Source organism: Coenobita brevimanus, chromosome 20 (genome assembly GCF_032717465.1).
Source record: "Coenobita brevimanus isolate Jiangsu-jjx chromosome 20, ASM3271746v2, whole genome shotgun sequence".
Lineage (NCBI taxonomy): Eukaryota > Metazoa > Arthropoda > Malacostraca > Decapoda > Coenobitidae > Coenobita > Coenobita brevimanus.
The window spans coordinates 21,278,470-21,350,558 of record NC_136973.1 but is presented as its reverse complement, the minus strand read 5'-3'; positions in this window follow the sequence as shown (position 1 = coordinate 21,350,558).

The following is a 72,089-nucleotide window of genomic DNA, read 5'->3' as shown; positions in this document are numbered from 1 at the left end:
GGCTCATGATTCCAGTTTGGGAGGACACCTTGGAGTGAGGAAGACTGTGGCACGCATTTTGAAACACTTCTACTGGCCAGGTATCTTCAGGGATGTTTCCTGGTATTGTAAGTCTTGTCACACCTGTCAAGTTGTGGGGAAGTGTAATCAGACCGAAAAGGTTGCACCTCTAGTTCCCATTCCTCCTTTTGAGGCGCCTTTCACCCGTGTGTTGGTGGATATTGTGGGCCCTCTTCCTAAGACTTCTTCAGGATTTTCTAATGTGTTGACCCTGATTGATATGGCTACTCGTTATCCTGAAGCCATTCCACTTAGATATATCTCAGCAGAGAACGTGGTTAAGGAAATGCTAGGGTTCTTCACAAAGTTTGGTCTGCCCAAATAGGTACAGTCAGACTGGGGAAGTAATTTCATGTCAAATGTTTTCAAGCAGTCTCTGAAAGAGTTGGGCATCACCCAGATCACGTCTTCAGCTTACCATCCCCAGACCCAAGGAGCGTTGGAGAGATATCATCAAACACTCAAATCGATGCTCAAGAAATACTGTTTGGAACATCAGAAAGACTGGGATAAAGGTCTTACATTCGTTGTGTTTGCCGCAAGAGAATCTCCAAATGAATCACTGGGCTTCTCACCTTTTGAACTACTGTTTGTCCATGAAGTAAGAGGACCCCTTAAGTTACTCAAGGAATGCTGGCTGTCGAAGGAAGATGACGTCAACCTGCTGGAGTATGTGATGAAATTCAAAGAACGGCTGTCCACTGCTTTACAGCTGGCGAGAGAGAATTTAGGAGCTGCTCAGAAGATGAAGACTTGGTATGATAAGAAGTCCAGGTTACGCCACTTTCAGCCAGGAGATCAGGTTTTGATTCTGCTACCAGTGCATGGGCAACCTCTTCAAGCCAAGTTTAGTGGTCCTTATTTCGTGGAGAAGAAACTCAGTGATGTCAACTATGTCATCGCCACACCAGATCGTAGAAAGAACAAGCAACTATGTCACATCAACATGCTAAAGTTATATCACAGGCGGGACGAAAATAATCCAGTCTGCACTGTAGCTGTTCCACCCGAGTCTGCAAGTGAAGCTCTCCCATGCAGTATGAGCCTGAGTGATAGTTTGGGGAAGAATCCTGATATCATGAATGATCTCCAGACTAAGCTTTCTCATCTAGCTCCCGAGGAAAGGCAGGAGTTTTTGGCATTACTGCAGGAGTACCCGCAAGTGTTCCGTGCCACTCCAGGAAGAACCACTGTGTTGATGCATGATGTCGATGTTGGAGACGCAAAGCCAATTAAACTGCCTCCTTACTGTGTGAACCCAGTGAAAGTTCCTCTCATCCAGAAGGAGCTTGGCTACCTGTTGGACCACAAGATGATTGAGCCCTGTCAGAGCGAGTGGAGTTCTCCTGTCACTCTAGTCCCTAAGCCAGGTGGGTCACAGCGGCTTTGCATTGACTACAGACGTGTTAATCAGATAACTAAAACAGACACTTACCCTCTCCCTCGCGTGGAAGATTGCATAGACAAGATCGGAAAGGCTAGGTACATAAGTAAGTTTGATTTGTTAAAGGGATACTGGCAAGTACCTATGACTGAACGTGCTAGGGAGATCTCATGTTTTGTAACACTAGGAAAGACTTTTGGATGTTCCGTAATGCCGTATGGTATGAAGAATGCACCAGCCACATTTCAGAAGCTCATGAATGTTGTAACAGAGGGTTTGGCAGGGTGTGTTGTTTATATTGATGATGTATTAATCATCAGTGACAACTGGAAAGATCACCTGTGCCATGTCAGTAAATTTCTTGACCGTTTAGTTCAGGCTAATCTTGTAGCTAATTTATCAAAGTGTGAGTTTGGTCAAGCTAAAGTTCAGTACCTCGGGTACGTAATTGGTGATGGACATGTTGCACCACCAGCAGCTAAGGTTCAGGTTATAAGTGATCTTCCCAGACCTAAAAGTAGGAAAGAGCTACAAAGATTTTTGGGAATGGTAGGTTATTACCGGAGATTTGTTCTTAACTTTTCAATTCTTGTGTCACCACTTACAGACCTACTGAAAAAGGGAGTTAAATTTGTCTGGACCGATAACTGTGAATCCTCTTTCAGCAAACTTAAAGCTATCCTATTAAGTCAGCCAGTGCTCGCTACTCCAAATTTTGCTAAGCCTTTTAAGATGGCTGTTGATGCAAGTGATACAGGAGCTGGGGCTGTTTTGCTGCAAGAGGATGATCAGGGTATTGAACACCCTGTATCTTATTACAGTAAGAAGTTCACTCCACCTCAAAAGAACTACTCAACTATTGAGAAAGAGCTTTTGGCCTTGATTTTGGGTTTACAGCATTTTTCATTTTATTTGTGTTCTGGTTTTGACCCCATAGTCATTTATACCGATCATAACCCACTGAAATTCCTTAGTAAGTTTAAAGATAAAAATCAGAGATTGACAAGATGGAGTCTACTTCTTCAGGAGTATTCATTAGACATACAACATGTCAAGGGGAAAGAAAATGTCATTGCAGATTGCTTATCTAGACTTTAGACAGATTGTTTTAGAGTAATAAGAAATTTCCTTTGTAAATTTCTTTTTCTTTGTGGGGAGGTGTTACATAGCCTATGATTTCATCATTCTTTGTGTAATTTCAACGCACAGTATGCTGCATGTTTGATCACGAGCGTGTTCTGCCTCAGTCCCCCCCTTCTACCGTTATAGTAGAGTAAGTCGTCCTTTCTGTTATTCAGTGCGGGATTGTCAACTCTTTGTCCTCATGGCTTCATTTGCGCGTCCTTCTTACAAGTTGTATCAAGCTCTGCTGGCCCCTATATAATGAGCTCAGTCTCTGCATCATTGCCACTTAGATCTACTCCTCATTTTGTACACATCTCTGTCCTCCCCTGTACAGTTATTATTATTATTGTGAGTTCTCAGGAAGTCTCCAACCTTCTAGCAGCTGTGTGGTTTGAGTATAACTGTTGTTGCATTTTTTCCTTGTACTGTATAGCATAAGGTGTTGATTCTTAGGCTTAGTAACTTTTTTTGTAATTAATGTAAAGTTTCATGTCAGCCAATTTTTAATAATAGTTTGTATCTATAATAATTTATCTTGCATTAACTGAGTATTGCCCGGTGTATTTTCATTTTATCAGGGCTGACTTAGATAAACTTTTCTTGCTAATTTCGTGTTAATAGAGGCTATTGCAGTTAACCATATATTTAACCTGTGTTTTTTGCCATTACATTATCCTTATGAGTCCTGAATGTTTTGTTGTTAGTTTGAGCATTAAACTTTAACTTGTAATTTTACCTAACTCTTTTGTTTTGGACCTGGAACTTTATGGGACAGTAGTGATTTTTAGTATTCTCATTTAAAGTGTACATTATCTTTCTCTGTTCCGTAACAATATATATCTATGACTTGTGGATGAGCGGTTTTTTATATCTTGGAGTAGCTTCCCATTTGTCATGTAGTGACAGGAGAGGTAAAGAATAGTATGGGACTATTTTTATTTGTCTTGGAAATATTAACAAGTCTCTCACACAGAGCGGAATATAGAGTCCAGTCCCGCTAGCTATATCTCTGTCTCTCTCTCTCTCTCTGTCCCTCTCTCTCAGTTGCCAAGCCCTTCCCCTGCGACCAGCCTCTTGTATCGCTTGTCCCCTTCTGAGCTCTCTTTCCTAAATTCTGGTGAAGCAGGAGACGTATCACGTGTGTTCCTCGTGGATGGAAAGTTTAAGAAGCTTGTGTGTGAGTATGTGTGTATATGTGTGTGTATGGTTACTAGGTCTTTGTTCACGAGAGGACTGCTGACAGCTAACTGCATCATCTCCTTACTGGCCGCTGTCATCAGCTTTCCTCAGTGTAACTTGCAACCTCATTTCCTTTTCCCAGGCTCGCAGAGGGCTGTCTATCTATCTATTTATCTATCCATCTATTATGATTTGCAATTATAACATGTAGTCTTGACATCTGGTCGGCCGCGCGAAAATGGCGTACCATCGACAGTTAATAGTCCTAATATATTAATACATACTATATACACATTATAATGAACTTATAAGCTAATTAAGTGAAATACATAATATTGTAAAAGTAACATAATTGTATGAATATTGTATACATATATTATTCATAGTAAATAGTGATTATTCAGTAATATTACATTTTAAACAAGTTGTATACATATTTGAATAAATGCATTAAAGTAAATTATATAACTGTAATACAGTATGTACTTGGGTTATTATAGTGAAATGCATACATGCAAGAATAAAAAATAGTTTAAAATTAAGATTATGGTAAGAGTTATTAATATTTCATTTAAAGATAATGGTACTGGTCTGCCATATATGGGTCATTCTTCTTTGTATTTTTTTATATATATATATATAATTAATACTATATACAAAATATATACATTTCATTCAGGGTGGTTAACTGTGATATTAACTCTCCCCCAACTAAATAATGACTCCAAATTAGCAATTCTTGCATGCATTCTGTGCATTGCGAACAGCAGTACTGCAACTACAATGCAGACGATTATAAAGACAGTAGGTGCTGGGCTATACACATAATATGGGTTGAACATACTCCAACTCAAATCTTCCCAGGGCTTCATTGTTTCATTGATCAGCTGCATAGTTTCAAACTTAGGTGAAGTCAGCTTAATACTTGTGCTCATGTTTAAGTTCATATCAGGCAGTGGGTGGAAATGTTTGTGTGTATGATTGAGAATGGCGTAGTGATTGATGGTGGATAAAGTAGACATGGCTGGTGTAAATACCGCACAGTAGTCTGGTGCTATGTATAATCCTGATGCTGATGTATGAGATGGTGGTATATCTGGACAGACTATGTAAACTGATGTGTTATGAGGGAAATAAAAAATCTGTGAGTGTCCAATGCGTTGATGGTGTACAAGTTTATCTGGAGCAAAAGTGAAGTTGCAATGATGATGAATATTGTCATTTCTGATGATAGCCATTTCACAAGGGACTGTATCAGTAGGCTGAAACGTGAAAATATACGCAGGACAAAGATGAACAGCATGTAAGGATGTGCGGCACTTTCGTTCAATAGTTGACTCACTTGCGAAAGTGACAGTGTCCCGTCTCTTGGAGACCATGATGAGTTCGGTGTCTGTGTTGATGTTGATGATGACCAAAGTGTTGTTATTTTTATAGGGGAAGGGGTGTATTTGGTATACTGTGAACAGGTCTTCAGTGATGAATGGTACATGAACTACCACTGATGTTGGTGTGAGTGTTGCTTCTAAATACGGGTAATATTGCATAAATTCCCTACTGCGGAACAACGGCTTCAATTTATGTTTATGTATGCCTTGACTAACTATCTGACGTAGCTCATGAACTGGGAGTAAGTCAATTGTGATCTTGCCATCACCAGCATTCGAAATTCCTTGCATAAGTGCCCTGAAACGATCTCTAGTGTTCTCTAATCGTAGTAGAATCGTGTCAATATGTTCTGTGATGATGGAGAAGTGCTGGAAAAGAGTAACGTTTCCCTCTAATTCATTTATTTTATCTACACTCTCGAGAGCTACGTTTTCTGCTTGTTTCAGATTTTTCACAATTGTCTTCATTGCTGAGTTCTGTCCTGTGATGAATTTATCTTGGTATGTTAGTACCTGAGCTATCTTATTAAATTTGTTGTTTATTTCTTTAAGGTCATCCTCTGTAGCCAATCCAAAGATGTTCCCAAGAACTGCACCACCCAGGTCGAACAAACCACGCTTTTGGCGAGTACGTGTGATGTTGTTCCTGTCGCTCAGTACCTTCGTTCCATAAGATGGGAGATCTTGGATCATGACGAGCATAGCTGACTTCGCCTGTTCTAGTTTCCATTTCGCTAACTTCACCATTTCATTCACTTCCTTGGTGTTATGTGCTTGTGAAACATAATTTCCTATCATGAAGTCCAGAGTTCGCATCGGCGTCGCAAGTCTTTCTAGATAAGTAGGTAAGTCATACAAGTAATCTAGACTTATTTCAGTACTCATGACGTCCTTAACGATTGTAGTCGTGGCCGTTGGAGCTATGAGGCATCCTTGTCGTACTATATGCTTGGGGTCTAGGTGCGCATATCCTCTTACTATGTAGAGGAGAATCCATAGCATAAGTCCCTTCATCGTAACCTACCGAAAAAAAAAAAAAACTATTAATTTCCTATAATGCTGTGGTCGATGATAGTGATGATGTGCGTTACGGTTGATTGTTATTTCATTTATAGAAGGAGTTTAAATCGATATTTAATTCTCGTAAATGATGTACTGTAGATTTTATTGGAATAGTTGCACCTATGTTCGATTGTTTGGTATATGACCTTAATTTCTTTTTGTAATCATTGTTGTGTTCTTGCTTGGTTTCTTGAGGTACGTTCACCTGTTCGGTTGTATCCGAGGCTGAATAATTATGTGATAATTCCCTTGAAACTCGTTTTAAATGGTCAATATGAACTTGTTTCTCCTCGCCACTTGAAAGTGACTTAATTAAAACTTTGTTTGCTTTTATGTTAATTACTCTGTATGGGCCCTCAAATTTTGGGGATAATTTATTGTCTCTCGTATGAATGACTCCGTAAACAATGTCTCCTAAACTGATAGGTGAATCTTTTGCATTCTTGTTAAATGCCTCCGTCATTTCTTCCTTGGACATCGTTAATTGTTTTTTGACTCTTTTGTGAATGTCCTGGAATTCACGTAAACGGAGTTTAGAGTAATCATCGTAATTGTATATAGGCATGCTGTCACCTTCTAGGAGCTCATATGGTAATTTTTTTATCTGTGCCATATATAATGAAATGTGGTGTGTCACCGATGGATTTATTTATAGACCCATTGATTGAGGCCTCTACTCTGGGAATCCAATCATCCCAGCTTGCATAATTTTCACTGAGAATGTGTCATAGCACATTTAATACCTTTTTATTTTGTCTCTCTGCCAACCCATTCAATGCTGGGTGATAGGCCAAAATGTTAACCTTTTTGATGTTGTATTGTTTACATATTGTAAGATCTCAGAATTAAATTCTCCTCTATTATCACTTATTAATACCTTTGGGGTAGTAAAGCGACATATTACATTATCTGTTATTGCCTTTGCTACTGTCTCTGCTGTCTTATCTTTAATTGGAGCTAAAATGACATAACGGGAAAAATGATCCGTTGCTACGAATAAGTATAGGTTATTATTGTATGATAATGGCATCTTGAGTAAATCAACAGCGACAACGTCCCATGGTTGATGTGGTACAGGGTAATTACCCATCGGTGCAGGTGTGATTGGGTATCCTTTGTGTTTCGCACATGATTCGCATCTGTCTATATGATTGTTTATATCTTTTCGTAATGAAGGCCAGTAATATAATAGCTGGGCTTGGTTGAATGTCTTATCCTTTCCAGGATGTCCTGCATGTGGGCTGTCGTGTATCAATCGTAATACTTGGGGTATCATGTCATTAGGTACTACCAACTGGTTAGTATTTCTTTGGTGTTTTGGATGTTTAGAGTTAATTTTGTATAATGTATTATTGACCATTGTGAATTGTTCAAGTGGGACGTGAAGTTTGGGTAATTGTATGTCATCTCCACTTTCTAACTTGTATATTACTTTAGACCATATTGGGTCAAGTCTTTGTGCCTTTGTGATATCCTCGTGGTTTGGGATATTTCCTTTGAGATCTAACGCCGCGACCTGAATTGTGTTCGGGTTCCTAGATAATGCGTCAGCTACTATGTTCATTTTACCTTGTATATAATGAATTTGTACATTGTAGTTTTCAACTGTACATTTCCATCTTGCTCTCCTCCCAGAAAGGAGTCTCTTCAGAGGCGTGGGTTCGTATCCCATTGCTGCCACCAAATGTCATAAATGACTTTGTGTCATAAAAGACTGTGTGGTTCCTTTATGGTTGAGTTATATATATATATATATCTATGACTTGTGGATGAGCGGTTTTTTATATCTTGGAGTAGCTTCCGGGGCGAGCTCCTGTTGCAACGGTTCTAAGAGCCATTCCTCGGTACCGTAGTATGGTTTTACCTTTTCAGCAGCCCTTTGTATTCTTTTTCCACTAAATACATTTTCAATGATATAAACACTTCCATCTAGCAGCCCTTCGATCACTTTATACGGGCCATCCCATTTGGCATTCAGTTTCCTACAGGTACCCGGCTGTATGGTCTCTTTTTTCGCCCACACCAAGCTATTGATTCCAACCTTCTGTGCTCTCCTCTGCCTGTTGGCTACCTCCCGGTATCGCCTGGTCATTTTCTGGTGGGTACCTTTGATGAGCGTGTGTGCTATTGCCAGATCGTCCTCCTCCGCATCCACGGAAGGCAATAAGGTACCAATGAGGCGAGGGGGATAGCATGAGAATGAGAAGAAGGCATAATAGGGCTGTTGTCCCGTGCTCGAGTGCACCGCTTGATTTATGATGGTTTGGCACTGTCATAAATGACTTTGTGTCATAAAAGACTGTGTGGTTCCTTTATGGTTGAGTTATATATATATATCTATGACTTGTGGATGAGCGGTTTTTTATATCTTGGAGTAGCTTCCCATTTGTCATGTAGTGACAGGAGAGGTAAAGAATAGTATGGGACTATTTTTATTTGTCTTGGAAATATTAACAAGTCTCTCACACAGAGCGGAATATAGAGTCCAGTCCCGCTAGCTATATCTCTGTCTCTCTCTCTCTCTTTGTCCCTCTCTCTCAGTTGCCAAGCCCTTCCCCTGCGACCAGCCTCTTGTATCGCTTGTCCCCTTCTGAGCTCTCTTTCCTAAATTCTGGTGAAACAGGAGACGTATCACGTGTGTTCCTCGTGGATGGAAAGTTTAAGAAGCCTGTGTGTGAGTATGTGTGTATATGTGTGTGTATGGTTACTAGGTCTTTGTTCACGAGAGGACTGCTGACAGCTAACTGCATCATCTCCTTACTGGCCGCTGTCGTCAGCTTTACTCAGTGTAACTTGCAACCTCATTTCCTTTTCCCAGGCTCGCAGAGGGCTGTCTATCTATCTATTTATCTATCCATCTATTATGATTTGTAATTATAACATGTAGTCTTGACAGCACGACTGGAGCAGCTGAGGCCAACGCAAGGGGTGTCCATTGCAGAGAGATGCTAGGATACTTTTCATAGTCCTATGCATCCTTTCAGTGGTGGAATTTCCCTGGGGATGATAAGGGGTGACGTGGAACAAGTCCACCTGGTTCCTCCGGCAGAATTTCTTGAACTCTCCACTCGTGAACACTCCTCCATTGTCCAGCACGATTCCTCGTGGCGTCCCAAAGTCGGTGAAGTATTGCCCAAGACAGTGTATGATGTGTATGTTTGTTTCTGAGTGGATAATATTTCACAAACCTACTGTAGTGATCTATCACAGTAAGGACATATCAGTAGCCCTGAGCTCCAGCAACCATATCAGTCAAGTCGATCCCGATACGTTCCAATGGTTTACTTACAGGCGGGAAACCTTTCCAAGGTTGCTGCAGCCCAGTTTCACCTTTGAATCTTTGACAAGTGGGACACTGTTTCACATACTCGCATACATCTACTTTTAGATTTGGCCAATAGAATAGTTCTTCAGCTTTCTTAATGGATTTTTTCTGACCTAGATGCCCTGAGATTTCATGAGCGTGTCTTATAGCTTCTTTGGTTATTGATTTAGGAATCACCAAACAATATTGGATGCTACCATCATTTGTTTCACGAGCAAAATATAATAGTTCGTCAATCAATGCGAACTGGCTGAACATAGCTTTCGGTAGTCTTTTAGCAGGGAGCTTCTCACTATGCAAGTACTTAGCTAACTCATCCCACATGGGTTCTTCTCGCTGCTTATCTCTCATTTCGTCTCGACTAAATCCAAGCCAGTTGGTTTCTAACTGGTGGAATATCACTCTGACAGGTCTAGAAAGTTGATCGGCGACTACATTATATTTACCCTTGACATATTGCACGTTGTAGTCGTACTCACGCATCTCGAGAATCCATCGGTTCATTCGTGGGGATTTGGTTTTTCGCTTAAAAATGCTGGCAAGCGGTTGATGGTCTGTCAAGATAGCAAAGTGGGAACCCCACAAGTCATGGTGGAAGTTGCGGCATGTGAGAACGACTGCCAATGCTTCTTTGTCAGTTGTGGAATATTTTCTCTCGCAAGGATTGAGCTTTTTGGAAACGTAACCAATAGGCAAGTTGTAGTTGTCTGGGTGTATCTGGCTCAATACGCCACCAATATGGGTGTTGCTCGCGTCGGTGGTTACAATGAATGGTCGAATCACGTTGGCTCTTACCAATACTGGCACCTTCACTAAGCTCGACTTCAATTGATCAAACGCGGATTGACACTCATCTGACCATTCGAATGCTACTCCGGATCTTGTTAAGTTGGTAAGGGGAGTTGCTATTTTGCGAACGAAGGTACATGTTTTCGGTAGAACCCGCACATCCCAAGGAATCTCCGGATTTCTTTTACTTTTGTGGGTCTTTTAATTTTGTTGATAGCCTCTATGTTTTTTGGGTCCGGTGTACTCCCGGCCGCTGAGATTTTATGGCCAAGAAAGGTTACTTCTTTTAACCCAAAAGTACATTTGCTTAAATTTAACTTGGCCCCATTCTGTGTGAGTAGAGTGAATAATTGCTGTAAGCGACTCAACATGGGGAAATCATCAGCCCAAATTATCAAATCGTCCAAATAATTCTTTACCCAGCCTTACTTCAACAATGGAGTAAGAATGTCCTGCATTCGTCGGGAAAATATGGCTGGCGAACATTTTAGTCCGAATGGTAAGCGCCTAAATCTGTAAAGTGTGACTCCATCACTGAATGTGGTTAAATCACGACTTTCCTCGTCCAGCATGATTTGAAAATATGCCTCACGCATATCAAGAATCACATAGTAATTATGACCTGCGGCCTGCTCGACTAATTCTTCCAGTCTGGGCAGTGGATAGATATCCGTGGCTAGATGTTGATTCACGTGGCGATAATCTAAACACATGCGCTTGCTGCCATCCGGCTTGTTAACTAATACGATAGGAGATAACCAGGCAGCTGTTGATCTTTCAATAATTTCTCTCTCTTCCATGTCTTGCAACATTTCAGCGATCACCTGTTTAGCTTGTTCAGGGTATCGATAGATCAGTCCACGGCTGGGCTGTGGATCTGCTACTTTAATGTAAACGGGGGGACCGCTGATGGTTCCTAGTTCTCCTTTTTCCAAAATGAAGAGGGGATCGTGTTGCAGAATTACGTTAGCTAATTCTTCTTGTTGAGCTGAAGCTAAGTGAGGCCATGTCTGTTCATCAATTAGCTTTCGGAGTCGTTGAACACGAGTTCCGCTTTCATCAGTTCGATCACTGGTAGGGATCAGGTCATTATGAATTTTGGTAACTGAGTTGACTGTACTTACAGGAGGGTCATCAATAATTTCATAGGAGCCTAGAATGGTACCTATCCGAAACAGTTTATCTTGTTTGGCTCTATTATTGAGGGGTAAATAGACTAGGCCCTCTGAATTCACTTGTAATATGTAAGGGTGACTATTATGACTGAAACGCGCTTGTGGGTAGAACAGTAAAGTGGTTTTAGGCTCCTCACTCACTGGCACGGCAATGAATTTGGTTTGATATGGGGTGAGTCTCTCTACTGTTACGAGATTAATTTGCTTCAACTGTTGAGGGTTCCTGACGGCTCTGATAGGCGTGGCCTGGACTCGCTCAACTTTTCCTTTCCGCCACGGAACATAGTTTACGACGTACGGGGCTCCTCCCCACATCAGCACTCGTTGCGCACCATTCCAGATCAACGGAGATTGTCCGAGGACATCACATTCCAACAACATTTCAGTAGTCAAGTAGGCGTTCGGGACGACTGGACACCACTGTTGATGAACTTTCTCATCTCCCACTCTGATATCTACTTTGACCATACCCAGGATACGGAGAGGCGCTCCTGTGACTCCCTGTAATCTCGGTGGATTTCTCCTCGTGTTTATTTCTGTTCCTAACCGCTTTGCGGTGGCCTCTTTAAGTAAGGTATATCCACTCCCTGTATCAACTACAGTTTCCACTATCTTGTTATTCACGCTGACACTTATTGTGGGCGATGTTATACCTGCAGTTAGTCAAATAGACTGATGGGGGAACTTTGTTTGAGTGGTGGTCTGCCTCGCATTTGGACTGGGTAGGTGAAATCTGTTATTGCTCCATGTCACTGCGCTGTGGTTTATGCGACCTGGGCAATCATTACTGCCTCTACGACATCCAACCTACGGCAATCAAAACAGTGGCCTGGTGGTGGTTTGGCCCAACATTCTTGCAACGTGTGTGAACTCTTCAGACAATGACTACAGTATTTTTGCCTCGGTGTTACAGGAGTAGATTGTTTTTGATTGAGTTGTTCTAAATTTGTTTTCAAATCCCTTAATTGAGCTCTCAATTCAGTCACTTCCTTGTCTGACTCGGGTTGACGGTTATCATGGGATGGTCTTGGTGGAGTATCAACTACATTTGTATTTGAGGGATCTTCACTTTTATTGTCCCTATCAGGCATTGCATTAACTCTGGTGGTGTACCTCTCTTCGAGAAGCTGCCTTTCATTTTCGATCCTGTCAATGAATTTACGGAGTGGATATCCGTCATCAAGGTAACCTTCCAATTTTTCCCTAGACTCGAGCGGAAGACCATACCACAGTTTCTTAATCCGTTTATCTCGCAAGGGAAACTTTTCTTTTGGAAACTTTGTTTCGAGAGCCGCATGCTTACACATGAACCTATGTACAAACGCCTGGGGTGATTCTTCCCAGTCATAGGTCATGTTCTCTAGCTCTTGCCAAGCTCGATCTACACTCAGCTCGATGGTAAACTCCGCACTCAAGAATTTTTTTTAGCTCGGGCCATGACCGTGCAAAATGCTTCTTTTGATAATTATGAATGAACGTGGCCAATTCGGAACCCATTCGACTTTTGGCAACCTGGATTCTGGTTGCGTTACTGTTATGAGTTTGTTCCACCGCCTCACAAAACATTTCGAGGCGAGATGTAGCTTCTATCCCTTGAAGCTGATTTAATTCCAAAATTGGGATATCGCGTGGTTTTGTGAGAAAGTGATGTGAATTCATAATGTGTGAAGAAGGGGTCGAGTGTGAAAGCAACGTTCTGTTAGTAGTACCGAATTGTTCTTCCGCCTCATCCAATTGAATGGTTACATGATCTCTCCCCACTTGCGACGGACGATCAGCTTCCGGCTGTGACTGAGCAAACAACTGTCCATACAGAGACATGGTAACCCTAATTTTCTATTTTTACTCACAAAAAAAAAGGAAATTAACTTTTGAAATGTTGACTCTCTTTATAACATTCTCACTCTCTTGGCTATTCATTTCCCTTCACTTTCTCACCAACGCCACTAATTGGGGAACGATGAATATCCCACTGCTATTGCCACCAGCGTAACGGTAAGAATTTTTTCTTCCACCGTTATTGTTCAATCCCACCGGTATGACACCAGTGTAACGACGGGTTTTGAGATCTTTCGCCGTTTGTTATTGTTCCATCAGTGTAATGTTAGGATTTATAATCTCACCGGTTGTTGGTACTGGTCAACTTACCCATTGATAATACAAATGGTACTCGACTTAGTCTCCCCTCCTTGGTTAATAGAAAATTCACTTCAATAAAACAAAAGGGGGAGGGGGTGGTGTTTTGTCTTGGTATGGTAGATGATAATTGTTTAAGATAGTTTTGGTAGCATTTGTAGTTTTTGGCCGAGTCGAGATTAAGTCAGTACCACGTGTGGTCGTCGTTCCCTAAGCGAAGGAATCTTGAATTGGAAGGGGAGTGAGTTAGGCATGAGAGGACATAATTCCTTTGATTGGGTATAAAAAAAAATGGCATATACTTTACTTTAATAATTCTATACTGGTTTTCAAAATACATTTTTAATTACATGACCTTTAGTCATATGGAAGAGGGTTGTACATTAAAACCATGGTTTGGGTGATCATTCCTACAACATTGTCACCAGGCGAAACAATTTGGTACATACAAGCGATTTCTGAGGTCATTGTACCTTACTTTTTTTTTGTCAGTTATTCTTGGGCTCGACAATGGCCTCAAGACAGGTACAATTTTACGAGCTTGAGTTGTCTTTTCGGGCTGGCATAGCCTCGAACCAATAAAAATAATTACTCGTGTTCTATTTCGTCCGTATAGTATACTCTCATCATGCAATTCTCTATAATTCACAAACACTATCAATTCATAATTATTAATAGTTCATAATCATCATTACTACATAATCACCCAAAATGCATAATCACTCGGGCTTGTGTAGCCTCGAGGAACAACTCAAAATCGCATAATCACTAAGAATACATAATCACTCGGGCTTGTTTAGCCTCGAGGAACAACTCAAAAATCACATTATTGCTCACAACCATTAAGTTCCCTTCCACGCTCCTAATTTTCTAACATAAAAAATCCTGTGTTGTTCCGGAGATGGAGTCACGGGGGGAGAGAGAGGAGTTATATAAAGGGACCATTGAGCCTGCTATATCCGTGTGTGGACGGCAGCCAACAGAGGGGAGTACAGGGTGGTGAGTAGTCAGTCAGACAATGAGTGTTAATCAGTGAAAGACAGAGTAGTCAGTCAGTTAATGGACAATGAGTATTAGGGAGTGATGGCGAAGGTAGTGTGAGAGAAAAAAGCCACCGTGTTTTGCAAGTGTACCTCAGCTGTGACTGGAAGGAATGAAACCCCGAAATGTTCAGTGGCCTTTGATTAATGTCCTGGCTTGTGTACCCATTGTTCTTGACATACCAACAAACTCTGCAGTGCACAAATTGGTGTCAGGAGTGGCATACGTTTTGAGAGACAAGAGACGAACCGACAGGTTGCCAAAACAGTGGACGTATCTTTGGCAGATATACTTGCAGTGTTATGAGCACAGCAAGAAGAACAAAAGAAAGATATACTTGCAGTGTTATGAGCACAGCAAGAAGAACAAAAGAAAGATATACTTGCAGTGTTATGAGCACAGCAAGAAGAACAAAAGAAAGATATACTTGCAGTGTTATGAGCACAGCAAGAAGAACAAAAGAAAGATATACTTGCAGTGTTAGGAGCACAGCAAGAAGAACAAAAGAAAGATATACTTGCAGTGTTAGGAGTGCAACAAAAAGAACAAAAGAAAGATATACTTGCAGTGTTAGGAGCACAGCAAGAAGAACAAAAGAAAGATATACTTGCAGTGTTAGGAGCACAGCAAGAACAAGAGAAAGATATACTTGCAGTGCTAGGTGCACAGCAAGAACAAACACCTTTGACTCTGTTACACACTTGCTGACTTCATCCTCCATTATACAGGACACCTCTTGCCTCATCTCTCTTAGCTGGTCACTTATTCTCTCTACCTTACTGTATGCCAACTCTTGTTGCTTCAGTTTCCTCATCTCCTCACACAGCTGATGAAGGTGCTGTCTGCCCACTCATCTCCTCACACAGCTGGTGAAGGTGCTGTCTGCCCACTTATCTCACACAGCTGGTGAAGGTGCTGTCTGCCCACTCATCTCCTCACACAGCTGGTGAAGGTGCTCTCTGCCCACTCATCTCCTCACACAGCTGGTGAAGGTGCTGTCTGCCCACTCATCTCCTCACACAGCTGGTGAAGGTGCTGTCTGCCCACTCATCTCCTCACACAGCTGGTGAAGGTCCTGTCTGCCCACTCATCTCCTCACACAGCTGGTGAAGGTGCTGTCTGCCCACTCATCTCCTCACACAGCTGGTGAAGGTCCTATCTGCCCACTCATCTCCTCACACAGCTGGTGAAGGTGCTGTCTGCCCACTCATCTCCTCACACAGCTGGTGAAGGTGCTGTCTGCCCACTCATCTCCTCACACAGCTGGTGAAGGTCCTGTCTGCCCACTCATCTCCTCACACAGCTGGTGAAGGTGCTGTCTGCCCACTCACCGGTTCCTCTAGTTTTGCGTAGTGTTGTGCTGGAGCTTCTTTTTGTTCTGATATTTCTTTTGTTCTTCATAATTTTCTTTGTTTTAGATATTGACAGTGTTCTTGCTGTGCTTTTATGTATTTATTTTGTTCATATATATCTATCTATCTATCTATCTATATCTATCTATCTATCTATCTATCTATCTATCTATATATATATATATATATATATATATATATATATATATATATATATATATATATATATATATATTTGCTGTGCTTCTTAATATTTTTTTCATTCTTCATATTTCTTGGTGGTATGTGGTGGTGACCATCATCCACTCACTTGATGTAGTGCTACCTACTTCTTCCATCACCTTTGTCATTTTTTTCTATGTCTGTCCTCCTTTCTTCCTATTTCTCCCATCTTTCCTGTCCATCCATCCATCCACCCATCATTCAATCCTATATTCCCCATGAGCATCGTAGGAGCCCGGGGCTAAGAAAGATGGTCCTGACATTTAACATGAGAGTGAGTAGGCTCTCTCATCCGTGAGTGCTATTACATGAGCAATAAACCCCAACCACCCCTTGGACATAAACCTACATAGGCTCAGTCTGACTGGAGGACCTTAATCACCCACTTAACCATCAGGCGCCATCTTTCCTGTCACATTTTACTATTTTTTCCTTTTCAGCTGGCTTTACATTGAGCTACAACCCTACTGGTTTCCTGTAAGCCAGGAAACCCTTTACAACACTGAGTGGTAGCTGTATGACCAACCCGTATGTGTTCCCTATGTGTCAGCAAGGGGGTTGGTGGAGGTTTAGTACCCCTTCCCTTAAAACAACTAAAAAACAAACGGCCATTCCTTGCAGGACCATTGCATCAGGCTATAGATTATTTGTTTCATTTATAAGGGCTCCAACATGCTTGCACGCATCAGCCTTGGTCATCTGATGGCGGCTGTCCATGCTTCTCAACAGGAAGAAGGGAGGGAGAAACCTGTACTGTACACAGGAAAAATCATCTGGTAAATTACCAATATGCTGGGAATCGAACCAGGGACTCTCAGATTAGAGCCAGGCAGCATACCACTACACCACGACCGGATAAAAGTTAACTTACGTTGTCACAATCTTGTAACCAACGTCCCTCCGCCCCCACTGTGGGTTACAAGATTGTGACAACGTGAGTTAACTTTTACCTGGTCGTGGTGTAGTGGTATGCTGCCTGGCTCTTATCTGAGAGTCCCTGGTTCGATTCCCAGCATATTGGTAATTTACCAGATGACTTCTCAACAGGGTTGACAAAAAAACAATTTTATTTAATGTTCTATCTATCTATTCCCAGACACGTTAATCCCATACGGGGTGTCCACAAACAAATCGCGTCCACGACGCCTTATCCCCCGCCGTTTCACTGCCCTGCTCCCAATTCACACACCCCTCTCTCATATACCTCTCCACTCCATCCCTCCATCTCATCCTTGGCCTTCCCCTCCCTGTCTCCCCCTCCATCTCACTCACATACACTCCTCGTCAGTCTCTCACTCTCCATCCTCTCCACATGACCAAACTATCTCAGTGTGTTTCTCCTAACGCATCCTATCATATCCACATCCACACCACAACGCTCCTTCACATCCTTATTTGACAGTCTGTCTCTCCATGTGACTCCACATGCTCCAAACTCATTTCCACTGCTCTCACTCTTGACTTCTGTTCCTACAACAAGGTCCAAGCTTCACTTTCATACGTTAGAATTTGTATCACAATACTGTCACATAGTAACTTTTTCACTTCCATGTTCAATTCCCTGTTTCTTATCACTGCCTTCAAAGAACCAGCAACCTTTCTTCCTTGTTGCACTCTTTCAAGCACTTCACCCTCCAAACTTCCATCCTTACTCATGACACTACCCACATTTTCTACTTCCTCCTCATCCAGCCACATTGTACATTCACTGACTTCAGTTCTATCGGAGACCGACATTCACCTTTACAGTAGATTCCGTTTCTTACACACTCTCCCAAACTCATCCACCAAGCCTTGCAGCTCCCCTTCGTCTTCACATAACAACACAGTATCATATGCAAACAACAGTACAGAGAGTTTTCAAACACTGCCCTCTCTCATTAGGGCCACTCAAACATTCACTACCCTACCTTGTATCTCTTTTATTACTCCATCCATATACAGATTGAACAAGGATGGAGACTTGACACATCCTTGTTTCAGTCGAACCTTCAAATAGTAAAATTCACTCAGTTTACTGTTCATACGCACTGCAGCCTTAGCACCCTCATACATACTTTTCACGGCATTCATCAACTTCCCATCTACTCCATATATTCTTAATACTTTCCACAATCCTTGTCTATCCACCCTGTCATACTTTATGCTTTCTCCACATCCATGAAGGCCGCATACAACTTCTTTCTCTTCTCTAGAAACATTTCCACTAAAGATCTAAGAATGAATATTTGATCTACACAACCTTTTCCCTTCCTAAATCCTCCCTGTTCTTCTCCAACTAATTCCTCTGTTATTTCCTTAACTCTGTCAATAAGTATCCTACCATATACTTTCCCTGTTACACTAAGAAGAGAAATGACCCAAAGCATACCACGCACTTCTTTTTCCCCTTTTCCTTTGTACAGGGGAATAATTATACCTGACTTCCATTCCTCCGGAACTCTACCTTCCTCCCAGGCCAATCTGCACATCTTCCACATCCATTCTACTACTATCTCTCCCCCATGCTTCAGCATTTCACCCCACACTCCATCAATTCTTGAGGCTTTCCCAATTTTGACTTTCTTCATTGCTTCCACAACTTCCACCCTACTAATTTGTTCCTGTCTTCTCACATCCCTCCGTCTCCCAGCCATTCCCCAGCCTTATACTCGCATTACTTGCATTATCTATGTTCAACAATTCCTTAAAGTGTTCTCTCCATCTGCTCACTTTTTCTCCTTTCTCCACCAGTAATCTACCATTTTTATTTTTCACTCCTCGACTAACTTCTTTGCCACCCTGTCTAATTTTCTTTACTTCCTTCCAGAACATTTTCTTACATTCCCTCCACTTTACCTTATTGTTATTATTTTTGAGCGAGGTAAACAAAGTCGATGGTCATTATTTTTATACGAAATGTATCTGTGTCTGTCTGTGTCAAAAACTCAAATATCAGAAAGTATTGATTGTAGAAGGAAAAGTTATTAGAAAAAGTTGTTTAGAGTCACAACGTGAGTTCACGTGTCACTCGACCAGCACTGGGATTCATTCAGGATGGATACATAATAGTCAAGTTTACATCTAACAGTATTATTACAGTCTACCTGGCTCACAGATGACGGGTGGTCTTGTTATCATTTTGGAAACTGAAGATCCTTAACCTTTAATGCATACTTTGTGGCCTAATGTTGGCAGATCAGTGGGTGGATTTGACTTGTAACCAAGGAGACTCATTTGTAGCTCATAAGTAAGTTCCCTCAAGTGAAAGCAGATTGATTATATGGCTTTGTTAATAGCAATAAAACTTTTTTCTTCAACGTTTCTACTCTAACCTACTAATGTTTAGCCTGCTTCATTCCTCCCATACAGATACCAGTTACAGATCTCCCCTCTCCCCGCCATTTGGTTCTGTATCTTGCAAAACGAAGGCCTTTTCCAACGTTCTCCACCCGAAACTATTGGTTGTAAGTTTTTACCATCCCTACCCAGCATTTATACAGAGTTCCTCCTCTGATTTGGTTATCTGCCTCTTCCTGTTTACCTATTGTCCTATTCCTATCCACCTTCTCCTTTCACTTCATCCCAGTCCACCTCTTCTTTCTTTCCGTCTCAATCGATCTCCTTCTGTCACTTCATCGCTTCCTGTTTCCTCTCACTTCATCTTTGCCTACTTTGTACTATAACACCATCTGTTTCTCTGTCTCTTCATTCCTTACTTTTCCCTGACACCATCTGTTTCTCTGTCTTTTCCTTCCTTACTTTTCCCTGACACCATCTGTTTCTCTGTCTCTTCCTGCCTTACTTTTCCCTGACACCATCTGTTTCTCTGTCTCTTCCTGCCTTACTTTTCCCTCACTCCATCTCAGTTCACACCTTCTATCTCTTCCTCCTTCCATACATCACTGCTGGCTCTCTGTCTCTTCCTACCTTCTTTATTCAATCGTTCTATCTCTACCGGTCACAAAAAGGACTTTGTAGTTACTTGTAGAGAAGTTTGTTGTTTAGTTCTCACTCTCGATTTCTTGTAGTAGGAATTAAAGATGAATACAAGGAGTTGATCTTCATTTATTATCTTCAGAGAAATCTAAGTTGAGCAGGGTATGTCTTACAGAGACAATATAATAAGTAAGTCTAGTTGAGCCCCTCTTCTCTTGTTCACTCTCTCCACTACCTGTCGGTTCAATCGCTAGCCTCCTTCTGAGCTCTCTTTCCTAAATTCTGGTGAAACAGGGGTCGTGTCACGTGTGTTACACTGTGGTTGGAAAGTTCCAGAAACCTGTGTGTGAGTATGTGTGTATGTCACTAGGCTTTGTTCCCCTGCTATCTCGCTGACACACTACCTACATCATATCCTGACATTGCTACTTCCTAATCTGTCGTCAGCATTTCCTCAGTTAACTTGCAAGATCATTTCCCTTTCCCAGGCTCGCATGGAGCTGTCTATCTATCTATTTATCTATCTATCTATTATGATTTGTAATTATAATATGGACTCATAACATTGCTCGGCCACGCCGCTCAAGGTCCTCCGACAGCAATTATCATTGACATATGCTAATCTATTAGTACATAATATTGATTATAATATTGTATACATATAATATTCATAGTAAATTGCAATGATCAAGTAATATTACATTTTAAACAAGTTGTATACATAATTGAACAAATGCCATGGTTGTTGTATGACATTTTGTAAGATGTGTATGTATAACAGACATACGCATATAATTGTGCAATGGTAATAATGCTAGGTTATTACATTACATATTGAGTTATCCCTTTAGTAATGTCTAATATTTCACCTAACTTGTAAGATGATTCTGGTAATACAGAATTGTGGTAATACATAATTGTAACATTGTGAATTGTTACATAATTGTATTGTAATTGTTACATTGTAGTAACATTGTAGTAATACATAATTGTAACATTTTATGAATTGTTACATAATATTGTGGTAATGCATAATTGTGTTGGCCTTATAATTGTAGTTACACTTTGTTAATGCAACTGTTACATAATAGTGTGGGCCTTACAATTGTAGTTAAAGTTACATAAAAGTTACATCTTGTTAATGCAACTGTTACATAATTGTTACATATTGTTTGTAGTTACATAATTGTAGTTAAAGTTACATAAAAGTTACATCTTGTTAATGCAACTGTTACATAATTGTTACATATTGTTTGGAGTTACATAATTGTAATAATTGAAGTCCTGACATTGAATCCGGTCATGCTGCGGTCGATGATATGATGTGCCATGCCACTAGCTTGTGGAGACAACCGTTTGCTTTTTGCTTCACTTATAGAAGGAGTTTATGCGGTATTTTGGCATTTGTAGTAATACACTTATTTTCATTTGTTTGTTATGTGATCTTACTCTATTTTTTTTTTTTTTTTTTTTTTAGTATGTATTGATTTTCTATAGTTTGTTTTTCTTCGTTTATCTACCTTTTTTTTTTTTTTTTCGGTGTTGTTCATGGTTGCATAATTGCTGGTTAATTCCCTTGGGACCCTTTTTTCAGGTTTAGTTTATATTGCGCAGATATTACTGAAAATGATATTATATAGCCCCATATTTTATTTTATATAAAAAATATATATACTATATACAGTATTAACTATATACACTGACTTGTTCACTTGTACCTATCGTGGGCAATATATGTGTCAGCACTGTGTGGAAATCTTTGTCTTCACGATTGTGTTGAAGATGTTCATTCTTGCTAACGTCATTTGTGTTGGCCATTTTTTTTTTCCTGGTTTTCCTTGTAATTTAATTTATCTGTTTCCACTAGGTAGCTTTAATTAATAAATGTTTAATACAGTTCTCTTAAACGCTCACTGAGTAACTGTGATGGTATATTTTCTTTATTACTTTGTAGATATAATAATGTATAGCTGTATGTATGCAACACGTATTTTATGTAGGTATAAATGGTAACACTCGTTGGTAGTAAATAAATGCTATAATAAATGAATGAATATATACAGTGTAGAATATTTATTGTTGGTGATTATTTAGTGTTTGAGTTATGCAGATAATTGAAGTAAGTATGTGTATGTAAGTTGTAATTATACAGCAAGTTTTATATGTTTGTGCAGCATTTTTATGTCTATCACTGTGTATTGTATAAATGAAGTAACTATGTAACTCACTAATTTTTACCGTGGTGGAAATGGTGTGAGTGGTGTTGCACGTGGTGATAGCGTTGTTCTTCACATGTTGATTGACGTGTTGTGGGGTGTCAGACACACGGCTTGGCGTCATTTCAGCACACGTATGGTGACGTCGACTTCCCACACTGGTAGCTGTGGTGAGTAAATGAGTAGCGATGAGTAACTTCAGTGAAGATAAGTAAGATGGGTTGTGAATATGGACTTGGTATTTGCTTCATTGTCTTGACCTCTTCACTCCTGCGTCAGCGGTGGAGGTTGGGTGGATGTAGCAGAGAGAGGAGGGTGAGGTCTGGTGGTTGTGAGATGTGAGTCGTGTCTCATTCTTCGTTTGTCTGTTTTGTTTTTCTTTCTCGATGTTTTCTAGGTCCTTTTCTTTTGTGATTTACTCGTTGTGGGATGAAGACTGCCGCTACTTGTAGGAGCGTGTAGATTATACAGGCGACTCGTAGAGTTGTTACTTGTAGTTGATTGTAGATGGTTGTAGTTCGTTGGGTCGTCGTAGAAATTGCAAGATTGTTTGTATCAATATATTGTTAAACTACTTGCAAGGCGTCCTGTGACCTCTTCACCTCTAAATCGGCGTGATGATCGGGGAGAAGGAGGGGGCTGGTTGGAGAGAATACTGTCAGGAGCTGGTTGTGAGTTGTTGGTAGTGAGAGTTTTTTCTTTTTTTTTCACTCTTCATAATGAAGAATCAATTGTACACTCATGGGCTTGTATTTTGTAGGAATTCATTGTAGAACTGAAGCTAATCTTGTAGAGTGTCGCCTGCTTTTGTAGGAATTCACTGTTGATTCGAAGACGAGGTCCGAACTTTCGCTGCTACCAAATGTCACAAAAGGACTTTGTAGTTACTTGTAGAGAAGTTTGTTGTTTAGTTCTCACTCTCGATTTCTTGTAGTAGGAATTAAAGATGAATACAAGGAGTTGATCTTCATTATCTTCAGAGAAATCTAAGTTGAGCAGGGTATGTCATACAGAGACAATATAATAAGTAAGTCTAGTAGAGCCTCTCTTCTCTTGTTCACTCTCTCCACTACCTGTTGGTTCAATCGCTAGCCTCCTTCTGAGCTCTCTTTCCTAAATTCTGGTGAAACAGGGGTCGTGTCACGTGTGTTACACTGTGGTTGGAAAGTTCCAGAAACCTGTGTGTGAGTATGTGTGTATGTCACTAGGCTTTGTTCCCCTGCTATCTCGCTGACACACTACCTACATCATATCCTGACATTGCTACTTCCTAATCTGTCGTCAGCATTTCCTCAGTTAACTTGCAAGATCATTTCCCTTTCCCAGGCTCTCATGGAGCTGTCTATCTATCTATTTATCTATCTATCTGTTATGATTTGTAATTATAATATGGACTCATAACATACCCACTTCTTCCTACAATCTGTCTCCGCCTTCTTCATACTCTGACTCTTTCAATGTTCCATTTCCCGTCACTGTATCGCTGTCCACCTTTTCCTGCCTTTTATTTTTTCCTCCTTTCTCTGTCTCTTATTTTTCTCATCACTCCATCTCTATCCACCTCTTCCTACCTTCAGTCCCTGCCTCCTTCTTTCTCACACTCCTGTTTCTCTGCCTCTTCCTATCCTACTCTCCTCACCACCCCATCTCTATTCACTTCTTTCTAACTTCTTTCACTTCCTCCTTCTTTCAATCTCTTTATATGTTTCTCTGTCTCATCTTATCTTCCATTCCCCATCACTCCATCTCTGTAAACTTCCTCCTAACATCCAGCTCTTCCCCCTTCTTTCTGTCACTCTTGGTTCTGTCTCTTCCTATCCTCCTTTCTTCACCACCCTATCTCTATCCCTCTCTTCCTACTTTCTATTTCTTCTGTCTTCTATTGCTCTTGGTTCTGTCTCTCCTATCGCTACTTTTTTTTTCTATCTCTCCATCTCTACCCACCTCTTCCCACCTTCCATCTTTCCATGCCTCTTCTAGCCTTCCAACTCTGTCTAAACTCTATCACTCCTTCTCTGAGCTGCCACTCTGATATCTTCCCTGGCCATCTGATATCTCGCCTATTAGTCATGTGAGCTGTCCAAGTTCCCTTCGTCTTTTTAACGCCTTCAAGGTGCTGGGGAGGGACGCCTTCATGTGGTGGCACCGATATAACCGAGCTGCCCCACTGCCCTGTTATACAAACGCCCCTCAACCCCCTCCCAATCACCGGAAAGCAGAATGCTGAACTACATGAGCAGGAACATTTTTCATCCTGCAGTCCATTAGGTTCACATTCAGATGGATTTATTCAGCCGAGGAAAAGTCTCCCCAAAATGAATAAATCTTTTGGCAGTAGCGAGGATGTGGAAGAAATCTTAAAAGGTGAATAAAACTGCCTGATGTCAGCAAGATTCACCTACATTTTGACGTCACTGGAAAAAGTTCCATTTAGATTGAAGAGAACCACTCAGTGTTGGAAAAATAAACTTAGACTGAAGGAAAAAAGTAAAGGAAAAAAGAAAAAATGAAAGATAAACTCAGGCTAAAGGAAGTATATTAAAAGAAAAAAAAAGAACAAAAGATGGAAGATAATTTGACATCTTTAAAAATCCATAAAATTCATCTGGCAGTAGCAAAAATAAACTCAAAATTAGGAAATTATTAAGAAACTACAATATAATCCAACTCCTTCTCTTTCACAAGCCCAACTCAGGAAGTTTGTGGTAAGCTTATGAGTTAATATCAAGGCCTCTGAGGAGATGGGTTTCATTGCTGGATCTAAAAACATCTTCCGCTTTCCCTTGTCACACACCTGTTCCTCAAGGTCAAACAGTATCTCGAGAAAATATCAGTCTAATGCAGTTCTAAGTCAATCACGATCACAAGAACTACTGGTATAATGCAGTTCTACGTCAACCACAGTCAGGAGAAACTGCCAGTTCAATGCAGTGGAAGGATTTAAGAATGAATTGTGACATACCTTCGTAGATAAAGAGTGACGAGAAACAGACGATACAACATAAGAAAATTATTATTATTTTTTTTTTCATAGGTAAGGAATAAAAAGGAAAATACCAAATGCAGTGGAAGGGTTTAAGAAAGAGTGGGGACTTTTTTTTTTTTTCATAGGGAAACAGTGACAAGAAGCTACTGGTACAATAGCATGAAAAATGCATGAATGAATGGAGGGGAGGGAATGACAACAGAGTGGAAGAATATAAGGATGAATGGAGATTTGACTGAAGAGGGGGAGAATGACAAGAAACTACTGATACAATAGAATGAAAAATACAAGAATGGTTGGAGGAGAAAGGATGACAATACAGTGGAAGTATGTAAGAATGAATGAGGCTTTGGTTTAAAAGGGAGAGAATGACAGAAGACTCTCAGTACAACACAATGGAAGAATGAAAGCATGAATGAGGAGTTGGTTTTACAGGAAGAGAGTAACAGGAAACTACCAATACTATTCAGTGAAAGAATGTAAGAATGAATGGAGATTTTTAGAGGAAAGAAGGAAAAGAAATTATCAATACAGCACGTTGGAGGAAAAAAAAAAAAGAAGAATTTCAATGTAGATAGGATTTCACCTGAAGTTTTTATTTCATAGTGACTGACTAAACTATCAATAGAACAAGAAAAGGCAAATTTAACCATTGCACTAAAAGGAAAATGTGGAGACTTTATTAAGAGTCTCGAGTGAACAAAATCGTCTGGATCAAATTTAGGCTAACTCATCGGCCCGTATTCATCGGTTAAGGAAACTCCCCAACACCTCTATCTTGCCGATTTATTTTTGGACATGGCTGGCTAATAATGTTTTGTACGTTATTTATGCAGAGTATGGTGATATTAGAAAGATTTAAGTACCACTGAAGATGACGACGGCAAAGTGTAACAAGCAAAATACATTGCTGAGGAAGAAGTGTTAGGGAGCTTCCTTAAACGACGAGAGTACCGGCTTCAAACCAGTTGGAATAAAATCATCTGGCACTAATTATACTTGATGTTTTTACGGCATGATCATCTGAACGTGAAGCTGCTGGACTCCGCTAAATCGGCCACTTTAACTGGGTTCTCCTTGAGATCATCAATCCAGGTTATATTGAAGGACAGTGTTGTGAAATTGAGGTACATGAGGTGTGTGTGTGTTGTGGTGTCTGAGCTGCATTAGACTGAGGATATATTGGATTATTTGTGAGTTGTATTTTGTTTTGATAACGAAGCTGGGAGGGGTGATGGCCACACTGTGTCTCGATGGGAAGATGAATGTCTGGTGACGGTTCATGAAGGATGCTACTTGTCTGGACGTTTTGAATGGCAATGGTGGCAATGTGTTAGTGTTTTTCAAGAGTAGCCAGCAGACCCGTCGATCACAGGTAAGCAGCTGCTTCTGTGAGGCCGTTCCACAGGAAGAGCCTACAGTACAGTGCATACACCGTATTGGGACCCAGATCCCCATTGTGGGCGCCTCACCACTGTCCAGCCAAGGTTCTTCCCACGACGAGATGCAGGAAAATATAAGGTTTGGCTCCTGGGTAGACGCCGCAGCTGCTCTCCCTAAGGTGCACAGTGCCACTACGTGTAGGCTCCTCGTTAGCTCCTATTGTCACGGTAAAAAGAAATAAACCGTCACGAGATTTTAAGTTACCCATCTCACTGAAAGGCATACCCGAACCGCCATCTTCTTGAGTTATACAGGTCAGTGCATTTACCCTCCCATCTCTCTTAGCTGACGTCCAACCCCTTAGCGCTATTCTTAGGTCACTGGCTCTACTTAAGTAAACTCGACCGTCTTCAGTGATAGCGAACAAGAAAACATTACTCCATTGAAGGTTAGGGAAGGATTTGTTGTTCATGCACAGGAAGTGATGAGGAAGTTTCGATGAATGTAGAGTGGGAGGTGGAAAGTGGAGAGTAGGAATCTATCTATCTATAGCCAGAGGCCAATATCATGTAAAGGGTGGTCGTTTGTCTTTGATTTAGTGACTTCTACAGGGAGGGGCGCCAACCTTCAGCTAACCCACTTGTCGGCTTAGCACACCTAGTCTCTTGGAAGCACTTTGTAAAAGAGACGTATATGGTCTTTCCAAGATAAATCCCAGGAGAATGAAACCCCAAGTACGCTCAAGGATAATGAAGGATTGAGCTGGATATTAAACATTAGTGGGTACACCTGTGTAAGATTTTGTTGGGTTGATAGGTGTGAGAACTGAGTCTTTGATGCATTAACAACAACAAGATTACTTTTACCCCAGTCAGAGATACGAGCCAAGTCAGACATTAGGTATGCCATAGCTTCATGCCTTGTTTGTTGAAGTAACTTCTGAGATGGACGTTGCGGGAACCGAATGGAAAGGTGAAGGGTGAAATCATCAGTGTATGAATAATAATTGCACAGTACCCTGCAGACACCCTTCACCATACTCACAGTAATGACTATATGAGTAGGCAGTCTTCCACCTCACCGCCGCCCCGTTCATCAAGTGGTGTATTCCGGGTGGATGATGAGGCAAAGTAAATAACGGTCGTGGTGTAGATAGTATAGGAATTGTAGCATCTCTCCTTTAGCGATTTATTTTGCAAATTAAGTTCTGCCTGGCATAGGAGCCTTTTCTCATCGATTTATTTTACATATTCAGTTGTAGCTGACATAGGAGACGAAATTGGTGAAGTTCCTACTCTGTATGGTACAGTAGCTTCGTAGCACCTTTTTCATAGCGATTTATTTTGCATGTTTCGTCCTAGCTGGTACAGGAGGCTTTGTAGCATCTTTTCCATAGCGATTTATGTTGCAGATTAAGTTGTACCTGGTATAGGAAGCTTAGTAGCATCTTTTCCATGGCGATTTATTTTGCATGTTAGTTCCTAATAGGCATAGTAGGCATAAATAATTGAGGTTGGTACTCTGGGTGGCATAAGAGCACCGTAGCAACCTTTCCCTTTGCGACTTGTTTTCGATGTCACACGCTGACATTCTCTTATGTCATTTACGTGGTTTGATGTCCGTATAGTTGACATCAGCAGCATACAAGAGGACACTGAGGCCCAATAGGCAAAATAAATCGCTAAGGAAGAGCTGTTACGAAATCTAAGACATTTGAAATTCCTTTGCTGTGAGATAGGAATGAGTCTCCTTGGTTACTAGTCAATCGATCCTCTAATTAGACTACACCTGGCCATTAACTGAACTGAAAGACGTAAGGAATTTTCATCAGGTTAGAACACACACACACACACACACACACACACACACACACACACACACACACACACACACACACACACACACACACACACACACACACACACACACACACACATGCACACACACACACACACACACACACACACACACACACACACACACACACACACACACACACACACACACACACACACACACACACACACACACACACACACACACACACACACACACACACACACACACACACACACACACACACACACACACACACACACACACACACACACACACACACACACACACACACACACACACACACACACTCCTAAATTTACCCAATAGACAAATTGAAAAAAAAATGCTATGAAAATAATATTATGGACAAACAAACAAAAAAACGCTAAACTCAAATTTAAACGCAAAAAAAAAAAAAGAAAAAACATTTTTAAAAAGGTGTATATACATGAAAATGTATAAACTACCAAGACTGTGAAATCTTGGGGCGTATGTTTAGCCCCACGATCAGACGGATGAACCACGCACTGGCATGAATCACGAAATTATTACCCAGCTTTCTTATTGCCCCCGCAAAGAGAGAGAGAGAGAGAGAGAGAGAGAGAGAGAGAGAGAGAGAGACACTTACTCTAGAAATTACTGCACCTGAACACAAAAAGAAAGGTGAGTGCGAGGTGAAGGGGTCGGGGAAAAGTCTTATTGGCGACGGGAAGATTTTGAGGAGGGAATGGAAAGCGAGAGTTGATTCGATAAGGAAGAGGTGAAAAGTGATAAGGGAGAAGGATTGAGAGCTGGAAAGGTAGTAATGGTTGTTATCTTCATCAACTTCATCATCTTTATCATCTTCATCTTCATCATCGTCATCGTTATCGTTAATCGTCCATCATCCATCTCAATTATCTTTAGCTTCATTTTCACTGGCATCGTTGTCGTCCATCGTCAGTCATTCATCATCCATTATCATCTTCATCATCATCATCATCATCATCATCATCATCGCTATGACAACTTTAGGAAGGTGACTAGTGGAAGGGTGAACCGAAAAGGAAAGGATGAAAACGTAAACAGCTCAGAAAAAAAAAAAAAAATAGAAAGGTAATGCACATCATCGTCATCATCATCATCAAAAAGTCATATAGAGGCGAGGTATCGAAGAGTAAACTGAAAATAGGAGGATGTAAGAGCAAACAACAGCTGAAGACTGGAACCCAGGAAGGTTGTAGTACTAGTAGTAGTAGTGCTGTAGTAGTAGTAGTAGTACTGTAGTAGTACTGTAGTAGTAGTAGTAGTAGTACTGTAGTAGTAGTAGTAGTACTGTAGTAGTAGTAGTAGTAGTAGTAGTAGTACTGTAGTAGTAATAGCAGTAGTTCTGTAGTACTAGTAGTAATAGTAGTAGCAGCAACCCCAGCTCATGTGAACGTGAACCCGGTGGACTATAGGCAAAAGTTACCTATCCCCTGCAGTCCACCATTCACCATTAGTGGAATAGGAAGGGAAGTGAGGGGCGTTTACACACCCAGGCAGTGGATCCGCTATGTTTTATTGGCGCCACCAAGTGAAGGCGTCCCTCTCCAGTTCCTCCTTATCATCCTTGTGCCATATGTAATGATATGCAGGTAAGGGAGAGATTCTAGGCAGACTCAGAAACCCACAAGCTTATCTCTTATCAGCCACTCTGTTAACCGGTAAATACCGTATATATATTTTTAAAATCCGTTTCTGGCCGGAGGCTGTATACTCTCGATACGTGCTGAAGAGGGACGCCTTCATGTGGTGGCACTGATATAACAAGGGGTTCTCAACTGCCTGGCTATAAAAGCGTCCCTCAGATACTTCCCTACTTTCTGAAACCACATAAGGCGTCCATCAAGAACCTATACTCCGTTCATTTCAACTAGGCGTAAAACTGCCATCTCTCCATCTTGAACGCTAAGCTATAGCAAGAGGTTAAACTAGAGTGTGATGCTTGTCAAGAAGAAGTGCAGTGGTGGAGATATAAAGTCTTAATACTGTCTTTTTTTGCCACTGTGCAGCGGGAAATAAGGTGCAAAAGGTCAAGAATCAACACCTATACTCCTTCAACTCTAACTTGGCCCAGATTTTCAACCTATTGCTGTTTATTTCACGTAGTTCAGTGGGCAGAAAAAGACAATGCTGGGGCTCTACCTCCTTTCCGTAGCTCTTCTTCGTGACTAGCATTATATTCTAGTCTTAGTCTATCGCTACAACTCAGTACTCAGGAGGCAGAGATGGCATTTTTAGGCCCAATTAAAAAGGGTACAGTAAAAATGAATGAACTCTACATCTGTCTATCTTTCTATCTATATATCTATCTGTCAGTCAGTCAGTCAGTCTATCTATCTATCTACCTGTCTGTGTAAGTACCTAGCAAGCTTCCAGTTTATCTATCGAGCTATCAATCAGCCAATCAGCCAATCTGTCTATCTATCAATCTATCACTCTAAGTACCTATCAGTCTTCCAATTAATCTATCGATCTCTCTCTCTATCTGTCTGTCTGTCTGTCTGTCTGTCTGTCTGTCTCTCTCTCTCTCTCTCTCTCTCTCTCTCTCTCTCTCTCTCTCACTCTATCTGTCTATTTGTCTAGGTAAGTACATATCAATCTTCCAGTTCATTTGTCGATTTATCTGAGTCAATTAATTAATCTGTTTATCTATCAATCAATCACTCTAAGTACCTATAAGTCTTCCAGTTAATCTATCGATCTCTCTATGTAAGTGTCTATCAGTCTTCCTTGTTATTTATCCATCTCTCTATCTATCTATCTATCTACACCTACACTGAATCCTGCAGGTGTTTTAGCGAGTGTAGAGGTGTATTTGGGGTGTTTGTAATGAGCAGCATCTTCACCTGGATGTTGCAAGGAAGGTGTCTGCACGAGTGGGAATTATGCAAGATCTGTGCAACGCATATCAGTGCCAAGAGGTGTGATCTGAAGTGATAGTTTTGTAACGTTGTTATCTTAGGAATGGTCTATCTATCTGTCTGTCTATCGGTCTAGATATCTTTCTGTCTGTTTGTCTGTATGTCTGTCTGTCATTTTGTCTGTCTGCCTGCTTGCCTGCCTGTCTGTTTGCCTTATTCTGTCTGTTTGCCTGCCTCCCTGCCTCCCTGTCTGTCTGTCTGTCTGTGTATCTATCTATCACTCTACCTATCTACAATCAGACGCCTAACTCCTGGAAGGAATAGTCATAATGGATATAACGGATAGTCTCTGTGTACCCCTGGCCCCGTACATCAGGCTGCACCTTCTCCAACTCACTCATCTCCCATACGCCTCTCCACCAAATTTCTCCAGCTCATCCTCGGTCTTCCCCTCCCCCTTCCTCAACTCTACCCCACAAAAATAACCCTCTAAGCTAATTGGGAAATTTCTTCTTCTTTTTTCTGGCTCATCCATAGGGCAGGTGATTAGTATCTCGCCTTTACCATGAATTCGTTGACTATTTTTCGATTTTATTTTATATTTTATTCCAACACAACTACGTTATAGTCGGTTTGTTTTCATCTGATGGAACTGACTCACTCTAGTGAAGTGATTTAGACAAATTAACTCGTACACTTCAGCTCCTGTGGTTTATTCACTTTATCTTGGTCCAAATTTTCATCCTTTTGCAGCTCATTTCACGAGTCTCAGTGTCAGGAAAAGCCAATACTGTGACTACATCCTTTCTGTAGCACTTGTTCATGACTAGGATCGTACTGAAGTGTATATTATCCGTCCCCGCCCCAGAGGGGCTAGAGGACGGGTATTGTTCTCACTGATTGTCTGTTTGTTTGTTTGTCTGTTTGTCTGTCAACTGCTTTACGTGAAAACTACTAGTGGGATTTTGACTAATATTACAGGGACGATGGGCTATGACCTTCTGATCACCAAATTAAATTTTAGGCCACACTGGAGCAACACCCAGGCTGTGGGTCCAAAATGTATTAAAAAAAAAAAAAGTTTTTATTTTTCGCCATAACTCCTTTCAATTTCGTCATATCGACACGAAACCAAAATCTAAAGGTGCATCTATCAAATCTGCATCCTGTAACATGCCTCATTACATCAGGGAGATCATGCCCCACCTAGCAGTAGGGGGATCAGTGTCAGGTGGGTTGGGCCTACAATTTCAAATGAACATAAAATCGTCAATTTTCACCCGATTTACTTCAAATTTGATATGTGACATCTTTGACTAGATATCCTGTACTGTTTATACGTCAACACCAAAATTAGTGCCGGGGACGGGTTTCCTGTGCCTTGGTACCGCTTCTTGTTTATTGTTAAAACAACATTCAAGATGAAGGGATGGCAATTTTATACCAAGGTAAAGCGACCACAGTATAACACACACACACACACACACACACACACACACACACACACACACACACACACACACACACACACAAAGGAAAAGAAAAAAAGTATACCTTTTCAGATTAGCCCTTCTTTCTCCCAGATTTTTTGTTTCCATTCTTATTAGATCTCACACGCACTGAAGAATCAAGGGCGGCTATGTATGACTCTTCTAGCTCAAAATCTCTCTCTTAACTTGCATAAAACCGCGTGAGAGTGGAATATAATAAAGCCACAGTACTGATGAAGTAAAAAATGACCCCATCAACCTAAGTTACTCAGGGCCAATTAACGAGTCAGACACAGCTTAATCAGTCTCCACCAGTTATAAAGCTGTCTCTTGATTCCTATAAAACCATGAGTAGAATAAACGAAAAAAGTCCAGGTTCTCGGACACAAGGAGCAAAAATGGCATAATCTATAAATTATTCAGGGCCATAGAACGCATGAGTGAAGCTGCTGGAATATGGGAAAGGCTTCTGTGAACGTGAAGAACGGGTGAGAAAAGATGTTTGTGTGACAAGTTTGGATAATTTTGGCCCGATTTGATCCTGTCTCGGCATGTGCTTTGTTAAGAGTCTGAAAAGGTGTTCGTGTGCCAAGTTTGGATAAATATTGCACGTCTGATCCCACCTCTTGCTGTGTTACAGTCTATAAAGGTGTTTGTGTTGCAAGTTTGGATTAATTTAATCCTTCTCTGATCCTACCTCCGCGTGTGCAATGTTGTTAATATTCTGGGCGGGATTCTAGTTTCACTTTACCACAAGCAGCCTTGACCCCCAGCACCCCTGCCTCTGTGAGGACGGCGCCAGTTGGTATATAAGGCTTCCAAAGGCACAGGCAGGCAGGCCACCTCCAGACCCATAAAATACAGGTACGGAGCTTGCCTGAGTCTTGAACAACGCCACTGGTTTTCTATTTTCTTTCCGTCCCCCTCAGTCCATCTCCCCCTCTTTCCTCTTCCCATCACTTCTATAGTTGTCGCTCCCTCCCTCTTTCTATCACTCTAGCCAATCTCTCCTTCCCACTCCCCATCTCCCCTCCAGCCAGTCTCTCCCTCTTCCCATCATTCCTCTACCCAGTCTCCTCTTCCCTCTCTCCAACACTCTTCAAACCAGTCTCTCTCCAGCTCTCTGCATCACTCCGTTAGTCAGTGTCTGACTCTCTCTATCATTTGAGCCCATCTCTCCCTCCCTCTCTTCATCACTCATCTAGCCAGTCTCTCCCTCTCTCCATCATTCCTCTACCAGGTCTTTCCCTCCCTCCCTCTCTCCACCATTCCTCCACTCACTCTCTCCCTCCTTTCTCCATCACTTCTCAGTCCACTCTTTCAGTTTTTCCATCTCTTCTCCAGTCATTCGCTCCTTCCCTCTCTCCATCACTTCTCTAGCCATTCTCCCCTCTCTCCATCACGTTTCTAGCCATCCTCTTCCTCCCTCTCACCATCACTCCTCCACTCACTCTCCCTCCCTTCCTCTCCCCTTCTCCTCTTCCTCCCTCCAGATCTTCACTACTTCCTAATTCTCTTCTTGCCCTCGGACCCAGTTCGGTCGTACCAAGGGCGACTTGAGGGTCGATATGTAGGTATTATAGGCACTAGTATATATCTCATATCACAATGTGCAGGATGCAATGTCTGCTGGAGACGAACACAGCTTCTCACTAGGAATGTCAATCCACATGATGTATATCCACAAAACTGTTGCCCCAGACCATCAAGAAGGTCTTAACACATGATGTATCTCAATCTCTTTGTAGTCCACACGACCAAGAATTTCATGACGTATTCAAACACGTGGGGTAACCAGCTGTAGTCGGTTAGTCCACGTGAATGGAAATCTACCAGACACTACCTCACACACACACACACACACACACACACACACACACACACACACACACACACACACATCCCGTCCGAGCCGTATATAATGTCGGAGAGATACCGTTCAGGTCAGAAGGGGTAGAAGAGAGCTAGAGAATACGATCGAGGACAGAAGGCAGGAGATAGGGTCAGCTGGGAGGTTTGGCGTCACGCTACGTTACGCTGTCAATCACAACTTCGACATACCTGCGCAAAATAAACTCTGCAACCCAAGAGTGCTCTGTAACACACCTTGCTTACGATACACAAAAGGGGAAGGTGAGAAAGAGAGAGACCTACCTATTCATTCTACTAGACGACACAGCATTTTACTATGCAGCAGCGGCCAACATTACACTTCACTGGTGATAGAGGGGAAGCCATTGATCTACTATACACCTACAGTCTCCCCATCTAATCAACCCACTCGGCTACATTCATCGATATATCTATCTATCTGCCTATAGCCAGACGGCTTAAATCCGTAAGGGGTGGCCACAGAAAATTGCTTCCATGTAGCCCTGTTCCTCACCAATTTGCTGTCCTTCCCCGATCTCACACCTCCCTCTCTCATATACCTTTCCACTCCATCCCTCCATCTCATCTTCGGTATCCCCCTCCCATTTCCCCCATCCACTTTACTCACATACAGTCTCCTCGTTAGTCTCTCGCTCTCCATTCTCTCCACATGGCCAAACTACATCACTGTTCTCCTAGGACTTTATATCACATCAACATCTACTCCACAACTCCCCTTCACTTCCTCATATGACAGTCTGTCTCTCCATGTAACCCCACATTCTCCTCTCAAATAACACATTTCCATTACTGTCACTCTTGACTCGTGTCCTTCCAACAAGGTCTAAGCTTCGCTTCCATCCGTTTGAGCTGGCATCACAATACTGTCATGCAGCAATATTTTTTTACTTCCATGCTCGCCTCCAAGTTCTTATCTCTGATTTCAAAGAACCAGCAACTTTTCTTCTCTGTTGTACCCTTTCAAACACTTCATCATCTGAACTTCCATTTTTACTCATAGGATTACCCAAGTACTTAAATGCACTCACATTTTAAATTTCCTTATCATCCAACCTCACTGTGCATTCAGTGACCATTTTCTCTCGAAGATCACAACTTTACTCTTCCCTGCATTCACCCCTAGATTCCGTTTCTTACACATTCTCCCAACTCATTCACCAAGCCTTTCAGTTGCCTTTCATCTTCTGCAAACAGAAGAGGAAGGTACCAAACGCTGCTCTCTCTCAATAGTGTCGTGCCAACATCCACTGCCCTACCTTGTATCACTTTTATAACCTCATCCATTTACAGACTGAATAATCATGGAAACATGACACGTCCCTGTTTCAATCACACATTCAAAAAGAAAAATTCACACAATTCACCATCCACATGCACTGCAGCATTAGCACCCTCAAACATAGTCTTCGTTGGACTCAGCGTCCCATTTACTCCTGATATTCTTAATTTTTTCCACATTCCGTGTCTATCCACTCTGTCATAAGTTTTCTCCAAATCCATGAAGGCTGCATACATTTTCTTTCTCATCTCCAGAAACTTTACCACTAAAGACCTAAGGATGAACATCTGACGGACACAACAGTTCCTTAAAGTGTTCTCTTCATCTGCTCACGTTTTCTCCCTTCTCCACAGGCAGCCTACCATTTTTATCTTTTACTTTCCAACTAACTGTATACTTCTTTATCATCCAGTCTAACTCTCTTTACCTCATTCCAAAACATTTTCTTACATTCCCTCGACTTTACACTGAAATACATTCCAAATTCCTCATCCACTATCTTCTTACTGTCTCTTACTAATCTTTTCACCTCTCTTCCTCTCTACATATAACTCTCTATTTCGTCTCTCAACTTCCTCCATGTCTCTGCTAGCTATCCATTCTCTATATGTTTTCTTAATTTGCGCCACAGCTTCTCTAACCTCTTCATTCCACCATGCTGTTACTTGCACCTCCTTTTCCCCCTCTCTTCACCCGACACACCACCTCAGATGCTGCACAGATTTCTTCTGTGAATATATTGCACACAGCTTCCTCCTCCCACATCTGCTCCACGTCTTATTTACCCAATCGTTCCCTCACTTTTTTCTTATATTTTTCCTTTGTTTCCTCCCCTTGCAACCTTTCTACCCTCCTTGTATGGACCACCTCCTCCTGTCCTTCCCTCCATCTATTCCACTATTGCACTTGAACCTTGACTTTCACCACCACCAAATGGTGGTCAGAGAGTCCACTCCCCCACACTCTGCATTCTCATACATCCATTAAATACCTTTTCATTCTACCATGCACACACACATAATCATTGGTCTCCGTTCATTCAATTCACCACCCTCCCTTCTCATCACTCGACACGTATACCTGTGGATCATTTTGTGCCTAAAGAGGGTATTGCCTGTCACCAACCCCGTCCCGGCACAAATGTCCACTACAACACTGCCATTCTCATCCATTTCTGCAGGCACAACCCACTCACCAACTACTCCATCCACCTTCACATTTTTTTTTTTACTTTTCTATTGATATCTCCAATCAAAACATTCTCTCACTCCCCTTAAACTTTTCCATGCAAACTTCCACATATGTCCAGAACTCTTCTTTCACTCTGCTTGCACGATCTTGCATTCGAACACACACACACACACACACACACACACACACACACACACACACACACACACACACACACACACACACACACACACACACACACACACATTCGCTCATGTTTTATTTCCACTTTCAATCTTTCCCACACAATCCTTGAATAAACTAATTCAAACTCTTTTGTAATCTGTTCCCATCTCTTCCACACAACAGTACATAGACCCTCTTTTGCCATCTCATTCTCACCTACTTCAGCGCATATACCCCATCCATACTCCCACTTTCACACTCTTACCTCACCAGTTAGTCACAATTAATCCACATATGTTCCCTTTTGCGCCATCATGCACCTGGACATTCTCTCTTTCACCTTATTCGCACCCTTTACATTACATGTCACAATTCGTACCATGTCGTCACTTGTTCTGTCTTGATCCGAGGCTTCTTGTTTGCATTATTAGTTAGTTGTTTTCGGGGGAGGGGCACTAACCCTCCAACAGCCCACTTGTTGACACGTAGTGAACACGTGTTGGTTGGTTATAAGGTTACCACCCAGCGTATGAAATGATTTCCTGGTTTACACGAAATGATTTGGCTTGTCACTCAGTGCAGAATTACGCGGAACTAAGTACCACTACACTGAGTGATTGGGGTAATGGGCGCCCTATCATATATGTATATATATATATATATATATATATATATATATATATATTTATATATATATATATATATATATCTCTCTCTCTCTCTCTCTATCTATCTATATATATATATATATATATATATATATATATATATATATATATATATATATCTATATATCTATCTATGTATCTATCTATCTATCTATATATATATATATATATATATATATATATATATATATATATATATATATATATATTTATTCTTATTATGGGATAGGTTTGGTGATTTCAAGGAAATTATTCTTTAGAGTGTTTGAGAGTAAAAGCTGTCTTTCTGGTGGCTTGAAATGTTCTGGGTTAGCCTGACTGGCATCATCTGACGGGATGTGTAAACAATCATAGCAAGTCAGGGATTACACAAAGGTTTCCTTTATATGACAATAAACGATGTGGAAATGGGACGCTAAAACCAATATATCATACGTGACTGTTTCCCAGGAATCCATTTACTATGTAATGTGGCAACCATTCAACAATTTTGCACCTGGTGGTCCACTTGGCTAAGGCGCTCCAACCCGATGGTGACTGTGTTTCCGTTTGAGGAAAGTGAGCGTTTATTACTCAAATAATGTCACTCAGTGGCGTGTGAGGTTGATCACAATTATCGTAAATATCTGAACTGAGCAGCCTAGCCCAGGTCCCTACCGTCCTGATGGGGCAAGACGGGCTTCGATAATGATGATGATAGTTATTATTGTCCCATCATATAACAATAAGCATGTCATCCCCTACTTATTTCAATAAAATTTTTTGTTTCCAATACTGGTATAAATATGTTAACCAATGTAATTACACACCAATGCTGCAGTAACCCGACAAGGGTACGAATACTGTTTAAAAATTATTTTCATTCCCACAGCTCTGTTCCTCCACACAGCTAAACATCCAGTTCATCAGCGCCACCCCGACCTTCGTGAGGAGTCCATATTATAATACTACTACTTATAGCTTGATAGACAGATAGATAGACCGTGTAATAGATATGAACATCAGCCAAGGTGTGGCAATAGGAAATATGTCAGCGAGAGTCAACCAAAGGAAATGTGTTTACAATTTCATTGAGAAAGGAAATGTATCTGCATATCTGTAAGGAATGCCAGGCATGCACTATGTCACCGGAAACGTTGTCTATCTATCTGTCTATCATGCTATGGGTTGTATTACTATACTATGGAGTCCTGACACCTTAACACATGTACACACAGACCTGCGTGTGTGTGTGTGTGTGTGTGTGTGTGTGTGTGTGTGTGTGTGTGTGTGCGTATGAACGTAAAGTTCATTTACATGTTTAATTCGTGGTAGGCGGTGGAGACCATCATCCACTCACTAAATGTAGTGCTGCCAACTTCTTCCTTCACCTTTATTATTTTTTCTGTGTCTGCCCTCCTCTCCTCGTTTATCCCTTACACTTCCTGTCACTTTTTATTATTATTCTTTCCTCTTCAGGCTATTCTACACTTATTGACAAGCCTAGTGATTTCCTGAAACAAAGGAAACCAGTCACAACGCTGGGTGGTAACCATATAAATAAATAATGGGTTGATGTGAAGCCTACTATGGTCCCCTCTGCTAACTTGGTGGGGAGTTGCATATGTGCGCTCATCAGGGAAGTAAACATCCCAACTCTTTCCCGCATCTCACTGTGTCGAGGCGCTGCAAGGGAACATCGGCTCACTGAAGAAGACGGGCCTGCGGGGCAGATTGCTTGCCTGCGGTTGATGGGTCTACTCGGCCACACAGACCGGGGAGCTCAACAACAACACAGTGTTTGAGGGACTATCAATTGCGAAGTCACACGAAAACATAATTAAGTGAAGTGTGGTCACCGCCGTTATACAGAGTGGTCAACATTTACCCGAATCACAGAATCACAGGGACGTAACGCTGCAATTGTGAGGTCGCGATATCCCTTGCTTTTTGCTGTAAACCAGTGAATTTATTCCCTAACATGAATGCTACTGTATATTGTTTAAGCTGTTGTAAAACCAGTTTCTGCCATAAAACACATCGACCTTATACTTGTTTTACTCTAACCTGGCCCTAATTTTCGTAATCTTGTAGTTTATTTCTCATAGCTCAAAGGCAGAAAAAGACAATACTGCGATTGTACAACCTTTTCAGAAGAATTCTTTGTGACTGGCATCACTGTCTAGTGTTAATGTATCACAACAACTCAGCATTCAGCACTGCTACATGGCAACTTTAGGTCAGGTTGGAGCAAACCGAGTATAGTTTATTGTAGTAGGTCGTCGAGATAGTGACTCGCAGTCCAGTAAGGACAGGACAGACTCAATGCCCCACATCTAGTATGGCCCAACCGTACAGACAGAGAAATAAGTGTCTTCCCAAAGTGTGACGAATACACAGCGGAAAAACGGAACCATCTCCAACACGCACTAGTTATAGCTATGGTTGTCATTGTATTTCACAAGATGTAAATTTTCCTCAGACGTAACTGGGAAGATACTCGTATTTGTTTCTTTGACTATACATATACAACAATTTTATCATCAATCGGCCCAGAAATACAAGTGTTTGGTCGTGACAACGAGCGCTGGTGAGAATACCAACACTAACAAGAAACAAGAAAAAATATATCTCCCCTTCAGAAATCGCAACACTGCTTCCTAGTACTAACAACAAGCAATCTCTCTCTCTCTCTCTCTCTCTCTCTCTCTCTCTCTCTCTCAGAAAATTTATCTATTTCATTGTTCCACAGTCACAAGTGTTGAGAGACGGACTGAGATTATAGAGGTTTGTGTGGCTGAGTGTCTTTTATTCTCCTTCCCTTCTCACCTTTCTCCTGCACCCTTAAAAAATAAAATAGTTTCAACCCACATCATTTTTATTTTCTTTCTGATGCAATGAGGCATATTTTTTTCAGGTTAGGAGAGTCCCCTGGCAGTGACTGGATCCTTCAACGGTGTAATTAATCCCTCCTCCAGTTAGAAAAGTTAATCTTAAACTGAGAAAGAAACTGCCAAGAATTCGAAATATTAATCATCATCATCATCATTATCATCATCATCATCCGGACCTCCTTTCCCTCCCTAGGGCAGGGGTGAGGAGTAGGAACGTCCAGACAGCCCAAGTTTGCCCAGTCCAATGGGCCACTGTTCCATTCACCCATCATTCAAGCCCCCGGAATCATGGTTCTATCGGTGTCACGAGTTGGCGCGATTTTCTCTCTAAATAAACTCGTGACATTGATCTTTGGTGGGAAACCGCGAATTCTAGTGAATTCCCATAAGTATCACTCAGTCAACCGCCACATATTCACCCGATCAGGAGTGTTTTCAGAACATTTTCACTGTTTCATAAGTGATCGTCCTTGTGCTCGACATTAGCGCTTTCACTGAGTGATTTATTATGGGCGTGTTTTGCTCACTCTCTTTTCGTTAGCCGTTACCAGTTGGCAGCTGGCCTTAGTCCTTGCCTCGCTTGTTTGAATTCAGTTAGGATTGAAGCGCTGTGAGACCAGGCCATTCTTCAGCGAGTTCCTGAAGTCTCCACCCAGTGTGATCTGGCGTAGAGGTTTAACGTGTGTGGCAGCGTCCTTCCTCAGTAACGACACCCAGTTCATCCCACCTACCCCCTTTTCTGACCAGTATTTCTTTTCGTTTTTTCCCAGGCTTAAGAGTTTAGCTTTTGGGTGGGCGAGTGAGTGTGTTCTTATTTTGAATTCATTTTGAAACATGTAATGTAAATTTATTTCATTGTAATTAATAAATTCACAGTTCTTTTTCTTGAGCTTAATGTAATGTAAACTTGTGTTTTATTTCTCCACATTAAGCTTATTTTAGTTGCAGCTCCTAGTTTGCATAAACGCTTTGCATTATTCATAACTGGTACTTAGGCCAGTCTTTTTTATCAACTTAAATCCGTTGTGCAACTTGGAGTTAATGCACCAGCAAGAACCTGCTTATCATTCTTAGCATCAGATATTGATTGTCAGGGGTGGAGTAACTTTTTCCAGAGGCTAACAGTACCAATAAACAGCACGTGTGAGTAATTACTCTCTGCTATGTACTTTTGAGAAAGTTTATAAATTCTCCTCCTTGGAGAATCGGCGAAGTAAGCCGGCATAAAGTATCAATCATTGCTTGATTTTTACAAGTCAATTCATTGTCCTGTTCTCAAGCAACATTTTAAAGTATCAAGTATTATTGAATATTATTCTTTAATATTGCATAATCTCAAAAACCCCATGACATCTGGTGACCTCATTCCAGGATATTAACTCCTAACTCTAAAGTTATTCACAAGACAATACTCACTCACTCATACTTAGGTATTTATCATTAAAGTTTATAGGCACTATCTTCTTGGTGATTATTAATTAATTTTTATCATTTTTAACCCTCTCAGTGTCAGTTATGCGAATCACGTGTCATGTGGATTTTCTGTTTGTTCAGTCACGCGAATTGAGTTTAAAAGCACCAAAAAATTCGCTAAAAATTAAGTTTCTGGCGGATTTGTGTCAAATTTTCGCACGTGGTAGCGATTGTAGTGCTTTCCAATGGTAAGGCATTGGCAACACTGAGCTGCCTCATGGGGCCCAGCACGTACCGAGAAACCTCAGTCTCTTCCAAGCAGCCAGGCGGTGAGGTTGCATCGCGTGTACTGTCCCTTTAAACTCCTATTAACTCTTCTCCTCCTGCGCGAGCCGAAGCCCCAATGGACTCAGTGTGATAATGCAATATTTGTGAGCATATTTGTATGCGTTAGAGTTGGTATCACAATACTGTCATGTAGTAACTTTTTCACTTCCATGCTCACTTCCCTGTTTCTTATCACTGCTTTCAAGGAACCAACAACCTTTCTTCCCTGCTGTACCCTTTCAAGCACTTCACCCTCCAAACCTCCATCCTTACTCATCACAGTACCCAAGTACTTAAACGTTGTGGTTTTGATGTGGATGTGATAGGAAGCGTTATGAGGAACACACTGAGGTGGTTTGGCCATGTGGAGAGGATGGAGGGTGAAAGACTGACGAAGAGAGTGTATGTGAGTGAGGTGGAGGGGGAAAGAGGGAGGGGGAGGCCGAGGATGAGATGGAGGGATGAGGTGGAGAGGTATATGAGAGAGGGGGGTGTGAGCTGGGAGCAGGGGAGTGAAATGGCGGGGGACAGGGCGACTTGGAGGCGATTTGTTTGTGGCCACCCCAAACCGGATTGAGGCGTCTGGCAATAGATAGATAGATAGATATTTGTATGCAATATTGTCGTTGGAACATAGATATGTGTCACGAAAAGGAATTGTGTCCATTATCAAGTGTTAGGCTTACAACCGATATGCGTGTTCACTGTGGCGGGGTTTCGCCTGTCGCCCTCCTCAAGGCCCTATGGCGTGAATACAAATACATATATAATGAAGCCAATGCCTAAACTGTTTTTTGCGTGAAAGATATTGTGGCTGGCTTGGTGAAATTATGGAACTAGTTAGCACTGTGGACGCCATGAACCATTGTGTGGAATGGGGCAGGCATCACGTACATTTTTTATAGTCGGGAAGGGAGACTTAGAGGTGTTTAGGGATGAAATTATTGTGATTCTGATAGTGAAAATGCATATGGAATTGTGTGAAATATACGTCTAACATGCTGTGGGTGTTCGTGAAGGAGTGTGGTGTGTGCCAATACAATAGAGTTGCTTCGTACTCTCCCGGCGAAGGATGCTGCATCACAGTCATGTTGAACTGTAGTAAGGAAGGGAGTAATTGCAGAGGTTAGGGTGGAATCATTGTGGTAGTCATGTATTTGTGTATGATATTGTGTCAAGTGTAAGTGAAATGTGCCACGTATCCTCATGACGGCATAAATTATGGTGCGTGGCATAGGTGAGCAGTACCTTAGTGGCAGGTGTGCTGTGAAAGGTAACGATGGCAAGGAACGAGGGACGTCATTGAACAGGTACTGTACATTGGTCAGACATTTAGTGATAAATTATACTTTATGTAAAATATACAAGAACTGTGCGGCAAGTGTTCGTTTAGGTGCGTAGCGTACGTGAGTGGTACTTTAGCGGCAGGTGTGCTGTGAAAGGTAACGATGCCAAGGAACGAGGGACGTCATTGAACAGGTACTGTACCTTGATCAGACATTTTGAGATAAATTATACTTTATGTAAAATATAAGTGAACTGTGCCACGAGTGTTCGTTTAGGTGTGTAGCGTAGGTGAGCGGTACTTTAGCGGCAGGTGTGCTGTGAAAGGTAACGATGGCAAGGAATGAAAGACGTCATTGAACAGGTACTGTACCTTGGACTGACATTTAGTGATAAATTATACTTTATGTAAAATATACGTGAACTGTGTGGCGAGTGCTCGTTTAGGTGCGTGGCGTAGGTGAGCAGTACTTTAGCGGCAGGTGTGCTGTGAAATCTAACGATGACAAGGAACAAGGGACGTCATTGAACAGGTACTGTACCTTGCAACGCCGGGTAACCACGGACGTCAGTGGACAGGTAGTGTACCATTCAAAAACAATTGTTGATATTTATGATTCTTATCTAAAATGTTTGTGATATGTGCCACGAGTGTTCGTGGGAAATATTGTATCATGTGTTGAGGGAACGCTTGGGGAAGGAGGGGAAAATGTGTCTGTATATATATATATATATATATATATATATATATATATATATATATATATATATATATATATATATATATATATATATATATTAATATCTATCTATCTATCTATCTATATATATATGTCTATATAAATATTATATCTATCTATCTATCAATCTATCTATCTATCTATATATATATATATATATATATATATATATATATATATATGTCACACACCCACGGAGGAATAGTTATGAGACTGCGAAAAAACACTGAAAAGTTATCCATTATGTGAACTGTTCGTAAAAGGTGCAGCGATTTCCTGTACAGAAAGATATAACATGACATGTGTAGTGCTACTCTCAATGGAAGGTGTTGTGTGACAGTGAATAATATCTCTTCCTTTTCAGCAGAGAACCTAAAAAAACTCAGACTTGACTTTCTGTATCAGTGATTGCCAGGATGGAGAAGAAAGGTCTGTCTTCTGACCAGTGGCAAAAGGTTCTATTTGAGGAGGAGACCGAGAGCGAAGTAGAGGACGAGCTGAGCAATGTCCCAATTGAGGAGGAATGGGACAAGATCCAGGAGGATTCCCCTCGGGTGGCATTGCCCGTGCTACAAGAACGACGGGAGCAGACACCACCACCACTAGTGTCAGGACTATTGGCCCAATCATCGTCTTCACTTGGATGACAGACATTGCCTTTGCTTGGACCTCTCGCTCCTACAGCCATCATGGTCTCTCCACCTCAAGCCTCTAATTCCCCTTTGGCCGAGCCAATGTCACCGGAAGCTGGGTCAAGTTACACGACACTGGCACCTGCACGGCGCACGCTATCTGCGGCGCAACTGGTGCAGGAGGCGACTGTGTCATCGTCCCCTGCCTAGTCGACAAGGGCGCTGTCTCCAACAGCGATAATCCCCCCCCTGACGTTTTCCAGCAGCAGGAGACAATCTCGTCCTCCTCATCGTCAGAACCCTCACCACCTTGACGAGGCCGGCGTGATCCACGGCCCGGCTACAGGGGGTGGCCAAGGGGTGTCCGAGGAGGAACAAGGGTGTCGGTACGCAGATCCACTGGAACCACTGAGGAAGGTATTGCCACAACGAATCAAGGATGGAGCAGTGGCCCTTTCACACCAGCTAATGGGCCCTTCACAGGATCCCCAGGAATGAAGGTGGATCAGCCAACAAGTCCTCTCCAGTTCTTCCAGCTGTTCTTCACGAGGGAGTTGTTGACGTATTTCACCCACGAGACCAACAGCTACCTGTCATTCCTGGGGACTGCGTTGGATGCATGGTTCATCTGCAATGAAGAGGAAATGGCCACATTCCTGGGGCTTTACTTTTCATGGGGGTTATGAATCTCCCAAGCATCCGGGACTACTGGATGAGATCCCGCCTCCACAACTACCCCCTCTTTATGCAAGTGATGAGTGGAAGGCGTTTCAGGGTGATCCTGATACACTTCCATGTGTTCAGTTCGCTTGCGATACCTCAGGACAATGAAGACCAGCTCATCAGGGTTTGCACGGTGATGGAGTACCTTCTTCAGCGGTTCCAGAACACCTACTTACCCGAGGAGCACCTCAGCCTGGACGAGGGCTCACTGCCGTGGAGGGGGCGCCTAAGCTTCTGAGTGTACAACCCGATGAAGCCCTCAAAGTATTCCATCAAGCTGTATATATATATATATTTTTTATGCGAGGAAGGAGGAACCAAAGGCCATGAGCCCACAGTAACAGTTCCCTCCAAGAGAAAAACAAAATACAATAGAGAGCCAAATTCAAGATCCGATCATTTTGAGATGCCTGGACACACTGCATTTGAAAGACTGGAGATCATAGGCAGCAGGAAATACAGATAGAGGGAGACAGTTCCAGAGTTGACCTGTTGCATAAATGAAAGACTGGGAGTAACGGTTAACTCTTGCATTAGAGAGTTGGACAGAAAAGGGATGAGAGTTTGCTGCCAGACGGGTGCAACCCGCCTGACGTAGAGGTGGAGGAATGCAAGCAGACAGTTCAGAGGAGCAGTGACCATTAAAGTAGCGATAGAAAAGAGATAAAGATGCAACAGTGTGGCGAAGAGACAGAGGTTGAAGGGAGTCAGTAAGAGGAGGAGAGTTAATGAGATGAAAAGCCTTTGACTCCACCCTATTGAGAAGAGCTGTATGTGGGGAGCCTCCCTACACATGAGAGTTGTACTCCACACAGGGGCGGATAAAACCCCTGTATAGAGTCAACATTTGTGCAGGGGTAAAGAAAGAGTGGAGTCGGCTTAGCACACCCAATCTCTTGGAAGCAGATTTTACAAGAGATGTAATATGATCTTTACGAGATAAGTCCCGAGTAAATGAAACCCCAAGAATGTTCAAGGATGATGCAGGATTAAGCTGAATATTATTAAACATTAGTGGGTATACCTGTGGAAGATTTTGTCAGGTTGATAGGTGTAAGAATTGAGTCTTAGATGCATTAAAAATAACCATATTATTTTTACCCCAGTCAGAGATACGAGCCAAGTCAGACATTAGGTGTGCCATAGCCTCATCCTTTGCTTGATGAAGTAACTGTTGAGGTGGGCGTTGCGAGAACCGAATGGAAAGGTGAAGGGTGGAGTCATCAGCATGTGAGTGGATAGGGTTAGATGTACAGCTTAGAAGATCATTGATGAATAAAAGGAAGAGAGTTGGTGATAGGACAGAGCCCTGAGGAACACCACTGTTGATAGATCTAGGAGAAGAACGATGGCTGTCTACAACAGGGGCTATAGAACGACCAGAAAGGAAGCTAGCGATGAAGGCACAGAAAGAAGGATAGAAACCGTAGGAGGGCAGTTTGGAAATTAAAGATTTATGCCAGACTCGATCGAAAGCCTTTGAGATGTCAAGTGCAATGGCAAAACTTTCGCCAAAGTCCCGAAAGGAGGATGACCAGGAGTCTGAAAGGTAGGTGAGAAGATCGTCAGTGGAGCGTCCCTGACGGAACCCATACTGACAGTCGGAAAGAAGGTTGTGATAGGAAAGATGCCTTAAAATTTTTCTATTGAGAATTGACTCGAAAACTTTTGAAATACAGGACGTTAAAGCAATTGGACGATAGTTGGAGGGTTGGGAGTGGTCACCCTTCTTTGGGACTGGCTGAATGAGAGCAAACCTCCAGCAAGAAGGAAAGGTACAAGTTGACAGACAAAGGCGAAAGAGTTTGCCTAGGCAGGGTGTAAGCACAGAAGCACAGTTCATGAGAACAGCAGGAGGGACCCCATCAGACCCATATGCCTTGTTAGTACTGAGGCCATTGATGGCAGAAAATACATCAGCTGAAGAAATTTTAATGTCAGCCATGAGGAAGTCAGAGGGGGGAAGTGATGGAGGAACAGCACCGGAATCGTCTAAGGTGCAATTGGAGGAGAAAGTCTGTGCGAAGAGATCTGCGTTATCAGTAGAAGAAATAGCTACAGAACCATCAGATTAGAAAAGAGGAGGGAAGGATGATGAGGTAAATTGTTAGAAAGATTTTTGGCAAGGTGCCAGAAGGAGCGGGAAGAATTCGAATTGGAGAGTTGAGAGCATTTAGTATGGATGAAATTATTTTTAGTAGAGCGAAGAACAGACTTAGCACGATTCCGGGCAGAAACATAAAGATGATGTGATTCAGGGGTGGGTTGGCTCCGGTACCTTTTGTAGGCCCTCCCCTTGTTGCGGACAGCATTAGAACAAGCGTGATTAAACCAAGGCTTTCTTGCGTTAGTCAAAGGATATGAGAAAGGAATGTATGCTTCCATGCCCGAGAGAATAACCTCCATAATGCGCAAGGCACATTCAGATGGCTCACGGCCATGGAAGCAATAATCATTCCAGGGAAAATCAAAGAAGTACTGCCTGAGCGCCTCCCAGTCCGCGGCTCCAAAATGCCACAGAAGACGTTTCCCTGGAGGGTCCACAGGCCTTACCAGAGTGATAAGACAGGTTAAGGTAATAAGGTTGTGTTCGGAGGAGCCCAATGGAGAGAAAAGATTAACAGAGTAAGCAGAAGGATTAGTTGTGAGGAAGAGATCAGGTATGTTGGAGGTCTCTCCAAGGCGGTCAGGGATACAGGAAGGGTGCTGTACAAGCTGCTCTAGGTCATTAAGGATAGAAAAGATGTAGGCTTGTTCACCAGGTGGATCAGTGAAAAGAGAGGAGAGCCAAAGGTGGTGGTTAACATTGAAATCTCCTAGAATGGAGATTTCAGAGAAAGGAGAAATGGATAGAATGTGTTCCATCGTAGAAGTAAAATAGTCGAAGAATTTTTGATAGTCAGTAGAATTAGGGGATAAGTAAACAGCACAGATATATTTAGTCAGAGAATGACAGGAAAGCCGAAGCCAGAGTGTAGAGAATTCAGAAGAATCGAGTGCAGGAACACGAGAGCAAGATAAGTCGTTGCGTATATATACACAACAGCCACCTTTGGCTTTGAAATGAGTATAGAGAAAGTAGGAGGATCAGAAAAGGGTTTGCTGTCAGTTGCCTCAGACAGCTGAGTCTCAGAAAAAGAAAGTGAGGTTTAGAGGAGGAGAGGTGGTGCTCAACAGAGCGAAAGTTAGAGGAAAGGCCGCGAATGTAGCAGAAATGAAGAAGAAGAGAGTCAGACAGTGGTTCCAGGCATCTCGAGTCGTCACCGGGAGAGGGGCGGATGGTGGGGGCATTTATGGTCCCCCCCCCTGGGGACTCCGAGGCTTGGTGATGAGACGCCATTTTAGTTGAATTTTGAATAGGAAGTGTAGTGTGTACTGTGCATGAAGTTTGGTGTAGATAATTAGAGAAATTTGTACTGGAGAACATGCTGGCCTACTCTCTGTGTAACTGAGACACTGAAAAAGTTCAGTAAAGGGGGATGGTCAGGAACTAGTCCTGAGGGCTAATGAAACGGGAGCTCCAGCACTCCCTGTCATCAGCTTTCCATCCACCTCGGGAGTACTGCCCTGCCCGACTGGTGCTACAGTCTACTCCTCGAGGTGTATATGGGGCAGAAGAGGATGCTGGAGAGCACTGCGTGGAGCCTCGTAGAACTGCTGAAGGATCAGGGATACAGAGTTTACATGGACAACTATTATAACTCTGTATCCCTGTGTGAAAGCCTCTTCAGTGCAGGAACCTACATGTGTAGGACCCTACACCTGGCAAGAGGAGCACCAGAGCAGCTGCAGGACATCGCCAGGACCACGAACCTGCCAGTGGGGGGCATGACAGCGATGCACAAGGACAATGTGATGGTGTTGCTGTGGAGGGACAAGAGCTTTGTCAACATGGTCTCCACCTTCCACAGCACAGGCACCATCCAGAAGCAGGTTCGAAGGAAGACCAGGGCTCCTGACAGGAGGACAACCTATGTCTAGAAGACCGTGGACAATCCCGTCGTGGTGGATGACTATAACCGACACATGGGTGGGGTGGACCACTTCGACCAGGTGGTCCAATACTAACCCATCCAGCAGAGGACTGTGAAATGGACCAAGAAGATCACCTTCTACTTCATTCACATGGCCATTTTCAACGCGTTCACCCTGTACAAGAAGTGTTCACGCGGGTCAGTCAGTCTGCTTGAATTCATGGAGGAGATAGTGGACAAGCTCCTCTACTTTGATGAAGCAGAGTGGCCCGCATCAGGGCACGTCATCCACCATGCCCCTGACCTTCCAGCCCGATGGCCAGCAGGACATCCAGCACCTGTGGCACCTGCTGCAGTGCCAGGACAGGTGCCATCACCACCGGCTCCTGCACCAACACCACCATCTCCAGGAGGAGGGCCAGGATAGGAGTCAGCACCACCATCGCCTGCACGACCAGCACAGGTGCTGAGAGAACCTTCACCGGTTCCTGGTCTGTCGGGAGAACCTGCTGCTGCTGCCATGCCCGGGCCTGCAGCTGCACCTCCAGGACAACAGGACCAGGGAATGCCAGGAGGACAGCCAGCCAAGAATCTTCGTTTCGTCGATGACAGAGTGCGGCTGGATACGACACTGGGCCACTGACGGGAGAGGATCCCCAACCGGAGGAGGCTGCAGTGCACCCTGTGCTCCCTGGCAAAGATGAGGAGGGACACAAGTCACATGTGTCCTGTTTGTGATGTGGCACTGTGCGTGGGAGATTGCTTCGAACGGTTCTATGCTGAGCGAAGTATTCCTTAGTGCAGTGTACACACACACACACACACACACACACACACACACACACACACACACACACACACACACACACACACACACACACACACACACACACACACACACACACACACACACACACACACACACACGCACACACACACACTAACACAGACACTCACACACACACACTACCACACTTACACACACACTAACACAGACACACACACACACACACTAACACAGACACACACACACACTCACACACACATTACCACACTGACACACACACTAACACAGACACAGACAGACACACACACACACACACACACACACACACACACACACACACACACACACACACACACACTGAGGGAGTCAATCGAGGCAGACGTCCGACATCGGCGCTCCGTACCGAACCAACAAGGCCAGTGGCATTACCTAAATTAGTATCTTTGTATGAGTCAAGCTCTGTACCAGGTTAGACTAAATGATTTTTCATTATTAAAAGGAAAAAAAATAATAAGTTTAAACAAGACCTGTTCAAACAGAAAAGAGAACCAAGAGGAAAAAATGCGCTGAGTCAGCTGAGGTTTGTTTAGACTACAGCAACACGGGGAAAATGTACATACTCTGTAAGTACATAAACTGTTCTTTTAGTATTGCAAAATGGATACATACTTTAGTAAAGCAAATTTGGAAAAGAAAAGGGATAAAGGTAAAAAGCAAAATGATGATTTCTACCAAGAACTGGTTGAAATGGAGACTCACAATAGACTGGTTGAATGTGTACACAAACTAGAAATGGCTTTCAAAAATGAAATTGATGAAATAAAGAAGCAGATGCACTTGCAAAAGGAAGAAATAGAAAAACTAGGAAGAGAGGCCAATAAGAAAGACACAACCATCAGTGAACTAACAGTGGAATTGAGCACACTTAGGAAGAAAATGAGTGAAATGGCAAGTACAGTAGTCAATCACGAGAGTGTTATGGAAGAGTTCAAAAATGACAGAGACAATTAGGCAAGTAAGCAGTCTTATAGACCAGAGCAGTGATATTGAGGAGAAGATAACGTAGGTGAATGAAGCTGTGCAAAGCTACAAAAATGATGTGGAAACCACGTATGCTGAAATGAAAAAGACTTAGAAACAAGGGTGGAGGAAAAAAGCATTAAAAAGGAAGTGAAAAGAATAATCCAAAACAATCCAAAGTTAGTCAGAGATTCAGTAGATATAAACAAATCTATAGTAATCACTGGTATAGAAGAGGAAGAAGTAAAAAACAAGATCACAAGAGACAAAAAGGAGATGGCAAATGTAATGAGCTTACTGAAAGAAGTATCAGAGGAAATCTGTAGTAAAGACATAGAGGAACACAAAAGGTTAGGGAAATACGAGAAAAGCAAGACAAGACCTCTAAAGGTGACTTTCCAGAGTGTAAACACTGTGGAAGAAATACTAGAAAATGCAAAGAATCTTATGGAAAAAGAGGAGTTCAAAAATGTATGGATAAAAAGATGCCTAACACAAGAGGAACTGGAATTACTGAAAGAGAAAAGGGAGGAAGCAAAAACAATAAATGAGGGAAGATCAGAAGAGGAGAAGAAATTTTTTTACAAAGTAATAGGATTGCAGGTACGAAAGTGGTACACAAACAGGATGGAAGAAAAAGGAGGAAGGTAGTAGAACCATGTCATGACAAGTATATAAACAAGATGATAAAGTTGATGTACTCAAATGTGGATGGAATGGTATCTAAATTACTAAAGATGAATGATTATGTCAGAGAAAATGAACCACAAATAATATGCCTAACTGAAACAAAATTAACACCAAGGATATCTAATGGCATACTAAACTTAGAGGAATACAATATATGTAGAAGAGACAGAAATTTAAAAAAAGGAGGAGGAATTATATTAGCTAAAAAAAATCTAAAAGTCAATGAAATAAAACTAGATATACCACCACAAGTAGAACTGATTGCAGTAGAGATCAACACATCTGAAGGTAAAGTAACTGTAGCCAATTTGTACATGCCACCCAGATCAAACACATGGGAAAGAGACGACTATGAGGACCTGGCAGAGAGTACAATTCAGAGTTTAAGATCATTACTACATAAAATGGAAGAGAAATCGGAAAGAATTATACGAACTGGGGATTTCAATACAAATATAAATTGGAATACTCTACATATAATTAGCCAAGAAAGCTGTTGGGACCAAAAGCTCCTGGATCTCGTGCAAGAGTTTTTCCTAAAGCAACATGTGAGGGAAACCACCAGAAAAAGAGGTCTTGATGTACCTTCAGTGCATGGGCTAATACTTACTAGGCAAGAAAATGATATTGACAGTTTAATATATCACCCTCCACTCGGCAAAAGCGATCATGCAGTACTAAATTATAACTTCAGGATAGCATATGACATAGTAAACAGCAATGACAGTTACAAAAAGAGCCTAAACTATAAAAAGGGAAATTATCAAGACCTAAAGAAGTATTTCTTAGAAGTTGATTGGGAAAATAAGCTTAGAGGACAAAATTTAAATGCTGTATATAAAAAATTCTGTGAATTTTATGAAATAGGAGTCCAGAAGTACATCCCACAGCACAAAGAAGCAGATAAGAATATACAGAAATGGTTCAATACAGAATGTAAGAAATCAAAAGAAAGAAGAGATTTGTTGTGGAATAGATACAGAAGACACAATAGTGAAAGGGCGTATAATAATTACAAACAGGCAAGAAAGGATTATACAAGAATAAGGAGGGAAGCCCAAAAACAGTTTGAGGAGGATATAATAAATAAAAGTAGTGATCAACCAAAGCTGTTTGACAGCTATATCAAGCAAAACCAAAGTAAAAGATATAATACAATCCATTACGGACGAGGGAATCATTTATACACAAGAGAAAGATATTTGTGAAGCACTAAATAAGAATTTCCAATCAGTTTTTAAAATGCGTGGCTTAAAGAACAGTCCCCCCGAGAAATATCATAGTACCCCCGACGACAAGGCAAGCCAAACACGGCTTAGTATGCCCGAGGATGCGCCGACACCCCCACACGGACCCCACGGGGTAGCCGCCACCAGTCACCACCACTCCCGGCAACAGCGACATATGTCAGCCCGGGCCGTGCGCCCCTGTGTCATGCAGCCACCACGCCGTCGCCACCGTAGGAGAAGGACTCTACCTTCGTGGAATGGAATTGTTGAGTCAGCTAGGACTGGAGTTAGAAAAGACACTCCAGACGGCGCCCCTCTGGTAGAGACGATCTATGGTCGCTTCCATCCTCGTGAGATGATCTATGGTCGCTCCGAAAGTGCTCCAGTAGAGACAATCTATGGTCGCTCCCATCCTCGTGAGACGATCTATGGTCGCTCCGAAAGTGCCCCAGTAGAGACGATCTATGGTCACCACCATCCTCGTGAGACAATCTATGGTCGCTCCGAAAGTGCTCCGATAGAGACGACCTATGGTCGCTCCCATCCTCGTGAGACGATCTATGGTCTCTCCGAAAGTGCTCCGGTAGAGACGATCTATGGTCGCTTCGAAAGTGCTCCAGTAGAGACGATCTATGGTCACTCCGAAAGTGCTCCGGTAGAGACGATCTATGGTCGCTCCCATCCTCGTGAGACGATCTATGGTCGCTCCGAAAGTGCTCTGGTAGAGATGATCTGTGGTCGCTCCCCTCCTCGTGAGACGATCGATGGTCACTCCGAAAGTGCTCTGGTAGAGACGATCCATGGTCGCTCCCATCCTTGTGAGATGATCGATGGTTGCTCCGAAAGTGCTCCGGTAGAGACGATCCATGGTCGCTCCCATCCTCGTGAGACGGTCTATGGTCGCTCCGAGAGTGTCTTGGTAGAGACGACCTATTGTCGCTCCCTTCCTCGTAAGACGATCTATTGTTGCTCCGAGGGTGTGCAGAGAGAGAGAAGGAGAGAGCCGTCCCTACGACAGGAGACTAGAGCCCAGGCTTCCTGTCCCGGAGTGACCCAGACAGGCCGCACAGCCTCCCCTGGTCTCTGTTCCTTATGCCGGGCCCTAGAGCAGATGCACCTGACGGACCCCAGTGGAAGTCGCTGCCGCAGCCCTCCCCTGTCGGCTCCCCTAGACGCTGGAGACCGCAGCCCACAGTCTCTCCTGGTCCTCCCCAGGACACCCCAGCGTGATCTCTCTACACCCCCACGACGCCGGGACTTAGCACAGAGGTTCCTGGAGCTATTCGGCCCTAGTCCCGAGGGCAACACGCCTGAGCCAAGCCCAGAAGCCACAGGAAGCCCAGGACATGAGAGGACGCCCTTACGAGTTATCCCGTGCCCTCTCGGCACGCCTCGCATTGGCGGTGCCCCTAGTCTGGCAGGATCGTCGACGACATGTTCCTACCTATCCCCCTGATGAATACGTGTGATATTGTAGCACGAGTGATTTAGGTTAAGTGTGATTTCCCCTAAAGTAAGTATTGTGCAGTGATTTCATATAGTGAATATCGGGGTAAATAAGATCACAGTGAGAAGTTAAAGGACGAGAGTGTGGAACAAGATCTGATTGACTATACTTATGAGTGAGATCCTTGTTATACAATTAATAAGACTGTGCCGCCGAGAGATTCCCCTAAAAAGACATACCCCCATTACTGTGAAGGAATATTGTGAAAGGAAGTATTAATGATATTCTCTCCCTCCCCCACGCTACCCATAAATCTTGTTTATCACCCTCTCTCACTCCAATATCTCGAGTAAGTGTAAATCAAGAATAACATCAATTACCAAAGTCCTTTGGCTAGTGGAAATCATATAAACTTCACGGCTAATATCTGCCGCCCTCCAGTATTACCATAACTTTCCACTAGCCATCACAAGTCACTTCCCGCACCTCCCCTACCTCCTCCTAGTGAGACTCAGCCCCCCTCCCGGGCCTCCACACGCGCCTATATTTACTGCACTCCTGATACACTAGGATTGATTGTGTTGTCATTACTATCAGAGAAGCAAGTATCCTGCGAGATACACATATCCTAGATAAGGTTTTATATTGCTATAAATTGTGCTGTAGTATCTCCTGATTTGTCCTGTGTCTGACTGTGGTAATATACGTGTAAAGGTTGTTGCCTAGAGTTTTTGTGTCCTGCCTCTCTTTATTGCACTAAGCTCCGGTCTCGAAAGAGGACCCCGCTCCACGTTAGGTGTATTAGGAACGAGAAGTCGAGCCTAATTTCACCTAGCATTACACTGGTGGCCAGTGGTTGTTCTAGACCCGGGCGTAGAGAAAGGTAATCAGGAAATATTTGGCAAAATGGCAAGTTCAGTTACCCAAGTTTGACCCCGACCAATATGATATACACACATATCTGGCAATAATTAAACCCTTACTGGATATTGGCTTTGAAAATTACCAACAAAAAATTGCAGTCACACTACCACTATTGGGTAAAGCGGCGGCGAACATAGTGCCAAAAATCGTCCCAGAACTCACCTGGCAGAACTTTACAAAGTTCACTGTACAAGCCATCACCCCATCATTAGGGAAAGTAATGGCTCTATCCAAATTGGATAGTTTTTCATTCGACGGGGATTTAGATAATACCCTGATACAGGCAAGACGCCTGGTTACTGCTGCCTACCCGGAGGCAGATGAGGAAACCCGGGATCAGCATACATTTAATACTCTGCTCAGAGTACTCCCAAATGTTGTGAAACAACACTTCACTATCCATGACCCAACAGGAGACATGGATAGAGATATTCAGCTGATGCGGCGCCTCCTGACCGCCTGCCCTTCTCCACAACAAATTAATGTTGTTAAGAAATTCCCCACCCGACCCCCGGCTCCCCCAGCCACACCGCATCCACCCTTGCCTCACACCAGCCCGACCCTGACGCCTAGCCTGCCCAGGGCACACCCCTCCCGTCGGCGCCCCGCCCCGCGAGAAAACCCGAACCTAATTCTCATCAACCCGTGGGAATTCACAGCCTGCAACTCCCACTGCCCCCTTCATGACATACGGGACCAGCTTAAAGCTGCTCGCCGCAGAATCACAGCCCTGGGTTCGCGTAAAGTGTCTGCCTTAGAAGGCGAGGCCCCAGGGGACGAGCTGACGCCCATGGATGAGCCCCATCCAGGAGAACTAGAGCAGGAAGAGGAGAACGAGAGCCCTAGCCAGCTGGATTTTTTAGGCACGTCCCCGCACCAACCCACGGTGGCGGGGGCCATCACCCCTAAGTATCGCCCCCCAGTATACCACAAGATGAAAATAAACGGCGTGAAGGCCAGACTACTAGTCGATACGGGAGCGGCCAGGTCCTGCCTTTACAGCCACTATTTCTCCCACTACAAATCACGGTTTCGCCCACTCCGCCCTACTACCACTCACCTTGTGGACGCAGGGGATGGCCCCCTGCCCATCCGTGGGAATATTCGGGCCCTACGGGTCGACACCCACCAGCCAGTGTCCACCCAACATCCATTCGTCATTTTTGACTCCTCCTGCCGGACTTATGATGGGTATTTAGGGCTAGACCTGCTCCAAAAACTCGGAGCCACGATCGACTGTCGCCACCGACAACTCCAGTTCCACCCCCCACCCCGTTCCACCCCAGCTGTTTGCACATGCATGCCGCGGCCCCGGCCGGAGGATTCGTCCTCTTCCTCCCCCCAGTGCCCCCCTTCTTCCCCCCTTTTTCCACCTCCCCCTCCTCCCCCTCCCGTGCCTTTCCACCCCACTCCTGCCCCCTCTTTCCCTGCCACCATCTCCACTGCCGTTACCATCCCCTCCCACCATGAGGCATGGGTGCCCCTTAACAGGCCCTCAGGTCCATCCGTTTTGTTCTCCCCCCTCCTCCCCTCCGGACCCCTTTCTGCCTGCCTTGTGTCCCCCACCTTCCTCCCTCCCCACCACGCCGCCATCTGCATCGCCAATCTCGCCCCGTCCCCTCTCACCCTCCCCAAAGGGCTTATCATCGGAGAGATGGAAGAAGCCGAGCCCTGTGCCCCATCCTCCTCCCACCTCCCCACCCCTCTACCCCCCATCCTTGACCATCTCTCCAACCAGCAGTCAGACACCTTACGCCGCCTCCTCCTGGATTTCCAGGATTTGTTTGTGACAGGACCAGCAGATATAGGGCATACTACGTACCTATCGCACGAAATCCATACGACAGGCCCACCTATATGACAACCTTCCCGATGCAAGAACCCCCGACAGAGAGAAGAGGAGGACTGCCAGGTGTGCGAAATGGAAGAGGCAGGTGTTATCTCCTCCTCCACCAGCCCGTGGTCCTCCCCCGTCGTTCTAGTAAAAAAGAAAGACGGCACGATGCGGTTTTGCATCGACTACCACCATGTGAACGGCGTCACCATTAAAGACGCCACCCCCCTCTCCTGCATTGACGATTCCTTAGACTCCCTCTATGGGGCGTCTTGGTTTTCTACCCTCAATCTCCAGTCTGGATACTGGCAGGTCCCCGTCCACCCGGACCATCGAGGCAAGACGGCCTTTTCCACCAGTAACGGCAAACATTATGAATTCAGTGTTCTGCCATTCGGCCTCTGCAACGCCTCTGCCACTTTCTCCAGACTAATGGAATCTGTCTTCAGTGGCCTTACTTGGGAAATATGTTTAGCTTATCTTGACGACGTCGTTGTTTTTAGCCAGACCTGGGCCGACCACTTGCAGCGCCTCCATCGAGTTTTCACCAGAATTCGCCAGGCAGGCCTCAAGCTACATCCTTCTAAATGTGTCCTGGCCGCTAAGACTGTCTCGTTCCTAGGACATACTATTTCCCAAGCAGGAATTTCCCCAGATCCCGACAAGCTCCGTGCCATAGCGGACATACCACCTCCGCAGGATGTCCACGGCGTCCGCGCCTTCCTGGGACTCACGTCCTATTACCGTCACTTCGTGAAGGGATTCGCGCAGATCACTAAGCCTCTTCACGACTTGACACGAAAAGGGGAACCTTTCCTCTGGACCGAGGATCAGCGAGCTGCTTTTCAACAGCTAAAAGACAAGCTTGTCTCGGCCCCCATTGTGGCCTTCCCCAGCTATGCCCTCCCTTTTCGCCTCTACATGGATGTATCCCTTACCGCGATAGGCGCCGTCCTAGCCCAGGTACAGGCCGGCCCAACACATCATCGCCTGCGCCAGCCGCACTCTGAACCCAGCCGAAAAAAATTATGCCGCCACCAAGCGAGAATGCCTCGGCATAATCTGGGCCCTCCTATATTTTAGGGCTTATCTTTCCGGGACCCAAGTCACGATAATCACCGACCACCAATCACTCCAGTGGTTGCACCAATCAGACTCCCATAATGCCCAACTCGTCCGGTGGCGTGACACCCTGGAGGAGTTTCAGTACAAGATTTCATACAGACCCGGAAAGCTCCACACCAATGCAGATGCCCTCTCCCACCTCCCCATCCACGTGGTACAACCGGACCCTGACCTACTACAACTCTGGCACCACAAGGAACGGACCCTCTGGATCCCTGCTCACCTATTCCCCAAGTTGTGCCGACAGGGCGACCACCTTCTAACCCCGTCCAGACACATCCTCTTGACCCCCGATGCGGCACGTGACACCCTGTGCCACCTACATGCCCACAACGGCATCCACTTGGGCACCAAAGAATTACTACAGGTGTTCAATGATATTTACTGGACCCCAAATCCCTCCACCCTCGCCAAGGAAATTATCCAGACTTGCCGCGCCTGCGCGCTTGGGAAAGATATCACCCGGACCGCTGGGCTATCTAGCCATATCACCGTCCACAAGCCCTGGCAACTCCTGGCGGTCGACGTAGTAGGCCCTCTTCCCCCTAAATCTGGATATAAATACGTGGTCACTTTTGTAGACACGTACTCCAAATTCGTAGTAGCCTGCCCAGCTAAGGAACATCATGCCGTCGCTGTCGCCGATGCCCTGCTCCGACACGTGTTCCCTTACTTTGGCATTCCCCAAGCCATCCATTTCGATAATGCCCCCGAGTTCTCTGGAAAAGTCTGGGAAGAACTAGCCAGGATTTTCGGGTACAAGATCTCCCACTCCTCACCATACTGGCCACAAGGGAACGTGGTATGTGAACGTAGCCATCATACCCTTATCAATCAGCTACGCACCAGAATCGAGGCTACAAAAGACGACGATTGGTTGGCACACGTAAAAATTGTCCAATGGGGCATGAATTCGTGCCCCCGAGAAGACGGGGTTTCCCCCCACGAAAGAATCTTTGGCGAAACCCCCCTCCTACTACCCCTACGCCATCACCTGCAACCGCTTACTTCTGCTCTCACTACAGACCCGCTACACCTGCTAAAAGGGCGGATATACCACCTACAAAAGAACCTAGACCTTGGACCTGACACAGCCTCCAGCCCTTTCAACCCGGGTGACACAGTCATCGTCGCCCAACTTCCCACTCCCCACAAGCTCGCCCCCCGTTTCACAGGGCCCCACACAATCACCAAAGTCCCCAACCCATACCAAGTAGTCATAGACTATCACGGCACTCCCCGTACCCTCTGCAACCGTCACGTGCAGCCTTTCCGCACGCCCACCTCCCCCGCTCCGGCCCTACACCCCCAGCCCCCTCCGGCTCCTGCACCACCCTCTACAGTCACATATGAGTGCTATGTTTCCTCCTCACCCTCCCACTCCGCCCCCCCTACCATCTCCACCTCCCTGACCACCACCACCCCCAGCACCTCACCTGACGCCTCCCCTGCCACCCCTCCCTCACCCTCACCCCTTCCTTCCATGGCCTCCCCCTCAACGCCCACTCCCACATCTTCTGCCCATGCCACCACACCCTCACCACAACCCACTACCACCCCCCCTCCCCCACCCACCATCTGTACACCCACTCCGCCAACACCGTGCCCCACCGTGCCCACAACACGCAAAACAACCCGCCCATCCCAGACGCCCACTTCTCCCCCCACCCCGACCCTCAAGACCACCACCACCCGATTGGGCCGCCTCTCATGCCTGCCTGCCTGATACTCACACACCACTACACCACCCACCTCTCCACGACTTCACACTGTCAAGCTACATCAGGCCCAAATCCCCTCTATCTGTACTCCCCAGAGACTCAGTGCCGCATTACCACGGCACAAAACCTGGCCCTTACCCGCAGTATCCAGCATTCAGACCCCAACCACACCGACAGCCACACCAAGCAAGATGAGAGTGAAGCGGGCCGTATGGGCACCTACCCTTGGCAGGAACCACAGACTCCGGGGGCCACACCACCTGCTAAACCTCCTCCAGTCTACCACCGCCACCTCCACACTCTTCCTCACCTGCAACCCAGCACAAGAAGAGAACCCCTACACTGTCGCCTGGCAAACTATGCTGCAACACCTCCAGCCCGTGTACACCACCTCCAACACACAAGCGTTCCACCTCCAGCCACGAGGATGTGACTTTTTATAGGGGGAGAGTGATAAAATGCGTGGCTTAAAGAACAATGCCCCCGAGAAATACCATAGTACCCCCGACGACAGGGCAAGCCAAACACAGCTTAGTATGCCCGAGGATGCGCCGACACCCCCACACGGACCCCACGGGGTAGCCGCCACCAGTCACCACCACTCCCAGCAACAGTGATATATGTCAGCCCAGGCCGTGCGCCCCTGTGTCATGCAGCCACCACGCCGTCGCCACCATAGGAGAAGGACACTACCTTCGTGGAGTGGAATTGTTGAGTCAGCTAGGGGTGGAGTTAGAAAAGACACTCCAGACGGCGCCCCTCTGGTAGAGACGATCTATGGTCGCTCCCATCCTCATGAGACGATCTATGGTCGCTCCGAAAGTGTTCCAGTAGAGACGATCTATGGTCGCTCCCATCCTCGTGAGACGATCTATGGTCGCTCCGAAAGTGTTCCGGTAGAGACGATCTATGGTCCCTCATGAGACGATCGATAGTCACTCCGAAAGTGCTCCGGTAGAGACGATCCATGGTCGCTCCCCTCCTTGTGAGACAATCGATGGTCACTCCGAAAGTGCTCCGGTAGAGACGATCTATGGTCGCTCCCATCCTCGTGAGACGATCGATGGTCGCTCCGAAAATGCTCCGATAGAGACGATCCATGGTCGCTCCCATCCTCGTGAGACGATCTATGGTCGCTCCGAGAGTGTCTTGGTAGAGACGACCTATTGTCGCTTCCTTCCTCGTGAGATGATCTATTGTTGCTCCGAGGGTGTGCAGAGAGAGAGAAGGAAAGAGACGTCCCTATGACAGGAGACTAGAGCCCAGGCTTCCTGTCCCGGAGTGACCCAGACAGGCCTCACAGCCTCCCCTGGTCTCTGTTCCCTACGCCGGGCCCTAGAGCAGACGCACCTGACAGACCCCAGTGGAAGTCGCTGCCGCAGCCCTCCCCTGTCGGCGCCCCTAGACACTGGAGACCGCAGCCCACAGTCTCTCCCGGTCCTCCCCAGGAAAACCCTGGCGTGATCTCTCTATGCCCCCATGACGCCGGGACTTAGCACAGAGGTTCCTGGAGCTATTCGGCCCTAGTCCCGAGGGCCACACGCCTGAGCCAAGCCTGGAAACCACAGGAAGCCCAGGACGCGAGAGGACGCCCTTACGAGTTATCCCGTGCCCTCTCGGCACGCCTCGCATTGGCGGTGCCCCTAGTCCGGCAGGATCGCCGACGACATGTTCCTGCCTATCCCCCTGATGAATACGTGTGATATTGTAGCACAAGCGATTTAGGTTAAATGTGATTTCCCCTAAAGTAAGTATTGTTCAGTGATTTCATATAGTGAATATCGGGGTAAATAAGATCACAGTGAGAAGTTAAAGGACGAGAGTGTGGAACAAGATCTGATTGACTATACTTATGAGTGACATCTCTGTTATACAATTAATAAGCCTGTGCCGCCGGGAGATTCCCCTATAAAGACATACCCCCATTACTGTGAAGGAATATTGTGAAAGGAAGTATTAATGGTATTCTCTCCCTCCCCCACGCTACCCATAAATCTTGTTTATCACTTTCTCTCACTCCAATATCTCGAGTAAGTGTAAATCAAGAATAACATCAATTACCAAAGTCCTTTGGCTAGTGGAAACCATATAAACTTCACGGCTAATATCTGCCGCCCTCCAGTATTACCATAACTTTCCCCTAGCCATCACAAGTCACCCCCCGCATCTCCCCTATCTCCTCCTAGTGAGACTCAACCCCCCTCCCGCGCCCCCACGCGCCTATATTTACTGCACTCCTGATACACTAGGATTGATTGTGTTGTCATTACTATCAGAGAAGCAAGTATCCTGCGAGATACACATATCCTAGATAAGGTTTTATATTGCTATATATTGTGCTGTAGTATCTGCTGATTTGTCATGTGTCTGACTGTGGTAATATACGTGTAAAGGTTGTTGCCTAGAGTTTTTGTGTCTTGCCTCTCTTTATTGCACTAAGCTCCAGTCTCGAAAGAGGACCCCGCTCCACGTTAGGTGAAATAGGAACGAGAAGTCGAGCCAAATTTCACTTAGCATTACAGTTTTTACAGAAGAAAAAAAATTTGAGAGAGACTATGTGGAACACGCATGTCCACACATACTACCAGATATACAAATAGCAGAATAAGTAATACAGGAGAAGTTAAGTAGATTAGACAGAGGAAAAGCAAGTGGTCCTGATGAAAATTTCATATTGGGTATTACGAGAATGTGCAAAGGAGTTAAGTAAACTATTATTTTTAATTTTCAAGAAATCCTTGAGTCAAGGTAAACTACTTGATATTTGGAAAAAAGCAAATATTGTCCCCTTATTCAAGAAAGGAAATAGACAAAATCCACTCAACTACCGACCAGTATCACTGACCAGTGTTGTAAGCAAGGTATTAGAAAAGCTTATAAGAAAAGCTTGGGTAAATCATCTAGAAGAACACAGTATGATAACAGAAAGACAGTTTGGTTTCAGAAAAGGAAAATCATGTGTTACTAATCTGTTGAGCTACTATGACAGAGTAATAAACACAATACAGGAAAGGGAAGGATGGGTGGACAGTATCTATTTAGATTTCAAGAAAGCTTTTGACACAATACGACACCAAAGACTTTTATGGAAACTGTACCATCAAGGAGGAATTCGAGGCAAACTGTTTTGTTGGATGCAAGACTTTCTCATAAAAAGAGAAATGAGAACAGTACTAAGAGGAAACTACTCATCATGGAAAGAAGTGACTAGTGGAGTACCACAGGGTTCAGTGCTGGCACCAATCATGTTTTTAGTGTATATAAATGATATAAACAGTAACACTGGAAATGAGAGCTATCTCAATATGTTTGCAGATGATGCAAAAATACAAAGGAGAATTACTAACACAGACTCTTGTAAAGAGCTACAAGAAGAATTAAATAAACTTCATGAATGGAGTAGTACATGGCAAATGGAATTCAATGTGGACAAGTGTCATGTAATCAAGTTTGGTAAAAGTGGAAAAAGACCTGATTGGGATTATAAGTTAGGAAATAAAACCCTATACACATCAGAAAGAGAGAAAGACCTAGGTGTGATTATCAATAACGACTATCTCCGGCTGACCACATCAGCGAGAAGGTACGGAACATGTATACACTGCTTGCAAATATGAGAATAGCATTCACATACATAAATGAAGACATGCTAAGAAGGATAATAACATCATTCATTAGACCAACCCTGGAATATCCATCAGTAGTCTGGAGTCCTCATCTCAAAAAGCACATAGACAAGATTGAAAAAGTTCAAAGGGCCGCTACAAGATGGATACCAAGCTTAAGGGACCTAAGCTACGAAGAAAGACTAAATAAACTGAATCTACCAACACTACAGGAGAGGAGGAAAAGAGGTGGCATGATAATGCCATATAAGTGCATATCAGGGAAGGAGAAAATAGACATAAATGATTACTTAACATATGGAGAAGCATCAGCAAGAGGACACTGCAAAAAACTGCATAAGAAGAGAGGTGATAAAGACGTAAGGAAATTCAGTTTCCCAAACAGAGCAATTGATCAATGGAATGCACTACCGAATGAAATAGTGTGTGCCAAAACAATTCAAAAAATTAAGGATATGTACGATAAATATGGTTTAAGACACGGGACAGTACGAGCTTGACTCATTCCTGTAAAGATACAATTAGGTAAGAACAGTTGTGTAAGAGAACACTAAAACACACACACACTAACACAGACACTCACACACACACACTACCAAACTTACACACACACTAACACAGACACACACACACAGTCACACACACACACACACACACACACACACACACTAACACAGACGCTCACACACACACTACCACAGTTACACAGACACACACACACACACACACACACACACACACTACATACCTCCTCATCTTCCAATCCCACAAGGTCCTACAACTCAAGCAACACCCCTGGGGGAAGTGAGTTCTCCAAATTTTGTTGATATTTATATTGACCTATTATCATTACCCCTCTAATTTTCAGGCAAATAACCGTCTTCTCTTACATATTACACATTTGACAGAAAGTAATGCTACATTAGCAGTAACATGGAAAAAGTAGTGTTCATGTGTAGTAGGTTACAACCATAAAAAAACAACCTTGGAAGATTTTTCAGTCTGTACGAAAAAAAAAAAAAAAAAAAAGCGGGGGGAGCACAGTCTTTAGGCAAAGGGGGAGAAAACTTTTTTTTTTCCTCGCTAGCGGTTAACTCGGAAACACTCGGAGGAGTAATCTCACTTTGTCGGCCAATTACTCGAAAACTATTGGGCGTATCGACTTCCTGTAAGAACCATGATAAAGAGCAGTAAATTCTACGTATGTTCATTTGCAGAATATAAACCTTTGGGAGCATTTTCTGTTGGAAAAGTTGGGGGAACAGCCTTGGTTTTTTTCATCGCTAACGGTGAACTCAGAAGCGTTCGGGGTAATCTCACTTTGTTGGCCAATTACTTGAAAATATTGGACGTATCGATTTCCTGTACGAACCATGATAAAGAGCAGTAAATTCTACGTATGTACAAGACATAACAATGTAATATCTATGGTAAGAAATCGTTGTTGCGTAGCCGAGAATATTGCGTATGCTATGCGCACATCACGAACGTGACGTACGGACGTGAGTTCCCAGTCGTTTTTGGCGATTTACTCGAAAGCTATGAGGCGTATCGAAATAAATTTTAGGTCATTAGAAAGCTGATGAAATTCTGCATAATATTATGGAATAAAAGCATAACATGTGCAAGAAAATTTCAGAGTTTGAGCTCCTTGATTTTTTTCAAAAAATGGCTTTCAATTTTTGGCTATTTTCTCGAAAACTATAAATCGTATCACAACCTGATTTGTCTCTTTAGAAAGCTGATGAAATTCTCTCTAAAAAACTTCTGATAACATTTTCCTGTATGATGGAAAACATTCGAATGGTGATGTTGGGAAGTGAACGTGATGTAGCGAAATATTTATTCACGGCCGCCTAATGTTGTTTTTTTCGGGTTTTCCTGTTTTTTTTGTGGTGCTTATCAGGTAGAGCAAACATCGACGAATAAGACAACATAGGTTTCATGGCAGTATATTGATGTTTCGGTGGCGAAAATAAGGAGAGAATATGTGTTATTTGCCACGCGCGGGCAGCCGGGCCGGGAGGCTACGCAGATATGGTCGTGTGCTGGAAAACTTACTGAAACTTACCGTGCGTGAGAGGGTTAAGTAATAGTTTTCACAGTCAGTGTTTTGTTTAATTTCCTTCTTTACCAGTCTAACAACATAAAACTGGTCACCACTAAACTGTGCCTATATTCTTTATTCTCGATTATTGGCATCTTTCTCTGCAAAATAGCAGTCAGTGCTTAGTCTCTAGTTCACTTAGATTGACTTAGCATCATGTCTACCAACGTCTATGTACAGGAAGCTAATGATACAGGCCTTACAGACCCCAAAGAAGTAAAGGATTATGTCCTCTCTCGGCTTAGTCACGAGCAGCAATGTGAGAATGATGCTCGTGAAGAGAGTAGAATTCAGCGTGAGGAACGCAAAAAAGAGCGCGAACATGAGCGAGGACAGCACGAGGAACGCAAGAGAGAACGTCAACACAAGCAAAAACAACGTGAACCCGAGTTAGAACATGAGCGAGAACAGCGTGAGGAACGAGAGAGAGAATGAGAACACGAACGTGCCGAGTGAGAAGCACGCGAAAAACATGAACTTGAAATGCTGAAGCTCAAACAAGATTCCTTGGCTTCAGACGCATCTGGTGCAGCTGGCCCAAGCTCCACGAACGCTATCCCTGCACATATTATGGCGACCCCACTTATCAAGCTTCCTCCATACAAGGAAGGAGAGCGAATCAAGCCATATATAACTCGTTTTGAAGACATGGCTCAACTTTACCAGCTGGATGATGCAGCCAAGCGGCCTCAGTTTCTTAGCCTGTTTGAGGGCCCTGCCCTCGATATTCTCCACAGAATTCGTGGAGACAATCTCACATATGAGATGATGAAGACCGCACTCATCAAAGCGTAAGGTCTCACAGTTGACGACGCCAAGAATCAGCTCATGAGGGCACGTTTACAGGAAAAAGAGACTGCCGTTCAGTTTCTTGACCGGCTTACTGCTTACTTAGGTGAGTGGATGGAGAAAGATGAAACTCCTTCCATGCGTGAGGGGATAATTGACCTTATGCTGTGCGTGCAGCTAAAAAAGTCGTGGCCTACTGAACTTATGGCTCAACTTAAGATCTGCCAGGTAAGGGATGCCAGCCAAATTGTGGAGAAGGCTGATGCATTCTTCACTGCCTACGGGTATCAAACTCGTAAGCAATACACCTGGAACATGAAAGCTGACAAATCTGGGAAACTGTCTCAGTCTCTATCCCAGCAACAAGGCCGTTCTCAGAATAATGGTCAAGGTCCAAAACCGCAGAGGAAGGACCAGGGGCAAAACACTCAGAATCCTGAGTGGAAGAGGTACAACAAGTACCCTAACCAGCAGCAGTATCAGCCACGCAACCAACCGTCGTGACTGTCCTTTTCAGCACCAGCTCAAGTGAGTAGGAGGCAGGAGGCGAACGCAGCCTTCATTCCTCAGCAGCAGCACGGTGGTCACATCTCTACCAGTACGGGTACACCCTCACAGTTCTCTAGTCCCCCAGCGACAGTGAACACTCCTCCACAGGAGGCCAATGGTCCGTCTCCCCAGACAGTGAGTACAACCCCTCAAGTATCAAATTCTCAGGGCACCATGTTTGCCATATCATTTATTCAGCAGCCTAATCAGTGGCTGGCTGCTTCCTCCACAGGCCCTCCTACAGGCGACAGTGCTTTCCTTGTTCAGCCAGGGTTTGTGGGAGACATTCCTGTGAAGGTCCTGAGAGACAATGGTTCCTCAGGTCGCTCTGTCAGACAGAGTCTAGTTCGGCCTGAGGAATACACAGGTCGACAGATCCAAGCTAACCTTATTGATGGATCTGTGAGATTGTTCCCTGAGGCATGTATCCAGGTGGCATCTCCATTTTACACTGGTACAACACTCGCAGTTGTCATGCCAGAACCTTTGTTTGACCTTATCACAGGCAATATTCCAGGTGCCAAGTATAGTTGCACTGAAGATGACGCTACCCAGACTTCGGCTGCAGAAACACAAGCCATGCCTGAGGCTCCAAACTGTGTCACCCCAGTGACCATTGAATCGCCACAAGATCTGATGTGTAGCGAAGTTGTTGTATGAGAACAACATTCTGACACGGCACTTGCTGCCATGTGAAAGAAGCAAAAGGGTAGAGTGATAAAGTATTCACGTGGAGGTCAAGCCAAGTTCCTTCGCAAACAAGTACGGCTGTACCGTGAGTCACGAACACCCCAGGAGGAGGTCCAACTGCAGTTTGTCGTTCCCACTAAGTACCGCCAAGCAGTGTTAGAATGGGGTCATTGTTCAGCCTCAGGAGGTCACATGAGCAAAAGGAAAACCCAGGGCTGTATCCGTGCTGACTTTTCCTGGCCAGGGATGGGATGAGAGATAGATAGTTTTGTACATTCCAGCAATGTGTGTCCATGTACCACTAATCAGGGACATGTCCTTCCTGTGCCGTTTGAAACCACACCCGTAATCTCTGAGTCAGTTGAGAGACAGGGCAGTGGTGAAGTGGGTGCAGACCTGATGTCTCACCCGTTGGCCTCACAGGACACAGCATGTCCAGGGACTGTACATATATATGTACCATAAGTTAAGGGGGAAGTTCGAGAACCCCGCAGAGATAGTTCGAGGCTGTGTATGAATTACCTTGTGGAATGTCTACCCCTGGGGGTAGGGGGGTTTCTCAAGAATACTCCCCCAGTATCCCTGCTTGTCGTAAAAGGCGACTAAAAGGGTTGGCGCAGGGTTAGTGCCCCTCCCCGGAAAACAACTAACCAAAAAAAACAAAAAATAAGCCTTGAACAAGGACTGACCGAACGATGATGACCAAGGACCTGACAAAGGACATGGTTATCGGAACGTGGAATGTAAGGGGAGCGAATGATGAGGTGAAAGAGAGAGAGAGATTGTCCAGGTGCTTGAGGGTGCGAAAGTGGATGTATGTGGAATAACTGAAACAAAATGGAGAGGAAAAAGTGTGAGAGAATGGAAGTATGGATGGGGTATATGTGCAGGAGTAGGTGAGAATGAGAGGGCAAAGGAAGGAGTATGTATAGTTGTGAGTAAAAGATGGAAGAAGAACATAAGACAGTATGGATCAGTTGGGTCATGGATTGTGTGGGTAAAGTTGAAAGTTGGAATACAAATGTGGGCGATTGTATGTGTGTATGCGCCAACGCAAGATCGTGCTAGAAGAGTGAGAGAAGAGTTCTGGACAAATGTAGGCATGTGCATGGAAAAGTTTGGAAGGAATGAGAGAGTGTTTATGATCGATAATATGAATGGTAAAGTTGGGAATGTAAAGGTGGATGGAATAGTTGGTGAGTGGGGTGTGCTTGCTGAGATAGATAAGAATGGGAGTGCGTTAGTGGACATTTGTGCTGGGAAGGGGTTGGTGATAGCCAATACCCTCTTCAGGCATAAAATGATCCACATGTATACATGGCGAGTGATGAGAAGGGTGGGTGGTGAACTGAATGAAAGGAAGGCAATGATTGATTATGTGTGTGTGGATGAAAGGATACGAAGATGTGTAATGGATGCAAGAGCTTATAGAGGTTGGGGGGAGTGGACTTTCTGACCACTACTTGGTGGTGACCAGAATTAGGATTCAAGTAAGATGGAGGAATAAAAGAAGGGAAAGATGAGAGGAAGGAATAGTTGCAAGGAGAGTGGAAAGGTTACAAGAGGATGAGAAAAAGGCAGAGTATTAGAGAGAAGTGGAGGAACATTGGGCAAATATGAACTGGAGCAGATGGGAGACGTGGAAGGTGTGTGTAGGATTTTTACAGAAGAAGTATGTGCAGCGTGTGATGTGGTGTGTGGAAGGAAGAGAAGACGGAGGGGGGTGCAAGGAACAGCGTGGTGGACTGAAGAGGTGAAACAGGCTGTGGCACAAAAGAAGAAAGCATATAATGAATGGATGAGAAATAGGGGCGTGGAAGAAGTTGAGAGGCGGAAGAGAGAGTTATATGTAGAAAGAAAGAGAGAGGTGAAAAGATTAGTAAGAGAGAGTAAGAAGAGAGTGGATGAGGAATTTGGAAGGAATTTGAGTGTAAAGTGGAGGGACTGTAAGAAAATGTTCTGAAAAGAGGTGAAAAGAGTAAGACAGGGTGGAAGTGAAGTTGGCAGGGGAGTGAAAGATAAAAATGGTAGATTCCTAGTGGAGAAGGGAGAAAAAGTGAGCAGATGGAGAGAACACTTTAAGGAATTCTTGAACATAGAGGATGGAAGTAATGCGAGTATAAGTGACTGGGGAATCGCTGGGAGAAAGAGGGAGGTGAGAAGACAGGAAGAAATCAGTAGGATAGAAGTTGTGGAAGCAATGAAGAAAATTAAATTGGGGAAAGCCCCAGGAATTGATGGAGTGTGTGGTGAAATGCTGAAGCATGGGGAAGAGATAGTGGTAGAATGGATGTGGAAGATGTGCAGATTGGCCTGGGAGGAAGGTAGAGTCCCGGAGGATTGGAAGTCAGGTATAATTATTCCCTTGTACAAAGGAAAAGGGGAAAAAGAAGTGTGTGATAATCATAGGGGTATTTGTCTTCTTAGTATAATAGGAAAAGAGTATTGTAGGATGCTTATTGACAGAGTTAGAGAAAGAACAGAGACATTAGTTGGAGAAGAACAGGGAGGCTTTAGGAAGGGAAGAGGTTGTGTAGATCAGATATTCATTCTTAGATCTTTAGTGGAAAAGTTTCTAGAGAAGGGAAAGAAGTTGTATGCGACTTTCATGGATTTGGAGAGAGCATATGACAGGGTGGATATTCAAGGATTGTGGAAAGTGTTAAGAATATATGAAGTAGATGGGAAGTTGTTGAATGCTGTGAAGAGTATGTACGGTGGTGCGAAGGCTGCAGTGCATGTGGATTGTGAACTAAGTGAATTTTTCTCTTTGAAAGTTGGGTTGAAACAGGGATGTGTCATGTCTTCATGGTTGTTCAATCTGTACATGGATGGGGTAATAAAAGAGGTACAAAGTAGGGTAGTGGATGTTGGAGTGGCCCTGGTGAGAGAGGATAGTGTTTGGAAACTCCCGGTACTGTTGTTTGCAGATGATACTGTGTTGTTGAGTGAAGACGAAGGGGAGCTGCATGGCTTGGTGGATGAGTTTGGGACAGTGTGTAAGAAACGGAATCTAAAGGTGAATGTAGGGAAGAGTAAAGTGATGGTCTTTGAGAGAGGTGAAGTCAGTGAATGTACAGCGAGGTTGGATGGTAAGGAATTGGAAAATGTGAGTACGTTTAAGTACTTGGGTAATGTGATGAGTAAAGATGGAGGTTTGGAGGATGAAGTGCTTGAAAGGGTACAGCAGGGAAGAAAGGTTGCTGGTTCTTTGAAAGCAGTGATAAGAAACAGGGAAGTGAGCATGGAAGTGAAAAAGTTACTACATGACAGTATTGTGATACCAGCTCTAACGTATGGAAGTGAAGCTTGGACGTTGTTGGAAGGACACAAGTCAAGAGTGAGAGCAGTGGAAATGAGTTATTTAAGAGGAGCATGTGGAGTCACATGGAGAGACAGGCTGACATATGAGGATATAAAAGAGCGTTGTGGTG